Here is a 72,089-nt window from a genome sequence, read left to right on the forward strand (position 1 = left end):
ACGGCGGTAGCACCTTCTGGTCAAAGGCCGCGCCATACATCTCAACCATGTGAGGGGCAAGGATGTCAATGAATGTTTTATAGAATTCACATGTATAGCCATCAGGCTCCAGTGCTTTCCCGTTTGGCAATGCATGTATAATGGCGGACACCTCTTCTACTGTAATCGGTTGTGCCAGGTATTCATGCTGGTTGTCGGACAACCACGCTATTGCTATATCATGTAGGTAGTCACGAGTTTCCTGTGGTGGAGCACGTTGATGGGAAGTGTACAAGTCTGCATAGTTACGAACAAAGCTATGAAGTATTCCCGCAGGTTGTGTATATAAGGTGCCGTCCCTGTCTCGCACTTGTGTGATTAACTGCGAATCCCTCCCTTTACATATTTTCCTCGCTAACATCCTGCCAGGTCTTTCGCCCCCCCCAAACTGCCTGGCTAGTGGCCGTTTGTTCACATATTTCAGTTCGTCTTCCGCATACTTTTGATGTTCTATGAGGATAAGCTTAATTTTCCCCAGTAGTTCAACATTACCAGTGTGTGCGTACTCCCTCTCTAGGACTGATACTGGTTATCTGCGCCCGTATGTCTTTAAGTATCCCAGCTGACGTGCTAATGCAAGTGCCCCTGAGCATCGCCTTGAATGCCTCCCATAAATGTAAATGTAAATGTAGGTGTATTTATATAGCGCAACCTGTCACCCAAAGGGCATCCTGGCGCTTGCTTAGGGAACCCGTCCTGGTATTCCCCTGTGAGAAGCCCCGGCAGGGTGTCCACAGGGTGAAAGCCAGGCATCCCGCCGCGAGGGACCGTCGTGGAGATTAAGCAAGCTATTGCCCAGAGTTGCAGAGTGAGACCCGTGAGTTGAGTAGGCACCAGAGCGAGAATTGTCGAGGCCGTGGAATTTTGAGCCCGAGACCCGCCGAGGCGGGGAATCGAACCCTGGTCCACGGTCGATCCCAGCTTCCGGGTCTGCCGCCTCTAACCACTGAGCCACACTTCTCCACATAGGATGCACGGGTCATCAACTGAGTCCTTATTCAACTGGAAGTACTCCCTTATTGCTTTCGTTATGGTAGTCACGTATAAGGAGTCCAATAGTGCCTGTGCATGGAAGCGCCAACTGAATGGAGGGGGTGTGTAGTGCGGTATCTGTAGTGTAAGTTCTACTGGGTTGTGGTCGGACAGCGTACGTGGGAGCGTCATTATCTGTGTAGCCCATAGCACCACGCTATCTGTTCCCAGCCAGTAATCTATCCTCGACCCGCTGCCGTGTGACATGTTCACATGTGTCGCACCCGGTGTTGATGAATGTTTGACCCTCCAAATATCCTTGAGTGCAAGTTCTACCAGTATGTCTCCCAGCTTGTCCCTGGCTTTCTTGTGTGGCTCCATGGAAGCAGTAGAACGATCTACAGTGTCTCATAATGCTACATTAATATCCCCTCCCCAGAGTATCGTCGTATCAGTAAATTCCAGCAAGCGATCCCACAGTTCCTGAAAAAATTCTGTAGAATCAACATTCGGACCATATACATTTACTATCGTCACATCTTGCCCTCGCAGCACTCCCGACACAATTACATATCTTCCATTTGTATCGGCAATTGTACGTGCTATTCTATAATTAGTGCCCTTTTTGACCAGTGTCATAACCCCTCTGGAATAGGATGAGTACGCCGCCGAAAGGTTCGAATCCACCCAGCGTGTACCAATAGTTCTATGCACTTTGGGGTCCATGTGGGTCTCTTGAAGCAATGCTATGTCTATGTGGTGCCTATCAAGACATGCAAATATTTGTCTGACCTTTTTGGGATTGGTGAGGCCTCTCACATTCCACGTTAGTAATTTCAGGCTATTTCTACTCATATTTACAGCGTGACACTCTGTTTGCACCACATGTAACCTACCCTCCCCTCAAGTTTCAGCTCAACATTACACAGTATCATGATGTTGGATATCGACCTGTTAACAATGACCACACGTCGGCGTGCAGCAGTGCATCTCGATCGCCCAGGCAGTTCAAAAAACATCAAACCCCAACTTCCCCAGTACCCACCCACTCCAGCAACCCAATTCTGCTGAAGCCATAGTTCCCTTAGAACTGTAATTGTCAACATAACTCGTCGGGGACTGCCCTAGTGGAGGTCCGCCGAGGACGCATTACTCCATCCTAGTGAAAGGATGTGGGTGAATCTGTGTTCTGTAAACAGATCACCTGGGCCCTGAAGCAACACCAGTCTCATTGTGCATCTCTGGAGCGATAGGCGCTCAGAACAGTCTTACAGTATGTGACATAAAGTATGTAGTCTTTCCCTCAGGTTCATAGAGGTGGTATACTACGGCATATCAATAAAGTCTATACTCTGACAGCTTGTTATGTTCTGCTGCCATGCGTACCATATTGAATTTCTCCACAAGTATCCAAGCCGCGCCTTTTCACTACATGATACCCATATCTAACATTGTCTCACTATACATTTCACCCTGTTTAGATAGGAGTCACATGTTGGGTGCCGTAGTTCATGCGGAGTCTAGCTTCACCCTTCTACAACCGTAGGTCTGTCAGTCGGGTAAGTTCAGCACAGCGTTCATCAGAAGGTCTTACCTTTCAATCTGACTCGGTGTGTCTGTCTCTGCGATTGGACCGTTTACCTTTGGCAACCGCTGTTTTGATGAAATCCATTGCAGCTTTCGGGGTCGATAAGAAAATTGGTTTGTCCTCCCACGTGATCCGCAGGCGAGCGGGGTACAACATGGCATACGGGATCTGCAAATCTCGAAGTTTGATTTTAACCTCGTTGAACTCTTTGCGTGCCTGTTGTACTGCGACCGTGAAGTCTGGGAAAAATTCAAGTTTGTTTCCCTGAGGGTGGATCTCACCTTTTTCCCTCACCAGCCTGAGCACGGTGTCCCTGTCGCGGTAATTCAGGACTCTTGCCACAATCGGTCTAGGCATGGCTCCCGGTTTTGGCTTTGGCGCCAAGGATCGATGCGCTTTTTCAATAATAAATATCGGCGATAGATTTTCAGGGCCAAACAGGTCTTTGCATAGTTGTTCCACATAGGTCTCCATTCGGCCAGTGTTGGTTGATTCTGGTAGACCTGATATACGTATGTTGTTACGTCTCGACCTGGCTTCCAACTCCTCAGCCTTGGCTTTGATCACTTTAAGGACTTTCTCCATTCCTGCACATTTGGCCGCCGTAGTTCGCGATTCATCCTCCATCGTCGAGATCCTGTTTTACGCCGTATCCAACCGTTCGACCTGTTTGTCGAGTTTGGCCGCCATGCTGTCCACTCGGCCTGTCAAATGATCAAGTTTACTATTTATATCCTACAGGTTTGCTTGTATGGATTTTAATATGCTTTCCATGACACTACCATCTTGGGAGTCAGTTTCCGGGTCTTCCTCTGCAGCACCAGTCTGGTTTTTGGGTGTCTTCCGTGCCTCAAACGTTAGTTTGGGTTGTTGTTTATCTGGTTTGCCCATTTTGTGCAATAGGGCGGTGCTGACCCAGTATTCCCTTGGGTCGTATGCCTCTTTGATCTGTTGTGCAGCGCCTGTATCCGAAAGGAAGGAATGCGGCCCCTATCCCCTATGTACGGTAATTGTTGCATAGACCGGACCCCACAACCGGAATGCGTCTCGTGGCTGATTAGTAGTGATGTCTCGGCATTACATCAGGTTGTCGCCGATTGCCACTCGAGAATTAAGTGCAGGGACTGGTACCGGCAGGTGAGGCACACCACCCCATGGCTCCACATGCTGTGTGGGTAATGCGTGCCGCTGTTGACACATCCACGGAAAGGGCACTTGGCATCAGCAGTAGTCACCCCTCCGTTCTTTTGGTGAGATGGTGTCGGTGTTAGCGCCGGTGAGGGGATCTAGTGTGGGGCGCCCGACACTCGGAGAACCCTGCTCTCCTCACGGGGTCCACCACCGCATGCAGGCAGGAATATGGCACTTTTATTCCCTCGTGGTTCGTAGAGCTAAAAGGCAGTAAGCACCATGCCCTCCGGTGTGCAGGATATCCCCCTGCGCTCAGGTTCGTTTGAGGCGCGTTCCGATCTTACTGGTGCAGGGGCGTCGCCATTTTGCTTCCCGCCGATTCTCAGCAGTTAGTAACAGTCCAAAGGGTATTGGGGGGGATTGCTGTTGTTAATGGCACTGCAATTCCATTCCGTTTTTGAAGTTCGAGTTAGTTCTGTACCCCCCCCTCGCTAATTGTCCCTTTACATACACAGTGTGGACCGCGTTACTAGTTTAAGCGCCTTCACAGACATTCATGACCGTACCTCCATTGTCGCCGTTCCCCCTCCGTAGTGCTTTGCAGGTCTTGCTGGTTACTTGTCACGGGCGGTACCCGCTCGGAGCAAGCGTCATTCCTGCTGTTCCACCATCTAGTGTGCACGCTCACTCTCGGTGGTGCTGGTGCGCTCAGTCTCTAAGAGTCACCAGCTGATCGCCGTCCGCCATGATGGATCGCCGAGCCCACCGGGATTCACGGCTTGTGTTGCGACTCTAGCGTGGCAAGGCTCTTTGCCTGATGTCCCTCGCATGCACGACTTGTTCCCACGCTGGATGGTGTGCCTGCTGACCCACGGCGATCTGATTTAACGCATATTATTGGCGATTTTGAGACTCGCCCGGCGGAGCTGCACAGCTAGGCAGCCATTCCGCTGTGCGCCCCCTAGCGCCCCCCTAGTCCGAATAGTTTGCAGTGGAGAATAACTTTGCTCGACCTGAGTGCACCAGGTGAGTGATTAGAATCTTGAAAATTCAGTCCATTCTTGAACGGCACAAGGCCACGGGCTGAGTCCTAGTACATTCTCCGGACTGTCTTGGTGCAGTCTTTGGACGGCCTTGCTTGAATGGCATGAGCTCACGAGCTGTGTCCTGGTACAGTCTTCGGCCTGTCTTGATTTGAACTTGGTGGGTTTGCGGACTCTTAAAAGACACAGAGTGTTTGCGAACAAACTGTCAGGCCAACTGGAAATTTGGCTCACAATTGTAAAAGGTCTGGGGCTGAAGCCTGTCTTCTTGAAGTTGGTGCAGTCTCTTGACTGTTTTCTTGAACTTGGTGCAATCTCCGGACTGTAGGATGTGGTCCTCGAACCGTTTTGGTTTGGTTCTCAAACCCTTTTTGTTGCCTTGTCTGAGTAAACTGGGGTGTTTTGGATGTAAGCGTTGTTCTACTAAGGCTCGATTAGAAGAGAGCCAGCCTGAATTTCCAGAGGGTACCCCAAATTTTGATGTATGCGTCAAGCACGGCATTGGCTCTATTATGTTTAGCACATTGTGGAATAAATATACGAGGGACAAAACTGATTTGCAGTGACCGCTTACAGGCATATTTGATGAACAGAAATTGAATTTCTTGCAGGACAAATTGTTTGCAGAAAAGAGCAGGCAGTCGATGTTTGATTCTTTAAGAGTATGGCAGAAGGAGGCAAAGCAACGATGTATGAGAGCGGAGAAGGAGGCCCGGAAGAGACAGATGCAAACAATTTTCTTTTGTTCTTTCTTTCTTTAATGTTTTGTATAGCGCAACCTTGACCCTGTAGGGTATCAGATCGCTTCACAGTTCACTGCAAGGTAACGTTTCCAGTATAGAGTCCTGTATGGCATGTAATAAATTCCAGTCCAGGTCCAAGTTAACACAGCTATTTCTTTTGATAACTGCTTTAGTACGTACGCAGGCTGTGAGATTAGAGGGACCTCAAGGGAAGGAAGTCTTGTGTCCTTGAGCGAGAGTATTTGGGCGAGCCAGATGCTCTGTAATGCTTACGCTAGGAATTTAGGGCCATATGTACACATTTTCCCATAGACACAGAATGGGTAAAATCCCTTGATACATCTGACCCTTACTCATTAAGAAGATCTTGGTTTCTTTCTTGAATCTTGCGTGGTTAGTTAGCCTTTTGATGTCTGGAGGTAACAAGTTTCATATTCTCGGTGCGGCTCCTAAGAATGCTCTGTTGTAAGTTTTTTTGGGGCGGAACATCGGTGGTCTCTGGCGTTCCTTGATTGTCTCTTTCCCCCAGAGATCACCAGTTTCTGCGCTAGGTATCTTGGTGAATTGAGGTGTAGCGAACAATTACTCAGAAAGCAGTGGACTATTATAGAGAAAAGATAGAGAAAGGCATAGAATGTGCAGATAGGAAGTTTTGATTGCAGAATGATAAATGGTATGTTACCAGAGAGGAAGGGGATGTTTTTGCTGAGGAATTATTAGATTCTCATCCCCAACCTCCTTTTGCCCCTGAGCGGATACATCCAAAAATGTTGACATCACAGTCTCCGGCCCCTGGTGCCGCTCTACCTAGTATTTCTGTTTCTAGCCCTACTGCTTCAGTCCCGGCCCCAAATGCTTCTTTTTCACTTATGCAATTCACAGGGGCGGGAGCCGTTAGCTGTCCTAGTCTGTCTACTGGCTCTGTATCTGGTGAAATGCCCTCTTTTACTCCTACAACACAGTCTCTGCTCACAATGGTACCTGTCTCTTCATCTGCTCCTTCCCCCTTAAGTGTGATACCGCAAACACTGCAAAATTGGGAGACGCCTGTGCTTGGGGTACATGGAGCAAATTTGGCAGCAGCGTGGATAGAGTGTTGGTGCACTCTGCTCTGTGTGATGAGAAAAAGTAAATGGTGGCTGAGCAGGCTGCACAATGGGCTTGGAACCCAATCTATAGTGTTGAAGTTGTGTAGAGTGTGATGAAAGATTATGAGCCATTTATACAGCAGCATGCACTTAAGCATATGTCGGCTACGCTGATAGGACTGTGGGAGCAGTGTTTTCAGGGTGTTGCACCACTGATCATCTCTGACATATGAGGCCGGGTATATGTTATGGGTATGGCCCCCAATGAGGTTTTCAGTAATATAACAACATTGGTGAGATATCGGGGAAGATTGCTCCAAAAGGTTCCAACAATAGGGGCACAGCTCCCCATGAGGGAGGTTCATCCCTTTTATCATCCTGAAATACCAGAACTGCGCGATGCAACGAATACTGTAATTAGGGATGAGTCGATGATCGGATTCAGGAGCAGTGGATCTACACTCCATGGAAGAGTAGTGAGGTAATATGCCTTAAAGCTCAGTTGTCGTACCCTCGTAAAAATCAGACTGCGTACTACAAAAAGTTGACAGAGGTGGCCTCCTCCACGGTGAAAAAGTTAGCTTATATTGTGTTGATTTTTGGTCTGTTAGTTCTGGCAGACATATGGAGCCACGTGCATATGCAGGATCATGTTGCAGAATTGGGTGGAACATGGGATCAGATTAAAACATGGGACAAGGAACGCAAGCCTGGCGAGAAGCCGAAGGTGGAGTTATTAGCCTTGCCGGGTCACATTATCACTTATATGCATTCCCTTATCCGGCCAAGACAAGTGGATTGGGACAAGTTGACTGCATGTCGGCAGAAGAAGGATGAGAGTGTTTCTGATTTCTTTACTAGGTTTGAAGGGGTGTTTCTAGATGTTAACGGCCAGGATCTGTCATTGGAGGGTGGTGTCCTATTGTTTGTCAGCAGGTTTGTTAATAACTTGCTTCCCGAGATTGCGACTAGGTTGCAGGCTTCAGAAAGTTCTTGGAGCACCTCTTCCCCATCAGTAATATGTAGTATTGCATAGTACTATGAGCATAGGGAAAATAAGGAGAAAGAGAAGGTGGAGAAAAAGTCAAAGAGTTGAAGATGAGGGTGTTGATGCAACAAGTAGCAACGGGAAGTGGAAGAGGCAGGGGTTCGGGTCCGGCCCAGCGGTTACCAGCGGTCTAACAGGGGTGGTGCTTCGGGTGCGCCTGTTGGGCTCAACCAATGTGTATATTAGGAGCAGGAGGGACATTGGCGGAATGGGTGTCCAGAGTTATTGCAGAAAGGTGAGGCCCAAGTGCTCGGGGTTTTAGAGGACGGGGAAGAAGAAGAGGAGGCCAAGGGGAGATGCAGTCAGAGAATACATTATATACTCAGTAGAGCAGGAACTATTTGAGGACCCCCGAGGAAGGCAATACTATCATGATGACTATGGCATGGATGATGTGGCAGGGATGTACCACAGATAGGATAGCCAGGGACAGGGCGAGGGACCAGTTTCGGTGCCTGTAGATCAACGCAGGCCCTATGTCACTGCGGATCTGCAAGGCATGGCTAAGACATTTTTGATTGACAAGGGTGCTATGAATAGCTCTGTTTCTTGTTCACTGCTCCCAGGGGCAGCTCTGTCTGGCCAAAATAATGTGTTGGTAGGCTTTTCATGTATGCTGGTCGTTAGCCCCATTTCCAAACCTCTTGCTTTGACTATTGGCCTCTTTACGGTTTATTCGCCATTTTTGTTAACGTCAACTTGTGGGGAGAAATCTATGGGATTGGATTTGTTAAAAAGATTACATTTGGCAATGTTTTGTTCCTCAGACGGCGTTTACATGACCATTGGGACAAAGGTGGCTTGTGTAAAACAATGCTTCGCAAAAGATGCCCTCATCCCTGCTGAGTTTCAAGATGTGCCATGCACACTGTGGGCTACAGGAGACACAGATATCGGACTACTTCAGATCCCACTGGTCTCTATCCAGATCAAAGACAATACCGTATTGCCACATACTCCCCAGTACAAGATATCACAGGCTGGAGAAAAGCCCTTATTGCATAATAATACAGGATCTGATTAAGTCTGGTGTAGTTGGGGAGACAGTGGCAAATGTGTGTAAGAGCCCTATTCTTCCTATTCTTAAGAAAACAACCTTTGATTTCTCTGATGCTCACCCTAATGTTTATCGCTTCATTATTGACCTTAGAGAGGTTAACAAAATAGTAGTTCCCCAGTATCCTGTAGTTCCAGACATTAACACGATCTTGACAATGTTCCCCCATCAGCAAAATTCTTTTGTCTGTGATGGATTTGAAGAATACTTTCTTCAGCATACCGATCCATACAGATAGCAGATATCTCTTTGGAATTGCCATAGCTGGCATGAGTTAAGATTATGTTGTGCTCCACAAGGCTATACAGAAAGCCCTAGTATTTATAGTGAAGTTATTAATGCAGCAGACATTGATCAGACTGATACTACTTTACAGCACTTCACTTATGCCATGAAGGGTATTCTGCCTTTCTGGGGACCCATGCATAACAGTCCTACCATTCGTCATCTTGGCGATAGTTCAGGGCGGTGGCAGCACCTGGAGCATTGTTTTAGGGGCGAGCAGATTGCAAGGGACTCTCCTCTGGTTTTTAACCCAGTGTTCTGTTCTTTAAACGTTTTAAAACTTTGTTTCTTAATTGTGACTGTGTATTTACCTGTATTTCCACTGCATCCTTATTAACTTGCTCAGACGCCTTCTGCCCCGTTCCACCGCGGCTCCTCTGTGCCGATTGTTGAGGAGGGCAGGTTCGGACGCCATCTTTTCCGAAGTTCCGGTTCCCCGCCTGACCGTAGGCAGTGGTCTATCCGGGGGAGGGGCTTGGGCTTCAAATAGATCTCTTGCCTGGGGGTCCAGGCGATAGTTCAGGGTGGTGGCAGCGCCTGGAGCATTGTTTTAGTGGCGAGCAGATTGCGAGGGACTCTCCTCAGCTTTTTAACCCAGTGTTCTGTTCTCTAAATGTTTTAAAACTTTGTTTCTTAATTGTGACTGTGTATTTACCTGTATTTCCACTGCATCCTTATTAACTTGCTCAGACACCTTTTGCCCCGTTCCACCGCAGCTCCTCTGTGCCGATTGTTGTGGAGGGCAGGTTTGGACGCCATCTTTTCCGAAGTCCCGGTTCCCCGCCTGACCGTAGGCAGTGGTCTAGCCGGGGGAAGAGCTAGGGCTTAAAATAGCCATGCTCTTGCGGACGCGCAGCGGGCGCACATACTCCGTGCCGAAGGAGCGCCAAAGGAGGGCCCGTCTGTGCCCGTCCGTGCACCAGACCTGCCTAGTGCCAGACCCCCTACCTAGCTACATTGGAAGCAACAGCCCACTAGAGTAAGGTACTCACGTGCGGATCTCATCGCATTTAATGTCCTTAGATGTGGAGAAGAAAACCCCTGGGGGGTGGCAGATAGCTTATCTCGTGTGTGCTCGGCGTGTAACTTTCCCTTTCAACCCACACTTAGTTGTTCTGAACGAGTAAGCACTGACCCTATGCTGATTAGAGCGGGGTTAATTAATTCTAGGTCCCTGGTGAAGCATGTGCTGATGTTTTTGAAATCTTGGCGGAGAACCAACTTGATCTTTTTTTATCACCGAGACCTGGTTAAATGATACCTGCGCCCTGGTGGTGGAGCTAGCTATCCCGCGGGGTTTTAAGATCACGAGGGCGGACCGCCCGCTCGGCAGAGGAGTTAGAGTCGCAGTGATATATAGGGACAAATGGGTCTTCTCCTGTGAACGCCAGGGCGAGTTGGGGGATGCAGAGCTGCTCCATTTTTCTCTTGTGCTTAACCTACATTTTACTCTGGGAGGCACTCTGGTGTATCGGCCTCCGGGTAATGTTGGGCATTTTATTGAGGCTTTGGAGGAGGTCATAGTGTCGCGTGCCCTGAGATTTTCAAAGTTTTTGCTCCTAGGGGATTTCAACATTCATGTTGATGTTTTGGACTCTACTGAGTCCAACCGCCTAGGTGAAGCCTTAACTATGGCCCACCTTAAACAATGGGTCGAAGCTCCAACCCATGTGGGTGGCCACTTCTTAGATCTGGTATGTTCTAATTTTGATATTGTAATGACTTGCCCCCAGAGCGTGACATGGTCGGACCATGAGCTGATTCGGTTCTCCTGGTCCTTGGAAAGAGCTATGGGGATTGGGGGTACTTCCCCATTCGCGCATTCCCAGTGGATCAATCTAGTGACCCTGACCGAATCCTTATCCCAAGACCGTCCTATATTGACCTCGGAGATTGGTGAGGCGGTAAGTGCTTTTAACACGTGGGTTGAACAGGGGTCAGCTGCCTCTATCCACCAGGGATGTATTCATAGGATGCGGTCTTCCCCTTCTAAACCATGGTTTTCCCACACCCTACGGGAACTGAAACTTGGATGTAAGAAACTCGAACTGGTGTGGAGACAAGCCTACCTGCCTGTGGCAAAGAGTGATCTGTGAGCCGCCCAAAAGGACTACTATGCGGCGATTAGAACAGCCAAGAGTAGCTACTATGCAGGGAGAATTGAAAAGGCAAACAATAATAGCAAGGACATTTTATCCATTGTTCAGAGCTTTCTATCGCCATGTGCTGCGCAACCTGTGCTGCTTTCATCTGATCACTGGTGTGAAGAGCTCTCCTCTTTTTTCGTTGATAAAATTGCCAAGATCCAAGAGGACCTGCGAGTTGCCTGTGATAGTTTCAAGTCCTCACCAGCACTACCCCCACTTTCTATGCTTAAGCCAGTTGAGCAGTTTGCTGTCTTCTCTACCTCCACTGAGTCAGACATCCTGGCAGTTCTTGAGGCTTTGAAATCAGGGTCCACTACGGACCCTTGTCCTGCAAGAGTTCTTGGGGGGGTAGCTGATTCAGTGTGTAGAGAGGTTACTCAGATTGTTAACCTCTCTATTTCTTCAGCTTCTGTCCCGCCATGCTGGAAGCAAGCCAAACTTCTCCCGCTTTTAAAAAAGTCCGGGTTGGATCCTGCTGCTCCATGCAGTTACCGGCCTATTTCACTGTTGCCGGCTTTGGCTAAAGTCTGTGACAAAATCGCTTTCCGCCAGTTAGATCATTTTATTGAGTCATCCCAGGTTCTGCACCCGGCTCAATCAGGGTTCCGGGCCGCCTATAGCACCAAAACGGCTCTGGTTGAGGTGTCTGAGGCGATTCGGGAGTGCCTAGATGGAGGTGGCAGTGTGGTTCTGATTTTACTAGACCTCTCTGCCGCCTTCGATACGGTGCCCCACGGTCTGCTCCTCACCAGATTGGCTGCCGTTGGCATCTCTGGATTAGCACTTGACTGGATAACGTCATTTCTTGATAATAGGATGCAACAGGTCTGGATGCCTCCTCACACTTCCTTGCCTAAGAAACTCACTACAGGTGTTCCACAGGGATCTACTCTTAGCCCCCTGCTTTTTAATGTTTATCTGATTCCTCTCATTCACCTGGCCGAACAGTTGGGGGCTAAAATAATGGCCTACGCCGATGATACCCAACTTGTGTTCACCTGGCCAAAGGACAACGTGGATACATCGGCGGTTAGGCTCTGCCTCTCATCTGTCTTTCGCTGGTTATCACTTGCCCAGCTTAAGTGCCATGAAGACAAGTCCGAGGTTCTTTTTTATGGCTCCTTACCCCGATAATTTTAGAGACCTCCTATAGCCACCTGACCTGCCTTGTCCCAATTCTATAGGTGGCCCAGCCAAGAACCTGGGGGTCTGGTTTGGGAGTGATCTGAAGTTTGAGGACCATATCAAAAAACTTACCGGCGTGTGTTTTGGCACTCTCAAAGCCTTACGCAGGTTCTTTCCACTTCTTCAGAGAGAGTCCAAAGAGACTGTGTCGCGTGCTCTAATTCTTTCCAGGCTTGATTATGCGAATGCCTTGTTTAGTGGTCTACCTGCTTATTTGATCCACCGGCTTCAGGTAATTCAAAAAGCGGCTGCGCGCCTCCTGTTCAAATTGCCCAGGAGGTTTAGCGTTCGCCCTTACCTACGCAGCCTCCATTGGCTTCCGGTGGCTCACCGGATTATGTTTAAAACACTGGTTCTCTCTTTCCGAGCTATCCTTCAGCTCGGACCTGTGTACCTGAGGAAACGGTTTGCTCTGTATGCTCTGAATCGTTGTCTTCGATCGGCTAATCAATGCAAAATGATTATGCCCAGATTTAAGTACTCCAGACTAGGAGGCCAGCCTATTTCTGTCAGGGCCACCAGGGCCTGGAATGCTCTTCTTCTGCATCTCAGGGCAGCCCAGTTCATCACCGCCTTTAAGAAAGGATTGAAAACTCATCTGTTTAATAGGATCATGTAACTGTCTTCTCTATCTTGCTATCTCGCCATCTGTCCCACTTCTTTTTCCGCGCCAGGATACTTGTCAGTAATAGAGCGCATTATAAAAGTCTTTATAACATAACATAACATAACATCTCATCAGAGTTGTAGATGGGGTTATTAACACTACAGCAGGTATACTCACTAATGTTACAGCTGAGCTACAAGCTACCAGGCTCGTTGCTCTTCAAAATTGGATGGTTTTGGACATCATCCTTGCAGATAGGCGAGAAGCTTGCCGCATCATTGGCAGTAGCTGCTGCGTGCACATTCCAGATCACGCACCGACTGTATACTCAGCAATACAGAAGCTACATAGTATTGCATCTGATATCCAACAAGATAATTTTGCATGGTGCAGGACAGGGTGGTTTTGTTGTCTCATGTCATCCCGGGGTTGGAAGATCCTTCTTTTTCTAGTAGCTATAGCAGGTGTCATCTTTACCTGCTGCCTATGTGTCAACTGCCTTCCAGCATGCTGTACTTCTTGTGTGAGCAAGCTCACCCCTACCCCTAAATTGCCAGAATGAGATTATAAAGTCTCCACCATAATGATGCAAGACAGTCAGGATCTGTTGTTGATCGATGAGGGCATTTTGAATATTAAAGATGTTTTCATATACAGGTGCCTTATTTTCTTCCCTGCTTAGAATTATAAAGACCCTACCGGATAGCGCCAATAAAGCATTTAGCCTTCACTTCTAAAATAAAGGTATGTTAGGTTTGAAAAACCCCATTCTCATTATATACTTGTTTTGTGCCATAGTAGATTAGCAGTGTGCGGCAAAATTAGATCTCATTTGTCTTCACATTATGCAACCCACTGAGTTATCCTTGGAATGTGTGAGCTTCAGTTAGCAAGTGTGATTCCATTTTGTATTTCGCAATCCATATTAGGCTGTGTCTGAACTAGGCCTCACTATTCTTATTGCTTGTCTCAGAGGAACACTGTATTCAGTTATTATTTTCCTTCTGTGTTCAAGGTTGCTTTCTGTCTTACTAATGAATAGGGCATTCTGTCTCTACATACCTATCCATGTGTGTAGCTCTGCTCCCACGTTAGGAGACGCTGAGAACCGGCACGACAACCTTGAAACTGTAATAGTGTGTACCCATCTAGCAGGTGGTAGCCCATCCTTCTTTGCCCCCCTTTGTTCATGTTCGGCCTAAGCCAGTAACTTTCCACTGTGGGTGTAGTTCGGGGTTCTTGGAGGAATGGTTATGTGTTGTAGGCTGTTGCGGGGCCAGTCCCTTGGCAGACATCTTAGGGTGCAGGTCAGATTGGACTCCTCTGCACAGTATTGCTAATAAATGCTTGTTTGTATTCTTTACTGTCTGATCGACTCTTCCTTTGGTAGAATGCGAGTAGGAGGTTGTAAATAACCCGGGTAGCCCCTAAGGTAACTTCCTTAACTTTGAGGGGCCATAATTCTCTCCATGGTAACCCCTACCCTTGAACTGGAATGGCATCACTTGCACATTAATTTGGGCCCCTTTTGTGAGCTCTTTCTTTGTTGCCCTCTTCTTTTTCCTGAAGAGGGGTGCGCTCCCCTTTCTTAGGATCACTTCCATGGGCCTTTTGGGTGCCCTAATATATACTCATTCATCTGCTATCTCACCTAGCTCTTTGGGGCTAGTTAGCTTGGATTAACCCAGATGCTGGTGTACCTTCTCTGTAGGATAACAAGTAAAAATGTGCTCCTCCAAAAACAAATTATAGAGCCCTTCATAAGTGTCTACCTTGTTACCCTGTATCTAGCCATTCAGTGCCATTACTGAAGCATCCACTGACAGCTATTGTGCCCCCTTGTGCGTGTTCCTTAATTTTTGTCTGTACTCCTCTAGGGTCAAACCAAATAACGTGATAAGTGCTGCCTTCTTGCATGGTTAGGACTCTGCCACCTCATCCTCTAGGGTCAGAAGCCTATCTTTCCCCACCACTAGTGCTAGCTCCCACTGTAAGGACCCCTGAGTACAGGGCATCCACTTTACTAATTCCAGGACACCTCTCATGGGATAATAGCTACTTGTAGAAGTCATTTTCCTTCACAAACCGGTATACAAAACCCTTTGTCAACTTTAAATCATGGGCACCCATCTGCAGTTACCTCAGTCACATTTTTGCTGCAACCATTGTTACTGGATTGCAAGCCCAGCTTGACCCTCCTCTCCTCAACAACCAGTCACATCTCCTCCAGGGCTAGCCTCCTTTCCACCAAAGCAAGGAGGATTATCTGGGACTCAAGGTATCCTTGCCCCCTCTCTGTACTGTATCTCATTTCACTTCCAGACATCAAATGATTCCAGCCACAAATGTAGGGGGTCAGAGTGTCACCCACCACCCTCCTCATGGATGACTCTCCTGTTCTGCCCCATGTCTGAGGAAAGTTCTTCCTCCAACAAAGTCTGAGCTCTGCAAGCCTATGCCCAGAACATTTGGGGGCCTGGGATTAGCAAGAAAGATTTTCTTTATTGGCTGTCGTAACTCAGAATGAAACAACCTCCCACTACACTTGACATCCTTAGTTCCGCTGATTCCACTAGCGGACACGAGACCTACCTGAGCGCTCCACGGCGTAACACTGAGCTGAGGCGCGCACTTTGCAGCAATATAGCGGCGTGTTTTAATATCCTGTTTGCATATTTTCTTTAATCTTTATTTCTTTATCCCCTGTTTTTAAGGGTCATCTCCACACACTTGCACCATAATCGGTACTGTCACCGCGCTTTTGCGGGTCCCGGTTCCTTTGGGCGGGTAGTGTGAGCAACAGCGCTTTTGTGGCGGCCATATTGGGTGAGGGGTGCACGATCTAGCGGCTCAGGCGACGGCCTCCTCTTAAGGGAGTCATGCTTACGCGCAGCGGTCACGCGCAGCGGGTACGCCGGATCACCGCCGGAGTCACGCCAGAGTCCAGCCCGTCTGCGCCCGTCAGCGTCCCGGAGGCGAGCGGGGCAGCGGGCTGGGCTCAGCCACAGGGCATATGTACTCCTGGGCCCCCCATGCTCCGATATACATCTTGTGAGCTACGCTCACTACAAAATCCATCGAGTGGCTGCTGCACTGTCTTCCCCGGACGCTACAGGGGTAAGTCATGCTGCCCTGGCTGCGGCTGGCGCCCCAACTGCGCTTCGTCTTCGCTCCCCAACAAAAAGATCGATAGTGTTGGGTATCTCTGCATGCTGTTAAATACCAGATCTGCGTGCAGACATGCGCAAGACATTTATGATCTCCTCGATATGGAAAAGCCACTTTGTCTCATGCTGACTGAGACGTGGCTGGGGGAATTCTCAAATCCTGATGTTACCATGGCTATTCCTCCTGATTACAATATCTTCAGGAAGGACAGAATTAAGGGAAGGGGCGGTGGAGTAGCACTGGTGGTGAAGAAATGCGTGCCATGTGCTATTCAGCCAGTGGATGACATCCGCGGCTCTGAGTCCCTTGCCTTTTCCATCACTCTGGCACCTCACCAATCCTTTAAAGGATTATTAGTATATAGGCCACCTGGTCCACCTGGAACATTCTTTGAAGACTTCGATTCGGTTTTATTGGGACTGGCCCTGAAAGCAGAACATTGCATTGTAGCCGGGGATTTCAACTTCCTCATGGATGATCCGTCGGACCCGGATACCATCAAACTCTTGGAGGCTACGGCCCCTCTGGGCCTGATCCCCCACCTTCGGGGCCAACGCACGACAAGGGACATACTCTTGACCAGGTCTTCTCGACATCTCCTCTGGAGGTGAAGGAGATTATCCCGGTGCTTTGGTCAGACCATAGGCTACCCAAATTTTTGGTTAGAGGCACGGCGAAACCGCCTAATCCCGTGTCTCAGCATCAGGGATGAGTCCCCAGGGCATAATATCGAGTGACCCCTGCGATGCTGGCTCAGGCCGCCCTGGATCACCCTTGTCTCCTTTCAGGCGACCTGGAGAAGGACCTGGAGTCTCTGCAAGCATGGCTATTAGATAGGCATAATGATCTTGCCCCGGTGTTGGTCCCCCGCTTAACATCGAAACGGGTTTCGGCTCCTGGTTCACTGAGGCACTGCCAGTCGCTCGGCAGCAGTGTAAGGCAGCCGAAAGAGCCTGGCGATCACAATATGACTCTGTGGCAAGGCTGACCTACAAGACGGCGGTTAAGACCTATCACCGGGACATTCGCCTAGGAAAAAAAGCCTATCTTGCAGGGAGGATAGAAGCCGCCTCCAACTCCTGTAAGGAGATTTTCACCATAGTGAGAGAATTTATGGCTCCTCGTTCCAATGCATCCCAAGGTATGCCCTCCAAGTCCTGGGCTTCTGATCTTGCAAACTTTTTCACCAGCAAGATTAAACTTATCCAGGACTCTTTTCCACTGATGGCGCCCGTGGGGCTGATCAATCCTGAGGATGACTCGTACATTTCGGCCCCGCTAGGTCCGGTGCTGGCCGTTTTTCCATCTATCTCAGCCCCTGCTTCCTTAGCGCTTATGGGCAATCTTAAATCTGGGTACCTTTGGACCCCTGCCCGGCCAAATTCTTGGCAAAAATGGCGGAAGTGATAAATCCGCAGGCCAATCCACTCCTGAATCTCTCGTTGAGCCAGGGAGTGGTTCCGCAGGCCCGGAAGCAGGCAATGGTTATTCCTTTGCTGAAGAAGCCTGGCCTCGACCCTAAGGCTCCGGTCAATTATAGGCCTATCTCCCAGTTGCCTGCTCTCACGAAAATCTTGGAGAAGCATGTACACACGGTGCTCTCCAATTTTCTGGAAACACACGAGATTCTGCACGCCACCCAATCTGGCTTCCGCCCAAATCTCAGTACAGAGACCGCGCTCCTAGAGGTCTCAGAAACCATTAAAGGGGTTCTGGACGCTGGGGGCAAAGCCATGCTGGTGATGTTGGATTTGTCGGCGGCTTTCGACACCGTCCCCCATGACGGCCTTCTCGCAAGACTCTATGAGATTGGCCTACGGGGGACGGTGCTCAGCTGGTTTTCATCCTTCCTAGCTGGCCGCCGGCAAACGGTCTGGGCCTCCCCAGATTCCGCCGTGATGCCGCCATTGGGAGTCGGGGTTCCGCAGGGCTCCATACTGAGCTCGACCCTTTTTAACATCTTTATGACCCTTTGGCGGCGCTGGCGGAGTCGTTCGGGGCCCAGATCGTATCCTACGCGACGACACCCAGCTCCTCTTTTCTTGTAAGAAAGGAGGAGACTTTGATGGAGAGAGTATCCGGGATTGCCTTGGGGCTGTTTTTAAATGGTTCCAGCTGAACAGCCTCAAGTGCAATTCCGATAAGTCCGAGGTACTCTTCTTCGGGTGCGCTGCGGAGCCAGACTGGCAAGCTTGGTGGCCCATTAACATGTTCCCTCCGTCCTGTTCATCCCAAGTAGCTAAGAACCTGGGGGTCAAGATGGACAAGGGTCTGACGTTGAGATCCCAGATCCTTGGTGTGACGGGCACATGTTTCGGCCTCCTCAAGATGCTGCGGAGGTTTTTGCTTCTTCTGTCTGATGAACACAGGAAGCTGACTGTGCAGGCTCTGATCGGCTCTAGGTTGGATTATTCTAACGTCCTTTACCTGGGCCTGCCAGAGTATCTGCTGCAGCGTCTCCAAGTTGTGCAGAACGCGGCCGCAAGGGCCATTTATGGCCTTAACAGGCGAGCCAGTGCTGCTGGCCTGTTGCAGACCTTACACTGCCTGCCTATCTGTAAACGGATTGCTTTCAAGGCATTAACTTTGGCCTACAAAGCTCTTCATGCTGTGGGAGCTAAGTACCTCCAAAGGAGACTTGCCTTTTACCATCCGGCTCGCTCTCTCAGATCAGAATCTCTGTTTCTGGCGGCTGTGCCGCGTGTGAAGAGAGCTCACATTGGAGGCCGCCTCTTTGGACTGCTGGCGCCACAGCTGTGGAACACCTTGCCGTTGACGCTCCGGGGAGCTACTAGTTTACTTGCATTCAGGAAAGGCCTCAAAACCTGGCTGTTTGCCCTCTAGGCTGTTTTTCTGTCTTTCTCTGTTTTCTGCTTTCCACTTTGTTTTTATTACTGTGTTGTGTTATTTTGCTGTAGGTCTCATTATTCAAAGCGCCGAGACACTCTTTTTGAGTAGCCGCGCGCTATATAAAAAATAAATATAACATAACATAACATAACATAACATACACATAAGAGCTTCCTCTTCACTTATTTAATTCTGCATGAAGCTGAAAACATGGCTTTTGAAGTAGTCCCACTAGGCCCTAGATCTGACTGGACTCACACCTGCTCAAGGCCAGGATACCCTGTGGGCATGCCATAACATAGCAAGTTTGTATTCCAATTTTGCACAAAGTTAATTTAGAGTGTGGACTGGGTTGTTAAGTCTATCTCCATGTTTCCTGAACTTTTTAACAACTTTTAGAAAGTTTTCTCAAAACATTCGAGCTAAACCTTTTTGCAAGTGTTTCAAAACATTTTTAGGTTTTGTAACTCTTGGGGACATTGTCTTTGAGACTTCAGATCTTGACCAAACAAAGCACATTTGATTGACAATCACAAATACTCCCTTCTAGGTGTTAATTTGGTGGATTTTCAAGTGATTTTAACTTATTAACTTTGTGCGGTACTACAAAACACAAGTTCCAACTGCTAGGCACCAATGTGAGGAAAGTGGTTTATTATGTTGCCGGTCTTCAATCATCTCTCCAGTACAGAAATTATCTGAGGTCTGGGTGCTAGGGTGACACATTTATAACTTGCACATCACTGAGATCCTCCCCTTAGGATGGACAGACCACCATGCAGTAACATTCACTATTCCATCTAACTCACTACCACACACGGAAACCAACACCCGCACCGTAAAGACTTTTAGATCGTGGAAAAACATTGATCATCAACAACTTCGAGAATTTTTGTCTGCTTCAACGGTTGACCTCTCCCACAACCCTAACAACGCAGCCGAAGAATACTCAAAATGGCTCACTTTGGCCCTAAACAAACTAGCTCCCATTAAAACCACCTCTAAACATCGCAGTCCCCCATCGGCACCTTGGTTCACCGAGGCTCTGAGACAGCAGAGACAGCTATGCCGAAACAAAGAAAGACATTGGAGAAATGCATATTCTAGCGAAGAGAAGGAAAACTACAAGAGAGAATTGACCCAATACAAATCTTTAACTCTACATGCTAAAAGCAGCTTCTATTCCTCCCAAATTGAGCAAGCCAAAAACTCTAATAAGGAACTCTACCAAGTGGTAGCCAAACTGTCACACTTGCCCCCCCAATCAACCCCCAAACTGACCCAATCGTTCTGTTAAAACCTGGCTACTTCTGTCTTTGATAAGGTAAACAACATATACACCAATTTCTCAGAAAACACCTACATCGACTCTCACCTTACTGCCGCCTCCATTGACAACCCCACTTTTCTACAATTTCATAACACCAACCCCAACCTAGTTGCCAAAACCATGAACACCAGGAGGAGTTCACACTTCTTTCCTCAGACGATCCTTTGTTTCCCTTCCCGTAATTCACATCTCTGACCAGAAGGGCAGAAGACTTTCTCGAGGGAAACAACATCTTGTTTACAGTTGCAACATCTTGTTTGCAACTGTAAACTGCTACTGGAAGCCTTTGACAACAAAGTGAAAACTTTTTTTAATGTAATGCACCCTGCCTTTATGACTCAGTAGGCCTCCTTTAAGGGTGATTTATAGATATTGAAAAAGGAAGGCTTGGCTTTGCCATTATGTTAAAAGGCAGAGTTGAGTTAGCAGTTTAAAACTGCTCTGCCAGCCTGCAATGGCAGACTATGAATCATACTTTCCTTTGTCACACCTGTTTTGGCACAATATCTGCGGTAGTCCAAGAGGGACACTTAACCTACTGGCCCTAGGTACCCTGATAGGTACTAATAAGTAAGTTAACTTATTCCAGTTCTGAGTTATCCTATTTGACATACATGTTTTAAGGGTTAGAGCACTGGCACTGAGGCCTGTTTTGCAGACCTCAGTGCACCTTTAGAGTCGAAAACCAGCAGCATCAATCTAAAAAGTAGTGGGTAGTAATGCAAAAAGAGATATTTCATCACAGTCAAAAACTATGAGAACATCTCAAAATGAAGAGGATTCAGTTCATACTTATATTGATAGGCATATGCATATTTGCATACAATACTGTGGAATGGCAGACCTAGCTAAAGGAAATGTGTCTGGTTTTGTGTTGGCTTTTGAGTTGGGATTGCATACTGTATTAGGTAAGCAGATACACCAGAGTGTTGCCGTGCTGGCTAGCAGACTCACTTGATGCCATTTTTGCTTATGCAAAATATTCTTGTGGTTATTGTGATTCTAAAAAGAAATTGACAAAAGAGAAATTGATGCATTCTTCCAGGAAGGAGGGCAAGAATTGGTGCTTCAGGGAAGTGGTGTACAATATAAGGGTCCTCCAGGAGGCAGAAGAAATGTAACAATCATATGATGAGATATTGAACTCGTAACAGATGTGGTACAGTGGGACACTTGAAGAGACATTGTAGATTGAATGCACAGTCATATGTGAAAATGGAATCAAATGATGCCTCAAATGAGTCCAGTACAACAAAGTATGATTTTAATAGCACAGACTAGGGTGAGTCAATCAATGGTCCCAGCCCCAACAGCACCTGTGGAGAATACAAAGCAGTTTCATTGAAGTACGCATTTTGCTTTGCCTTTTACACCTCATATGTAGAATAGGCCGGTAGAATGTCCACAATACTTTGTTTTAGAAAATGTCAACACATCCTCAAGTGAGAAACTCAGTGATTAATGATTTGTTTCTGCATTTGCAGCTACCCTCTGAGTTCCATAAGGACCGAGTCAGACAGGCATAATATGGTGCCTGAGAGAAGAGGTGGATTGCATACTTGGTACAGTTCAAGAGGGAGACCAGAAAATCCATTTGTAGAAGGAGTTGTTAATGGTCATTCTGTGTCAATTTTGGATGATGCTGGTGCTACCCATTCGAGAGTGACTCTGGTGGAAGTTCCGACCCATTTCTCTCAGAAAAAGAAGTCTAAATGGTAGCCATTTCAAATATACACTTGATTAACAAGATGCCAGCAAATGTTCTGGTAAAAATAGGTTCAGTTATAAATTAACGTTCATAATTATATTAATTTGTTCTTAATCAATTGTGCACCAAAAGGTTTCTATATAAAAAAAGATCCAGATGTAGAGTTCGATTTGAAATATAAGGCACTAAGAAATGATACATTTCCTTTTTTTGCAGAAGAGAGCATTCCTCCAGTTTTGAGACAGACAGTAAAGAGAGAGGTTTAGGATTTTACTGGAAAAAATGTTGGGCTCATTACAACTGCAAAGCCAGGACAGATTATCATAAACCTAGACGCAGTGTGCTCATGCATGCCCCAATATAGATTTTCTTATGAAACTTAGGAATGGATTACCCCTTTGATTGAAAAGATGGCGCTAAAGGGCATCCAGATGGAAATTTTGGGAAGTCCATGTAATTGACCAATAATAGTCTTGCAGAAACCTATTGGGAAGTGGAGTATATTGCAAGGTGTTAGAAAGATTAATGAGATAATAATTCCATGGTACTGAACCCATCAGTGATTTTGTTTCAAATTCCAGCAGTTTCAAAGTGGTGCACAGTGTTGGATTTGTATTCTGCATTTTTCTCCATTACTCTAAATGAGGACAGCCAGTATATTTTTGAGTTCAGATTTACAGACTCCACAAGGCTCCGTACAGAATCCCCTTCTGTCTTTTCCAAGTGCTTTAAAGGGATTTGAACTTTTGGGGTTACCCTGTGAGTCAATCTTGGTGCTATGCATTGATGAATTGATGATTGGAGTGAGAACAAAAGAGGAATGTGAATTGGACACCATTGCATTGTTGAATCATGTAGCCGATATGGGCATAATGTTTCACCTACAAAGTTTCAAGATTGTCAAACGTTACTTCAGATTCAAAAAGGAGCTGCAAAGATGTCCAAAGATTGCATTACTATGAATCTGATTATGAATCCGCCCAGTAGGCATACAGAAGTGAGAGCATTTCAACAGATGGTTGGCTGTTATCATCAGTGGATTCTTAGCTACACCTTAATTGCAAGACCATCACATAGAGTGACTCATAGTGATGTCATGGATATGGTACCTGCTAAAACAAAGTATGTCATGTAGATAGGTCATGTAGGAAAAGGTTATGAATGTATTCCTCAAGTTCCAGCTTTAGTAACAAGTTAGAGGAATATGGCAAGTTCCATTTAATGCCCCACCAGGAGTAACCTCCTTGCTGCTCAGCACATACACTCCAAATGAATCTTCTTCAAGCCAAATGCTTTCAGCATTTTAATGACCTCACCACTGGCTGAGCAGAAGGTGGGAGAACAAAAATGGGGAGAGTGCATTATCTTAGCAAGTAGTTTCCAACACATCTCCCCCTTATAAAGATTATAGAAAGTCATGTGAATGCAAGATGACGAAATGCACACAACACGTCCAATATAATGAATCTAAACGACATGCCCTTGCAATCTCAGAAAAACACAAAATAAAAGTTCCATCCCTTAATACAGTGGGTGCTCACCCACCTTACCTTACACTCAAAGCACAACTACACACAGGGTATCTCCCACCCCTCAAACAGTGGGTAACCTGTCCACCTTGTCTCACACTCAAAGAAACTACAGGGTACCTTCTCACCCTTAAACAGTGGTACTCACCCCACCTCACCTCACACACAAGGCACAACCTCCCACGGTGGTACATTCCAACCCCTGAACAGTGCACTACACACAGGGTATCTCTTACCCCTCAAACATGACTAGAGATCACAAACCCTCACTCTACATTCCAAAAACCTGAGATATTTTACTCCCCCCTACTATATCAGGGATATATTCTACATAAATACATTGAGATTATAAAATAAAATAATGATCTTCCCCCAGGTATGCGACCTCTCACCCTACATCATCATCACTCCACGCACCAGTTCATGCACTAACATGCACCGCGATTTGCTGTTAATCACGCTTCCAGATGACAGTACAGGGACAGCACCGCTTGTTCTTTTCTTTTTCTCCTCATGTATACTCCAATACTGATACACGTTGCACCCTCAGGCAGGAATGTCCATTAGCCTTACATTGCACATTCCAACCTGAGAACAATTACGTAAAACAGGTGCTTGCCATTAATCTGTGTACACAGAGAAGAGCTAGTTCCCGTTGCGCTGTGTATGTTGTAGTTGTTTTTCCTTCTCCTTTTACCACCATACCATGCTCATATCGTCATAATCCTTTGCACATGCTCCTGCATACGCACAAAGAATGCCAAACAATTCCTGCTGCTTGCCATTCCCTCGCGTGTGGCTTCTTGCCTTCCCCCTTGTGGTTCATAAGCAACCAGGAGAACAAAGGAGGCATCTTCAAGTGCTGACTACCCAAGCTCGAGACCACACCATCGCTGCCACACGGCATCTCTTATAACAGTTGCACTACCAGGCACAGGTGCGAAAGCACGCCTACCTGGATCCTTTTTCCGTTACTTCATATTTTTAATTTTTTTAATGCTGCTTTAAGCACTAGGGCCAAAAACAGCATGCAACCTGTGAAGATAACCAGGACCATAGGCTGTTCTCTTCACAAGCTTCCACAGTCTCTCCTCTCTAATCTTCTTTGTTTCTTTCTGTGATACTTGAAATCTTTTCTGGACCTGCATTAAACTTCCCTTCACGCTTGGCTCTTCTCCACTCATCACCAGTATTAAAATAAAGGATGCCAAGTAGACAGGTCATGTAGGAAAAGGTTATGAATTTATTCCTTGAGTTACAGCTTCAGTTACAAGTTACAGGAAGATGGTAAGTTGCATATAGTGCCCCACTAGGAGTTGCCTCCTTGCTGCTCAGCTGGACCTTCTTCAAGCATAAACATTCTCAGCATGCTAATGGCCTCACCACTGGCTGAGCAGCAAGGCAGAGAACAACAATGGGGAGAATGCATTTTCCTAGCAAGTAGATTACAACAGAACCTTAGGATGAAGGATTTATGAAAGCCTTCCTGGAGCTGAGACTGGCTTTGTGTGGGGCAACTACTTCAGGAATGTTGCTCAGTTTCAGTTCTTGCACAACAACTTGGCACTGGTATAATATTCTGAAACTCTAGATCTAGTTGCTGCTGTTTTGCCGGGATGCTTAAGATGGGTAGCAGCTACTTCTTTTGCATTTACTCAGAGTGATTCCGTTTTCAGGCCTCACATCTTAACTGTGCAAGTGCCTCATTTCGTGGAAGCACTTCTGACCCCAAAAAGAACATTTGATAAATGCTAGGTGGACTAAATATGAATTTTCAATTTCAGCAGCTCCAAATGTGTCAATTAAAAGACATGGTATTTGTAATCTTGCAGTTATTTTGGTACTTCTAAGAGGTGAATGTTATAAGGATGTTCAGGGGGAGCATGGCTGTTGTGATGTAACAGATTTGTTGTTAAGCTAAAAGTATATATTTAATATGCACCACTCAATTGAGCTGATTTGGTTTTACTTATGGATGGCTTATGTCTGAGAGACATCCAAGGAAATTCATGAGCAACATATGGCATTTTCACTTTAACATGCATATCCTTGTGTAATGTAACTACAAGTGGCTGACTTGGTTGACATTACTGGAGCTTGCTGCAAAGCCAGTACATTGACTGTTACAAACTATATTGATAGTAACCCTGGGCGAAGAACTACGCTCCGTTTGCGGAGTTTGCGGAGTTTTGGCAACTCCGCGTTCCGCGGAGTTCGCGTAGCTGCCGATAACTCCGCTATCCGGTGCGGAGCGTAGTTGTCGCGCGCTAAATAACATTGTCGCGCGCTCAATAACATTATCGCGTGCGCGGCAATGGCTTACCTTGGTTCTGCGTTCGCTTTTTCCCGGTCGCGTCGGCCACCATGTTTGTAAACCCTTCCGTGCAGCTGTGCGAACGCGATAACGTCATTGGAAGCGCGATAAAGCCATAAGGACGCGCGAGTATGTTTGTTGGTAAGATCGAGTTGCCGAACACGCAGAACCTGCAATCTTGCACAGAATAACTCGCGAGCATGTTAAAAGTTAAACCATAATAATAAATTACCATTTTGGTTAGCAAACAAGTGAGAAACCCCTCAAAGTTGTACCTTTGGATGTATTTTTTGGGGGGAAGGAGTCCTCTTTCTGTTTCTACTGTATTTTTGAATATTAAGGAGGAAGGGCTCTGGAGTTTACAACTTCCTGTTCCTGTCCACCAGGCTCCTCCCAGTGCTTTGTCCATGAGGTGGTCACTTTCATTTGGATTTTGAGCTGGCAGGATCACTTTCTGTGTGTGTTGGCTGCATTACTGCTTTTTTTGAATCTTACTGAGGACTTTTGGATTTTGAATTCTCTTTTTCAAGTAAGTTCAGTAATGTATGAGTGAGTATGATGTTGTAGACTTGTGTTTGTTTGATTTAAAATGTTTTAACTACATTATTCATTCCTTGATTTAAATTATTGATGGGTGCCTACTTTTATGAGGTCCCAACTTGTATTTCTTTTTAAATTTCATCCAGGCTACATAGAGAGGTACCCATGGGTAAAATCATAATTCTGTGTTTAAATTTTTATTCAAGTTTGTAAACAAACATCATGGCTGGCATTGGATTATGGTCATCATTATGCAATAGCAATGTCTGCTGTGGAATTTCTGTTTGTGTAATGAAAAAGTTTTTTTATTTTTTTAAGCCAATAGCTGACCCTAGTACTCCATGTAGTTAGTGTGTAGGCATGTTTGAGTTCATTGTAATAACTTTCTGTGGTTGGCCTGGCCATGTGTTGTTGGCGGCCATTTTATGTTTCCCAGCCACTTTGGTCTTGCCATAGGCCTCCAAACTTGTGGCCTACTCTTCCAGTAGGCCAGAGGTACTAGTCATAGGGTCATGAAAGGTAATCAACTGTTTTTCTGGTGTACCTCTAATTAGGAAATCATGGATGGACTGGATTGATTTAGAAAATCTTATGTTTATGTGTGGGGTATGTCAGGTTTCGGGTGTCTGTCAATTTCTGCCATTAGGTAACCCTAGGAATACAGCTCGGGTAGTTTTGGTAACGTCGCGCCGTGTGAGAACGCGACCTTACCTTTTTTGTCTTTTTCGGGCGCTCAATGTACTGGCTCGGGAACGCGATAACGACTTTTTACTCGATTCGCGTTGCCGAACACGCCGATTTTGCATTCTCGCGAACAATATGTCCCGAGTTGCATAAAAGTTCCTCGAAAATGTTTTATGTGTCCCCTGTGCTACCAAAAAGTCCTCATTTTTGTGTTATTTACTTATTTGGTTGTAGTTTTGTCTTCCTGGAGCATGGGCCACTCCCAGTTCCTTTCTGTCCTCTATGTAATGATTTCTTGTTTATGGTTGGGGTGACCAATTTGGGGGGTGGTGTCTGGTGTGTTCATTTTGTGAAGCAAAGCATTGTCCCTTTGGCATAGGCATTTATTGTCTGTCCTCTCTTTCTTTTCATGTAGTGGTGAGGGCCATTTTGTGTGTACTTACTTCCTTTGTGATGATTCTGCTATGTTGTTGTTGGTGGGCAGGCCATGTGGTGGCGGCCATTTTGTGTATGCTTCCTTTGTGACTGATTTTGCCATGTGGTGGAGGCCATTTTGGGTGCATCCCCTTCCCATGTTGTCTTTGGGTGTCCCTGTCCTCCTGGCCCTATGGAGGCGGCCATTTTCTGTGTCCTTCCCTGGTCCTCTTCTTTTGCCATAGCCATCCAAGGCTTTTGTAGGTACTACCACTCAAAGCCATAGGTGCATTCAAGTTAATCAACTATTTTTGTGGTGTAACTTTAATTACACCGTGTATGGCTTTGGATTGCTTCACATTTTTTTGTAATGGTGGTACTTTTAGTTTTTTGGTTGCTTGTGTGTAGCTATTATGGCACTCCCTGCCATTAGGTAACCCTAGGAATACAGCTCGGGTAGTTTTGGTAACGTCGCGCCGTGTGAGAACGCGACCTTACCTTTTTTGTCTTGTTCGCGCGCTCAATGTACTGGCTCGGGAACGCGATAACGACTTTTTACTCGATTCGCGTTGCCGAACACGCCGATTTTGCATTCTCGCGAACAATATGTCCCGAGTTGCATAAAAGTTCCTCGAAAATGTTTAATGTGTCCCCTGTGCTACCAAAAAGTCCTCATTTTTGTGTTATTTACTTATTTGGTTGTAGTTTTGTCTTCCTGGAGCATGGGCCACTCCCAGTTCCTTTCTGTCCTCTATGTAATGATTTCTTGTTTATGGTTGGGGTGACCAATTTGGGGGGTGGTGTCTGGTGTGTTCATTTTGTGAAGCAAAGCATTGTCCCTTTGGCATAGGCATTTATTGTCTGTCCTCTCTTTCTTTTCATGTAGTGGTGAGGGCCATTTTGTGTGTACTTACTTCCTTTGTGATGATTCTGCTATGTTGTTGTTGGTGGGCAGGCCATGTGGTGGCGGCCATTTTGTGTATGCTTCCTTTGTGACTGATTTTGCCATGTGGTGGAGGCCATTTTGGGTGCATCCCCTTTCCATGTTGTTTTTGGGTGTCCCTGTCCTCCTGGCCCTATGGAGGCGGCCATTTTCTGTGTCCTTCCCTGGTCCTCTTCTTTTGCCATAGCCATCCAAGGCTTTTGTAGGTACTACCACTCAAAGCCATAGGTGCATTCAAGTTAATCAACTATTTTTGTGGTGTAACTTTAATTACACCGTGTATGGCTTTGGATTGCTTCACATTTTTTTGTAATGGTGGTACTTTTAGTTTTTTGGTTGCTTGTGTGTAGCTATTATGGCACTCCCTGCCATTAGGTAACCCTAGGAATACAGCTCGGGTAGTTTTGGTAACGTTGCGCCGTGTGAGAACGCGACCTTACCTTTTTTTGTCTTGTTCGCGCGCTCAATGTACTGGCTCGGGAACGCGATAACGACTTTTTACTCGATTCGCGTTGCCGAACACGCCGATTTTGCATTCTCGCGAACAATATGTCCCGAGTTGCATAAAAGTTCCTCGAAAATGTTTAATGTGTCCCCTGTGCTACCAAAAAGTCCTCATTTTTGTGTTATTTACTTATTTGGTTGTAGTTTTGTCTTCCTGGAGCATGGGCCACTCCCAGTTCCTTTCTGTCCTCTATGTAATGATTTCTTGTTTATGGTTGGGGTGACCAATTTGGGGGGTGGTGTCTGGTGTGTTCATTTTGTGAAGCAAAGCATTGTCCCTTTGGCATAGGCATTTATTGTCTGTCCTCTCTTTCTTTTCATGTAGTGGTGAGGGCCATTTTATGTGTACTTACTTCCTTTGTGATGATTCTGCTATGTTGTTGTTGGTGGGCAGGCCATGTGGTGGCGGCCATTTTGTGTATGCTTCCTTTGTGACTGATTTTGCCATGTGGTGGAGGCCATTTTGGGTGCATCCCCTTTCCATGTTGTTTTTGGGTGTCCCTGTCCTCCTGGCCCTATGGAGGCGGCCATTTTCTGTGTCCTTCCCTGGTCCTCTTCTTTTGCCATAGCCATCCAAGGCTTTTGTAGGTACTACCACTCAAAGCCATAGGTGCATTCAAGTTAATCAACTATTTTTGTGGTGTAACTTTAATTACACCGTGTATGGCTTTGGATTGCTTCACATTTTTTTGTAATGGTGGTACTTTTAGTTTTTTGGTTGCTTGTGTGTAGCTATTATGGCACTCCCTGCCATTAGGTAACCCTAGGAATACAGCTCGGGTAGTTTTGGTAACGTCGCGCCGTGTGAGAACGCGACCTTACCTTTTTTGTCTTGTTCGCGCGCTCAATGTACTGGCTCGGGAACGCGATAACGACTTTTTACTCGATTCGCGTTGCCGAACACGCCGATTTTGCATTCTTGCGAACAATATGTCCCGAGTTGCATAAAAGTTCCTCGAAAATGTTTAATGTGTCCCCTGTGCTACCAAAAAGTCCTCATTTTTGTGTTATTTACTTATTTGGTTGTAGTTTTGTCTTCCTGGACAGGCCATGTGGTGGCGGCCATTTTGTAGGTACTTCCTTTGTGCATTTATCATTGGCCTCCCTGCTTTTGGTCTGATCTGATAGTAGGACAGAGTCCCAGAGGTGGTAGTTAGTTACTAGTTAGCGGGGCTGCTTTATGTAGCTGTTTCTATTTGGTCTATTTAATTACCATCATTACGGCATGTGTGTATGCCATTGCATTTCCAAGTTGGTTGTCTGGGCAGGGGGGTAGGTAACTTTTTTGTGTGTGTAATAATTTTATGACTTGTATGTGTTTTTGCAGTGAAGTTTTACAAACTCTTAGCCATGGGGTATTTTGATTTTCCTTGCATTAACCTGTCATGACTCATGTGTAGCAGGCAACCTCCTTTTTCTGTCCATATTGGTATATGATAGGCCTGCTTGACTTTATTATTGGTTATTTCTGGCTGGGAGCTGTGGTGCTCGTACTATTAGTCTTCTTTTTTGTGTTTTATACATTGCCCTGTGTGTCTTTCAATTGTTCATGTGTTGTTGGCTTACTGCTTGTTTGACTGACGTTTTCTGTCTTCTTTGCTTGTAGGTGCACAGAAAAAGACTGAGGAGGTGCTGGCTGTTTTCATCCATCGCCCGTTCAACTGCCAGACGGACGTCCTTCAATTGTACGCCACGTGTGGTGTGTGACTCATCTGACCACACATCTCTGCAATTTGTGCTACTGAGTGCTGCTGTGTGCTGCTGACATCAGAAGAAGATGGGTCCTAAGAGAGCAGTTACCAGGTCCTCCACCACCAAGAAAGTTGCTGAGAAGAAGGTACAGAAAAAGGAAGTGTCACTTAAGGCTGGTATGGACCCCCAAACCTTTTTTGGGCCCCCAAAACGTACGCCTGCAGCAGCGGTGTCCGTGGTGCAAGCTGGAGCCAGCACATCCGCATTAGCGGGGGCAAGCCACCAACCCAGGGCCAAGCACATGAGGGTCGAAGAGGTAGCCGACCTAGTGTTACAAAGCAGTGATACTGAGCCTGAACTTAACTTATCGCTGTCTCAAAGTAGCACACAATCCACGCAAGCTGAAAGTGCTGAACAACCGCCGCCAGCAGTAGATGTTCAACAACCACAACCACTTCCCGCAATAGTTGTTGAAAAACCACAACCACCGCCCGCAATAGTTGTTCAACAACAACAACCAAATCCCACAGTAGTAGTTGTTGAAGAACCACAGCACGCTATAGTACTTCCTCAAGAACAACAACCACCGTCTCCGCACGCAATAGTGGAAGTTGTTCCTCCCGATGTCGGGGCAGTTCAGGAAGTAGAGCCTCATTCCGAGCAAGAAGAAGAGGAAGCCACTTCTGGAGGTGATCTACTGTCTTTAAATTTACGAAAGGAAAGGAGGGTTAGTGGCAGTGCATCGAGTTCTTCGCATAGCATCCCTTCAGATGACCTTGATAATAAATGGCATCCACAACGAAGAACTGAGCATTCAAAGGAGAGGCATCAAAAGACCAGGCTGGGAAAAAGGAAGGATCCGTCAAGGCTTGAACTTCCGGAGTTCGATGTAGGTGAACAGGATACTGATGGTGATAAAGACGGGTCTGACACTGACAATGTCATCATCACAAGCGTTATTCCTGGTGCAGAGGATGTAGAGACCAGCATTTTCACCCTATCCAGAAGGGCTGCGATTAGTGATGAGCAGGTAGCACGTGTAACTCCTACACACTCAGCGCCCAAAGTAACACCAGCTCCCATTTTTGCATCAGCGAAGGCCCGGCAGCGTGCGACATCCAGCGCAAGCGCCACCTCAACAGAAGGAGGTAGTGGCAGTACTAGTACTGAACTGTCACATAGGGAAATGCAACAAAAAGGCTCCAGTTCATCCGGGATTGGAAGTGGGTCCTCCTCTTCCTATGGCAGGATACAAAAGTTTAGCTCCCCAGTCTGGGATTTTTTTACGGTTCACCCACATCAGGAGAACATTGCTATATGCTCCATTTGTCACACCAATGTTAGTCGTGGTAAGATTGGTACAAACTATGGTACTGGAGGCCCAACGACCCATATGAAAAAAACACACACAATTGTATGGGAGAACCACCTTGCAAGCTTACAAAAAGATGTAAGCACTGGTGTTGGTGGGGAGGATACAGTACTACAAGGTCCACTCATGGAAGAAGAGGGAGACGATGACCTTCTATCTGGGAGTGGTACACCAATGAGCACTGGAGTGGTGCAGTCCAAATCCTCAGCATCAGCAACTTCTCAGTGGCACCAGAGTCAGCCGGAGACACCAAGGGCAAGGAGTGAAAAGTCTGCGTTGAAAGGTGGTCCGTCTAGCAGAACAGACAGAATTACCAAGCAGCTTACCATTACTGGCATGTTTAGGCAGGAGGGAAAGTACGAGCGGAACCACCCAACAGCACGTTTGTACAATGCGAAACTTGCAAAAATGTTGGCACTGGACCTTCTCCCATTTTCATTTGTTGAGGCAGTGGGATTTCGGCAATTAGTGGCAACACTCGCCCCAAAATGGGACGTTCCCAGTCGCTACTATTTTGCAAGAGTTGCTATTCCAGCACTACACCACGACGTGCTGGGATTGATTGGGAAAGCCTTACAACAGAGTGTTGTCCATTGTATCCACCTGACAACCGACATGTGGAGCAGTCGCGAAGCCACAGCAGATTACATGTGCATCACCGCACACTGGATCTCTTTTGCAGGTGTGAAAGACAAGTTAACATCAGGCCTTCTTGATGTTGCTGGGATTTTCAATGACACTCGCAAACATGCAACTGTAGCCATGTTTGGTATGGAGAAAAATCATACTGCTGACAACATTTTGTCTGACTTTAACAGCAAGGTCTTTGAATGGCTGAAACCAAGAGGCCTTAAGATTGGTTTTGTTGCCACCGACAATGGCAGTAATGTAGTGAGGGCAATGAAAGATGGACAGTATTTCAGGGTACCCTGTTTGGCACACTGCATTAACTTAGTCGTGCAAGACTTTCTGAAACATGAACTCAAAGTCAGCACCATACTGACCATCTGCAGAAGAATATGCACGCATTTTAACCATTCTTTCAAAGCGCGGAAGCTGCTACGCGTCATTCAGCGGGAGCATAATTTGCCAGTCAAAGCACTGATCCAGGAGGTCCCAACACGTTGGAACTCGACTTATTTCATGCTTGAGCGTCTCTTTGAGCAGTACATACCACTGAATGCTTATGTAATGTCAAGAAGATTTGTGGATCCTACTGTTAATCTTAAAAGCCTGACCGTTGAGATGTGGCAGTGGGACATCATTAAATGCTTGACAGAGATGCTACAACCTTTTGAGGTGTTCACACGTGCAGTTAGCAGGGAGGACTGTACTATGGGCCAAGCCATCCCATTGTTGTACATGCTCGAGCAACAGCTGAAGGAGGTCTGTGAAACATACGAAGGTGACGAAGAAAAAGTTGATGCATGTACCTTGGCCAAGGCCTTACGCAACCGCTTATCTGTAAATGCAAGGCTTAAAATGATTGTGTCAGATCCAAATTACATAACTGCAACAATCTTGGATCCACGGTACAAATTGTTTGTCAGCAGTAGCGCAGTCATTCCTTTTTCAGATGGGGATGTTGCCAATTACAAAAGTTCCATAGCTGTGGAAGCTAATGATTTCGAAACTGAACGGCTGTTACTTAAAGGCCTGACAGTGCCAGCCCAGGACAGTCAAAGTACTCCAGGCCATCCTCCTGAGGCAACTCTGGCAAGTTCATCATAGCATGAGAGCGGTGCGTCCGCTTCCCAGCAGGCACCAACAGTACCAAAAGCAGCACCTACACGATCTGATTCAGCAGACACAACCAAAAGCATAACTGCTTTTTTTCTACAGAAGGGAATGGGTAAGTCCGTTGCTGTTGCAAAGGGGAAAGAGGAGCAGCAAAGCCGAGCACCATTGAACACTGAGCGGATGGTTCAGGCCTATCTGGATGACACAACAGAGGTGTTCATGGAGCAAAGCCCATTGGTCTATTGGTATGAAAGAAGGAGACAGTGGCCAGTGCTGAGCAGGCTGGCGATAAAGTATTTGGCTTGTCCTGTAGCCAGTGTCGCCTCTGAGCGGGTTTTCAGTGCTGCTGGTGCCATTGTGACATCGAAAAGGACCAGTCTCTCCCCCAAAAGCGTCGAGAGGCTGACAATGATAAAAATGAATCAACACTTCATACCACCAGACTATACTGTACGTGAATCAGAGCAGGATGAAGAAAGCGAGCCCGAAGAATTTATCACTGCTGGGTTACATGACCTACTGCTGTCCGGACCCGCAGAGTTTGAGGACGAGCACCTCTTCCCTGACCAATAGGCTGTTAAATTGTGACTTTTTCCCTTCTTTTATTTGTGTTATTTATTTTCTTATTAAAAATGACTTTCTGGTGCATAACTGCTAATCTTAAAATAAAAAGCTCAACCAAATCCATCCCCACCACTCATTCTTTTAATGTACCTACTGGAGTTGCACACCTGTGCATTTTATTTTCGCTGTATCTTTTTTAGTTACCTCCTGGAGTTGCACGCCTGTGCATTTATGTTCCATGTTGACTGCACTCCTCAGAGTCTTGCTGCATCTTCTTGACTCCCACTCAAGTCAATACAATTCCATCTTGGCAGCCATACATTTGATGTTGTAGATGGAGTATAGTACAATAACAATAATGTAGCCTCTAACAGTCCCTCCATAATAAGTGAACCGTACATGACTACAGCCATCCTCTATTTCATTTGAAATCTGCAACTCATAATAACTGCCTTGCTGAGTCTTACTGTTAAGGCTACCACCTCTGTCTGCAGGCATTCAGAGACGACTCTTCTGTGTCAAAAGAAACTTGAGCAGGCATCCACAACTGAAGTCAACTTGTTGTGATGACTCGCATTACAAAGGCTCGGCAGCATCTGTGATCAATCTTCTGACAGTGAAAGAGAAGAAGAGCAAAACAGGTATAAAAATGAATGATGCCATGCATTGCATTGGATGTATTTTTTGGCTGACTCTGAGCTAATGTGCATGGAGTTGAAGTATACTAGTAACTTCAGTTCAGACTCACGTGATAGCCAATTCTTCCATGTTATTTACTAATAATAGAAATTATTTACGCACGTGTGTTCCTACTACTACAGATGCAGTCAGGACTTAATTTATCTTTGCTGTCCGGCGGTTGGATCTGAGCTGATTGATGCACGATGTTTCTTGGAGTGGAATACAAGGTAATAAATAAATACAAATAAGAGTCACAGCACAGTAGACCCAGGCTACTACATGTTTGTGCACAGTGCTGTGGTAGAGTACAATAGTGGTATGATTGATGACTGAGAATGACGCATTGATTTTGTTGATTAATTTTGTAAATGCTAGGTTGCTTTTTCAATTTCATTCACCTTTCTGTGGGTCTGAAATTTTTAGGGAAATGCAGTTTGTATAACGGCCAAACCTGTGTCGTCGTGGGCCTGTTGTTGTGTGCTTGCTCCTGTCTTTTTTTGTACTTCTACATTAAAAATGATATGCAACTAGTAGACTTATACAAATTGTATCCAAGCCGCCTCAGTCTGAAAGTCCTCTCATACGACTACTCCTCTTGTTTTGTATTGTTTTTTTATCTTCACTGTATTACAATTTGTTTAGGTCATTCACATTCTTTTGTATTTGCCTTTTCTTTTTCAGGCTGGACATCTTTCACGGTTCACCCACTGCTTTATAGTATGAGCATCAACTCTCATCCTTACCACAGATCCTCATCATCAAGCAATTGGATTGCGGGAAACCAAGAATCATATTCAGCGTGTCCTTTTCTTACGTCCATTGCTTACAATCATTAGCTAGCTGATCAACATCATAAATCATCGTCTTCATTGTTTTGCTTTTGTTGTCTCCAATCTCCATGCGTACTGTTTTTCTTTCTCAAACCTTTCCCAAAACCCCCGTACCCATCCATTAAACAATCCCTAACCCTCTTCCCCCGGGCTGCGTGGTTACATTGAGGTGTGATGTTTCTTACATTAAATATACACCAACAATTTGATCACGCGCTTGCTGGGGCAGATGTGGTCAAAGCAACAATAGTGAAATGTCAACAAGGCATGGCCAGGATCTTCTGCGGCTTCCCAACTCAAGCTCTGTGTATAACGCCAAATAATTTACCATTAACATCAAACAACGAATGCATCTAATGAATTGGCGTAATTTTTTGGGTTTAAAGTGTAAAGCATTATGATTTAGAAAAGTTTGACGTTGCCGTGAGTACTACAAGTAAAGTTGAACTTCTTATCTTCTCTTGCACTTTGTTTCCAGTCCCCAAAACCATTGTTTTGTTTCAGTTTAGCAGTTGTAATATTGGGTCACCCATGCAATGTACTGTACTTACTTATACTACCCCCACATTGTCTGTCACGCAAATGACTGTCTCTTTCTTTTTGTCGCTACTGGCAGGGTCTGTCTACTACTATCACAGAAGTTCTGATTCTGAACCACAGATTCTTCGCCATTGTCTTGGAAATCAAATGCAGCCCTTGCAGTGCCACACTTCATGATAAATCATCATCATCTCATCAGCAATCACAGGTAAGATAAGTTTGCAGTGAGGTATAACGCAAGACAGACTGGTCGTTCTTCTAATACTACAAATATAACTCGGTGAGGGTTTACTGCATCTATCTGTTTGCATGTTAAAGAAAGATGTGGGCAATATATTTAATTATTTGGTGAAACACTCCCCCCTCCAACCCCACAAGAAACGCAAATGAACTTCAAATGTTTTCTTTTTAACATAACTTTGTGTCTCGTTTATTTTAACATAATGTAATATATAACTAAAGATGATACAAAATAAAATATATATAAATCCTACACCAAGCTGTCCCCCTACCCGCCTCCCCTAACCCCAACCAAATTCCCACGCTCAATGTCATGTAAAAAAAAAGTAAAAACCCAACACCCAATTCCCACCCACCAACAAAAGGATTGAAAAAGGGGCAAACAGGGTCCATCTCATAGCCGGCGGGCTTTTAAGTGTTGATCCACCAGGATCTTTACACGCTCCTCTATCTGTTTTTTAGTCTGACTGCTTTGAGCCTCCAGCCTGGCTACCCGGAGGAGAATTTTTCGCTGGAACTGGCGGCACCTACATTGGCAGCCATGTTGTTGTGGGGGGGTGGACGATGCGGGGAAAATCTGGCGGCGGGCGGCTGCCTGAGCACGCCGACGTACTCCTGCAGGCTTGGGGGCCGGGGCATTGGAAGAGGCAGCAGCTGCTGCCGCCGCCTCCTCCTCCTCCTCCTCGGCCTGAGCCACCAGCCGGCGGTAGGCCTCAACGATGGCCTGCAGTTTCCGCTGACGGGCCCGGACTGCCAGCTCCTTCCTCGTTGGTTTAGAAGGAGTAACTATAAAGAAAGAGACAGAATTGTTGTAATCAAAAATCCCAGCAAATAAAGAACGCAAAATGGATCCAACACATAGTGGGCGGCACAGTACAGTAGCAATAGCAAGCAAGTTGAGTACCTAAAATGTTGTTTTATCTATCTTGAACATTGTACGCCTTATATACTTCATTTGTCTGCCTTTTTGGCACGGCATTATGCCTGCCCTAGTAACATAGTATGGGTGTACTTCAACGGTCACATACGAACACCTGTCTTTTTCATATCTCGTTCTTTTATATCATATACTCTGTGCTTCCGGGAAAAGTGACAGTCTCAAACTAACATTAAATTAACAGTGGCCAGCTAGTACTAATAAATGTCTACTCTAGAGACTATCATTCTTTATATCGCCAACAAACGTTAGGTGGTTTGTGTTTCGCCAGCAACGACCCGGAATGCATCCAGTCGTCCCCTCCTTCCCTTGCCTTTGTGTTTAACCAAAACACCGCTGCCAACACTAGTATCCACTATCCACTAACCACCAATATTGGATGTGTCTCCCACCCACGCAGGCAGCTGTGTTTTCCACTTTCTATGCTTCCACAACAACCCACGCATCCAACTGCTCTCAAACACCTGCATTGCTGATTCCAAAGTATCCTTCTATATTATATGATTAGAGATTTTTCCTTGCACCTTTCATCATACTTAAAATCAATCTCATGTTAATCCATCGCGGTCATGTAATGTTGTGGATAAGACTTTTTTAGTCTGCCACCAACCTTTCACAGCTGAGTTGTAGTAACATAGAAGAGGCATGTATAACTAATTTTATCAATTCTGGCCGGTGGTAATGCTTTTGCTAAGCTTGGTAATGAGAACAGTGGCATCATATATTGTCCAGTAGAACTTCAAGTTCACTATAAATATCAGAGTACAGTGAGGAAGTTTTCCCCACCCACCAAGTAATGCGGATCACTATTGAATGTAACTTACCATCGCCCACCGTTGTTGTCTCCTCCCCCGCTGCTGCCGGTGCTGCTGTAGGTGCCTCTGGTGGTCCTCCATTCCCCTCCGGGATCGCCTCTGCTGACGGCGTTGCAGCGCCGCTGCCCCCGTCGGCACTGGTGGATGGTACCGGTTCTGCAAAAATAAAAATAAGTAATTAAGTACACCTTTTTAGATGGATGCACAGCCCCCATTGTACTTGTTCACCAAGAACGGAGTTCTGCAAAACAGTTAAGTACAACGTAATCACTAGTAGTCCACATTGCCTAGTACAGCAGAGTAAGTAACACACTACACATATCAGCATTTATTTGGTATGGTATGGTACCCAAGCTCATCTCATCTATACTGGTACTCTAGTCCTTGGAAAGTTAGACTGAACCATGTAACCTAACCAGTTTACTTTGTACATCAATGACATGTCTACAGTTTTGCGCATGCTACCTCACAGCTTGTTGCGCAGTACGAGGAGACGCCTTTGAGGCCACATGATAGTTCAAAGCATACACCTGAAGAGTTTGGAAAATAGAGGCCCGTATTTACTTTTTGAATGTGGATTGTGGAGTCCAGTTTCCTTACAGCCTCAGGTTACACCTTTTTTTTTGCATGACAGCTAAAAAGTTGAATAAATGTATGTAATGTTTTCATACTGTCTAACGTGCACCACTTTTGTCATTATCTTTCGGCAGATGAGAAGATTTACTTCTACGAAGCAAAGATTTGCAGAGCTTACCAACAAGAGGCATATGCAACCAGTATACGTTCAATGGTGAGGGGTCTCGGACATTTCCCACATTTCCCTATCGTGCACTGGTAGCTGTACAAATGTAGGATACTTTTTATTGAGCCTTTTTTAACTCTGGATTTCTTCTGGTGGCCCTGCCCTTGACGTATTTGACAGAACAACTTAAAAACATTGATGTTACTTACTTAGTTACTTCTAACAAAATAAAGGTTTTGAAGTACCACATTGACTCGGAAGTATATTTTCAGTGTCTGTTGTCTTGTAGACTTACACGAGAGAGTGAGAAAAAGGGGGTTACTTAGGTTATGGATTGTGTAATAAAAAAAAGCATTTGGCATCTTCATATTGGGGTTCAGGAAAGGGGTAATTGAATAATTGACCAATGACTGAGCCCATATAGGTTGTCGTTCATTGAATTGTGGGTTCCTCTGAGTTCTGTGACTGAGGTGTAAGACTGTAAGTAAGTAAGGTCCAACCTGCCTATCAACAACAACATCCAATTTTGGGGTGCATACATAGTTATGTATGTCACTGCATAGAAGAATACCCGCAAGAGTAGTAGTGGTATTCATTACTAACGCTTACAAAATAGTAGACCAACATCTGCATGCATACTTGGTTGGTGTCAATTGCCAAAGAAGAGACATTACAGAGGAAAAAGCATAAGACAGGAGTGGACCCTGTGCCTTCCGCTATTCGATCACAGATTTTTTGAAAAGATTGATACCTTAACTAAACAGTTAGGTGAAATGTCATTAATCGGTTGGAAAAAAAGCTCCGTTAGAAAGTTAGGGAAATATCATTGTTCCAAAAGAAAACACTGTTGGACTTACTAGGGACAGCAGCAGGATCCTCAGTAGAGGAGCTCTGTGCCTGTGGTTCACAATCACGTTCACCCGCCGACTCGGTCCCAGCCTTCTGCTTGCCCCTGGGTTCTGTGGTTCATGTAAGAAATAATAAAGAAAGAGAAAACATTGAGTGCTGTGAAACATAGACAGCAAGCATTTCAAAAACCACTGCTACAACATTAAAAGAAACAAACATTGGTCTACCAAATGACTACTGCCTTGCATGATTCACTGACTAGTGTACTTGGTGAAAACAAATCAAATGTTCCATAAACATTCTGATTGCAGATTACTAAGTAACACAGAGGCAGTAAGACCTGAACAACACCACAGATTCAAGAATGTAAGTAGCCATTTCTTTTTCATTTTTTGCCAGCAAAATACATAGATCGCAAGGAGGAGACAAGCTTAACTTTGTGCATACTAACTAACACGAAATTGTACGTTCATGGCATCATATTTTGTTTTGCTACTGACTGAATGCTACTGCTGCCCTACCCACTCAATAAACAAACTACATCAGTTCTATGGAGGGCTGAGGCAGGGGCGGCTATAGGCTCATGGTGGTCCTGGACTCCTGGCCAGGGAGCGTAGGTGGGGGGCCCGGAAGAGGAGGTCGGGGCGGAGCACGGAGGCCAGTGAAGAGGGGGGAGTCAGGGTGTTTGGAAGTGGAACAGAGCCGGAGGCACCAAATCCCTGCCAGGGGCCGCCACGCAAATATGTATCCATCCTCTGAGGATTATTAAATTAAGGATATATATTGGTGGGGTGGCCCCTGGCGTTTGGTGGCCCTGTGCAGTTGCACAGCTTGAACATGCCTAAATCCGGCCCTGGCTGAGGTAAGAAGAACAAAGTAACTTTTGCATTCATTGCCAGAGGAGTATTATTCATGCAGAAGAGAAGGCCGTGAAAAAAAGATACAATATGCATTGCAAACACGTACAATTATCCATCAACGGCTATTTCACTGACGGACAAAGGAAGGACAAGACTCTATTAATAGCATTAACTAACTTCAGTTCTCTACAATAAAGAAAATCTCACACCAATAAACAGCAAAAGCTAGCGCCAAATTGAACACGCAAGAGTCAGTGAAGATGAAGAAGCGCAGCATAGACCAGTGTCATACAATTACAGTAGATATAATAACGGAATACATCGGAAATGTAACTAGGAGCACCAGTCATTGCGTTACTTATTCAGCCAAGATTTACAAAGATACAACAACAATACTTATACTACTATAGAGATATATTATACACACTTTTTTTTTTGGGTAGCCACTCACCAAGACCCACAACCTCGACGCCAAGCAGGTCCAACAGGTCCTGCTCCCGGTCCAAAATGTCTGCCCAACGGTGGGTCAGCTGGTGGTGGGTACGCCGCATACCGGAGCAGCGGAAGACTGCCCGGCGCACCTTCACCCACCGCCGGAGACGCTCCTCAATATGCTGGTAGCCGGAGCCGGGCCTGCCACCTGCTGCCAACATCAAGGGGAGGTAGCGCTGGATAAAAAAAACCAGGGCAGCCACCTCCTCCTCCCCAAAAAGTTGGCGGGGCCTCACCCCTTGGGGGCGCATTCTGCCGCAAGGCAGCCTAGTTTTTTGGGGCACTGGCGCCTTGCCCTTTGAGCCGCCGCTGCTGCTGGCGCCCTTGACCATGGTTCTGGGTGGAGGGTAGAAGAAAACTAAAAGTTCAAGACAAAAAGGTAGGGGAAAGAAGAAGCAAGGTAAAAGAACAAGAAGGAAGTAAAAAGCAATAGAAAAGTTGTAAAAGTAGAAATAAAATGAAAAATATAAACCTAGGCACAGAGAGAAATAGGTAATAACTAAAGAAAGTTAGAAAAAGTGGGTAAAAAGACAAGGATTAAAGAGATTTTAACAGGATGCAAAAGTAGGCCCAAAACCATAGCCAGAGTGTGTGATCCACAAGATGGCTGCGCCCATCGCGACCGCATGGGTAGGTTTGCGCGATATTTAGCGCGATCACGCACTTTTGTAGTGCGAACGAGAAGATGAGTTCCCGAACATGTCTTGCACAACGCGACCACGTTAATTGTGACCCGGAACAGGAAATAAGGGAACGCAAGCAGGCGGGACAAACCTCTGTGGTAATTTAGCGCGCTAGCCATCCCGAGCATGCAGGCAACGCCCCGAACACGCACACCGCGCTCCCGAAGACGAAAAACGGCGCGCGAACGGGCCCAGCAAGCAACTCCGCATGCTTGCGGAGCTACGCGTAGTTCGCGGAGTGCAACTACGTCTTCGCGTAGCTCCGCGGAGTCCGACTCCGCGAACTACGCCCAGGGTTAATTGATAGTCAGTACTTATGGAATAGTTCACAACTTTGGCCATTGATGGTCACTGCATGATTTCATGACTTCAACTGGGATACCAATTCACAGTGAATTACACATTCTTTCTTTGTTGTATGGTTTGATATTGCATTCAAAGATAGCAGTGGTAAAATTTGCTGCTCACTGACATCAAATTGACCTGGTTGTAAAAGGTAATGATTTTGCAGATGCAATAGCAAAATATTGTTCAATATTGAATACTGCATTGTGCATGAAGACAACTGTACAATCAGAACCTATAGAAAGTGCTTCTGTTTCTTTATCAGAAGAAACATTTGATGAATTGGCAGTTGTATTAAAAAAGATGTCAGGTGAAGAGAAGAGAAGAAAATGTGAGAAAATGTAGGATGTAAATAGAATGAGTAAGACCTTAGGAATTACACTGAAGGAAAGTCCTGCTCGATTTACTGCTTACATAAATATTGAGAGTTTTCACACTCCCACAGCGTGGTGAGATGTTGAGGCTGTATAATAATTAAGGATTCAATCCTCATTTCAGAAAATTGATGAAAAACTATTGTTATAGATGTCAGACAAAGAAGGACACTTCCAGAACAAAATCATGAGAGTCTTGTGTGCCGTATTAAAAATGGATCAGAAGCTTCATTGTAGCTATCATTCAGAAACTTCAAGAGTAGTGGAGGGTAACAATAGTACTCTTCAGCACAAGCTTGCAAAACTGTTCTTCAACTTCTCTGAAATGGTCAAATGCACTTTGCTTGGTGTTGCTGAGCATAGAATATAGTCTGAATAAAAAAACTGGATTGGGTGCTCATGGGAGGGCCAATGAGATTTCTGATATTCCTTTTAGAGCAGTGTTTACTATCACTGATTAATTGTTCTGCATTACTGAGAGTGCCTAGATGATACAGTACAATGTGCCTCTCACCATTTGCAACTTGCTACACCTTCTGCATCTACAGAATTGTGTCATGGCCTGCAACCAGGAGATTGGGGGCCACCTTGATCAAAGGATTGAATTGTGCGAGGCTTGGTAAATCTGGAGTAACACTGCGCCAGGAAGGTGTCACATTGTTGGAGACTGGGTCTTCCCACACATTCACCAATGCTTTTTGGTGCATTCCCATATTTACTAAGAGTAGTAAACCTAGACATGTTTCAACTTGCTGTTGGAGGCAGAACAAGGAGAAATATATTTATTTCTTCTTGTTGTTTCTTCTGTGTAAGAGGAAAAAACCTTTAAGCATTGCTTTTGATTAGGACGGTATTCCTCCCAGCACAAAAACAATCCTATCTGCAAAGCAGATGCCTTTGCACTATGGAGCATGGGTACCTGTGTTGGCACTGGAAGCACATTAAGCATGGGCGAATTTTGCGAATCTCGCGTTCGCGAATTTTGCGGATTTGCGAACTCGCAATCCGCAAAATCCGCGAATTCTCGCGAATTTGCGGATTTTTTTTGTGTGTTTGCGCGGGTTTTTGCCAGTTCGCGAGGGTTTTGTACAATTTCGCAAACGCGAACTTATCTGTTGGGTCGCAAGTTTTGCGAACTTGTTGTTTCTACGTGTCCAGCCTGTTTGGGACACTCTTCTTCATCACTGCCACTCTCTGTCACCACTGCCACTCTCTGACTACTCATGCCACCCTCTGGCCCACCCATGCCACCCTCTGTTTCATCACAGCACCCTCTGGTTGTCCAGTGTACATTATTGTGGCAAAGCAAAGCACACCTTCCCTGCCTCAAGTGACCTGAATTAATTTGGGGCTGATTAATGTGTCACAGAATATTTTTTTAGCTGGCACCTGCTTCCTTAGTGCTTCCTGATTAGTGATCTTTTGCACTTGCTAAGTGTTTTCATTGTTGCAAAATTAGTTACAACACCTGCCCTGCCCCAACTGACAATAATGAATTAGGGGCTGATTAATGTGTCACTGGATTTGAACTTCCAGCCTGGCTCCTGCTTGTCTGCCTTAGCTGTAATTCAGGACCTTTGTGTAACTATTCTGAGGGTCAGAGCAGGGTCACATAATAGTTGCAAGTAGGCAACTGAACTCTGGAGGGGCCCCTCAGGAAGCACTACAGGAAATGGCTACTAATGATGAGCTTGAACTTTTGAACCTGGTAAGTAGTTTCAGTTTTGCTAAGATCGTATTTCTGCAATTTAGCGCTTATTCGCGGGGCGCGAAGTTGAACTGGGAAGCCGCGAACTCACGCAAACAGTGCGAGCAAGCCATAAAATCCACTGCTCGCGGATTTGCAGATTTTGCGTGAAATTCGCGATTCTCGCAGATTGCGAATTTACCGAAAATCCGCAAAATCCGCGAGCGTAACGGATTTTCCGCCCATGCTTAAAGCACATAGTGTGCCAGCGCTGTGAGAGAGCAGGAATGCGCCATATCTTAGTAAATACATTTCATTCCTGTCCTCTCTATTTGACACAGTGCAGCAAGTTATCTTGCTGCATTGCGTCAAATACTGATAAATTGGGCCCCAGGTCCTTATCATAAAAATAAGGCATTGATAAAGAGTCTGATGTAAATACTGGAGAATCCTCGCAGGGGTGGTGCAATAAACAATGAAAAAGAGAGTTCCAAACAAGAAAAACACAGCTCCTGAATGGACGTGTCTGATAAAGTTTATCCGGAATGAAAGAGATATTGATTTGAAAAGTCTCCAAATTTTATTTCGAATTTGTGAAGATCTACCATGAAAAATAAATGGACAGAGAAATGATCAATGCTGATTGAATTCCTTGATGACCAAGTGACTTGTTGTCCTCAATTTTTGAGACTGCTTTTTCATTCTAGAATGTTTGTTTTTTGATAGATTTGTTTTTGCGACTCTAACTACTAATTACTTGGATTACTGATTATTTTTATACTGAATTCTTTTGTTTATGAATATTGAATTCTTGAAAAAGAGTATTAAAAATGGACACAATGTTTCCAATAAACTGGAGGTTCTTCTTGACTTCCCAATTAACTTTAATAATTCTTGTTTCAGCTGTACATATTGGTGTGTTATTATATACGTATCTTCCTGATGTGTGTTTCCCAAATACTACTACAAGATCGATATTTCTAAGCATTACAATGAAAAACATAGAAATAGTTATGATACAGATTCCTAAGAGAATTGTTATATAGATTTGTTGAATAATTATAAAGGCATAGATAATTTGTACCCACTTACAACTTCTGTTTCAGAAGATGTGACTTTCATACAACTATCTTTGGGGTATGGCTTACAATGTGGAGTTTATTCTTTTTTTATTATGCACGAGAAAGATTTGGAAGAGGCTAATATAGAATATAATGTTCCAATATATTGTTTACCTGATATTAGGCGACTTGAAACCACTGAATGTTTTAGAAGCCCTATAAAGTTTTCTTAGTTCTAACACTGGGAGTGCTTACAAACAGAATGATTGTAGATTAACTAATGTAGAGCTTAACTTCATTAAAGAATATAACAAGAAAAAATATAATTATAGGTTGGTGGTTTAAAAAACTTAGATCTGATTTGAGAGAAGAGGCTGCGATTAAACATTTACAAATCCCGTCTAGTCTTAAAATTTTGAAAGAAAAAGAAGGAAATATCTGTATGATGTGAATTAAGCATAGTGAGTTTGATAAACCAGTTATAAAAGGAAGAGGGTGTGTGTGTGCGTATAAGTACATTAAGGGTGGGTTGTATATGCAAAGTATGGTCAATCTTATGTTTACAGGCATTTCCCATTTGTAACAAAACTGCATATTTTACTCTTCTGCAAAGTTGGGTAGGTTATTGTTATTTAGGTTGAGCCTTTCATAAAATATATCATGTAAATAGTCTGAGTGATATGCATCTTGGAAGAATGAAAAGAGGTCTTCAAGTTTGGAGTTGTGACTCCTCCTATACAGCTTGCTTTGAATGATGTGAAGATTAATATATTGGCCAATTGAGTAGAGTGTCTGGCAGGTAACACAGCAGGTGCTTTAGATAAGATTAATGAGAAGATGAGTGCTATTAGATCGATGTTGAACATAACAGCTTAAGATATCCTTTTTGGAAAACAATGGAGGCATTTCACATATAATAAAGGATATACTGTAATATATATTATATTACAACAACTATCAGTCAAATTATTAATAGTTATTTTGATAACATGACTAACATTGTGAATGGGGTACACCCATCAGGAGAACCTGGAACCTGGGAAAAGATAGGTTTGTGGATAGGTGATATAGTTTATTAAAGATTGTGTAGTAATGATACCAGAGTCACAGTAAGTTGAGAGGTTTATTGATAGAGGCTACACAGCTGGCAGGTCCATCCTTCACCAAGTCCAGCAGTAACTGACTCAACAACTAACACTACTTAAATCTAAACATTCTCAGAACACACTGCTCCTATAAAAGGGTGGAACTTCACAGGGAAGAAGTAGAACTAATAGACATCACGTAGAGCACTTCATGACAGGACTTTCTGAAAGTACAACAGATTTCCGTTTAATTACAATCATATTGATAGTTGTAATGTTTCTTTAATGTTTGAATTTTGGGGATGAATTTGTAAGGAGTTGTAGATGTAAATATAGGAACAAGAGGAAGAAGCTGAAGAGATGATTGATGAAGGAAGAAGTTGCCCTTGATAAAAAGAAAGTGTGGGGTCTAAAAAACTTGAGAGCATTACATAAGGAAGATTCTTCAAGATCATGATAGAAAACTAAATTGTAATAGTTTGGTTGTGGGATACTTTCAATTAATTATCAGAGTGGTGATGTGTAAAAATATTTTTCCACATAAAAATTGTGATTAGCATGGGTTTGATTCCGTTAATATGACCAGGTGGCACTAGGCCACATTACTGAGTGTATGTTTACATTTTGTGCAAAAGCATTTCTTTTGATTTACTTTTTAGAATATCATTACATTTAATCTGCAGCCATTGTCTCTCATTTGCAAAAATATCATATTCCTTTAGCTTCCTTAGCTAAGGGTATGCATTTGAAACTATTGGATGTTGAACATATGTTAAACATTTGCTGCTATGTTCATTGTTATGAATGTGCAGATAGTCCATTGTATTGAGTTGCATTTCTCATGTTTCTGCTCAATGAAAATTATTTGCAAGTAGTTTGATGAAGCAGCAACCTTTTGGAAATGAACGGTCTGATTGGTTCGCTGTGCAAGTAACATTTTAATACTACCATTCTACGTGATAACATGCCATGAAAATGTGTGCTATATTTGTTTCATATATTACAAAAGGAAGTGCAAACATTATGTTATGATGATGCTGCCATGGACATTCAGAGTTCAGACATGTTTGGATTGCACATTTCAAAACTGTGCTTGTTATTTTTGCGAGAGGCATTTTTCATTTTTATTGTGTTTACCCATATAACTTTTTGCTTGATATCTCTCTTGCACGTACATGAGGTCGTTTTGTATTTAGGGCTTGTTATTATTTAATGATTGTATTTGCTAATGTGCTGTGGCTAATAGGTTTCTTAATGTCAATTGGCATTTTGCAGATTTTATGAATTGCCAGATTCTATCCAACTTTTCCTTTCTGTAAATATAACTTTGATATTTGGATAAGGCTACACAATTGAGGAGTGGTAACCCCTATTTGGGTATGATTTTCTTTATTAGGCTTGGAAAATAATTAACAGCAAACAAATTACATGATACATTTCTTGAAGCCAAAAATTTGCTCTGACTCACTTATGATACGACCCCATTCAAAAGAAAATGCACTAAACTACCCATGAAGTTGTATTGCTGGTGCATGGGCTTACTTTTACACCTTATAAAATTCAGGAAACTTTCCAAGTTTAGCCAGAGAGGGCTTCTAGTTTTGTTTTTTTTAGGCCTTGTAGGAAGGTGGACATCTGACTATGGTTACCCCCAAACTTTTTACCTGGTGCTTAGCTGGTTTTTGACTTAGTTGGCCTGGGATACTGCTATTCAGGGCCCCAGGCTAATTGCTCTCTCCTTAAAATGGACTCCATGTACCTTAGGTACATACACAATTGGATCTGGTTCACCTTATAGGCCCCTGTAACAGTGTACCCCAGGTACCCAGGGCATAGGTGTATCCAAGGCCTACCAGGGGCTGCAGCATGTATTATGCCACCCCTGGCCTGGCCTCCATATTTGACACAACTGGTTGATCAATCAGCTGGGTTAAGTTGGTGTAATCACCTCTTACTTAGATATAGTATACCTATATCTAACCTATCTGGGCACATGTTAACCTATAAGCCACTCCAATGGATGGCCTCGACATTCCTGAAGGCAGAGTGCTTGGTTTTATGTGAGATGGTGCTCTAGCATGAGCTGAGCCTGTCTGCAGCTGTCGGGAACCACTCCCTTAGCTTGCCATACCATATACTCTTAAGTGCATTATAATCCTCGCCGTTACTTGCTAACTTTGGTTTGGCTTTATCAAAACATGTCGAGTAAGGTGTCATACGAATTGGAATACTACCCCCTCGCCATTTCTTGCGACGGGGGTAGCATTCCACCCTTCTAGAGGGACACGACAGGTACATAACCTGAACCCCGGTTAAAGTTAAACATGAGCCTCAGCATCACAAAATGTATGCTGTCACCAAAGACACGAGTCTGACCTCCGGCTGCTGGGAGGCCTTCCAGCGAGGGAGGCTTGGACAAAGGGTTTCCTGCCTTGGGAGGTGCTAGCACCACCCCAGACAGGTTTTTGTGTATTGGGTAGGACAAGGCTGAATAGATTGAGACATGCCTGGGGCACACAAGGGGTCCCTGTGCATATGCCAGTTCAAACCGGTGCTGGGGCTTTCCAGCCCCAGTCCTGGTGTGAAACTGGACAAAGGGAAGGGGGTGTAACCACCCCTCTCCCTGGTCCCACCCATAGGAGGGACCTTACAGGTGATCCAACCCCAGATTTGGTATAAGAGTGGGAGCAGTCCCAGAGCACTTCAGATCATCCTGCACTCGACTTGAAACTAAGACGAAAACTGGGCTTCGACATTCTGCTGCACAGAAGACTGAAGAGCATCTCCCTTGTGCCAAGGATTGGCCACCCTGTGAATACAGGCACCATCCAGCAAATCGACGTCTGCTTTCCCGCCGCCTCCCGCAGGAGCCCGAGCCCAGAGCCCAACAAGACCTTGATTACCAGACACCTCAGAGCCCGATCCACATTCCCTGAAAAGAAGAGACCCGTGGAGGCACCGAGAGACGTGGGACCTGCCATCTTGAAAGACTCACGAGAAGCTGACTGGGCAACCCCTGAGGCACCCTCGACACTGTGCTTTGGGGTTTGAGAATCCTTTCCACCGAGTAGCATCTGCACCGAAGATGCGCCCCCCAGCATCTCCACGATCTGCGTGGGGCCCTTTTTCATTTTGCCACTTAACGCGCCATCCCGATCACTGGCCACGTGGCTAGTGGCCATCCTGGCAACAAAACCTACTATCAATACCACTGGTCTGGTTGCTCCAGGCTGGCCCTCGCTCCCCTGAAAAGGAGCACCCACTCTGACCTTGCTGGTCCGAGTGAGAAGCTTGCATAGATTCCTGCGTGGCTTGCATTAGCCAAGGCCTGTTTGCTCCGATCAAGAAGCCGACACTGCCATCAGCTAGAGCCTTTGTGGGACAGCTCGTGACGGACGCCTGGACGTCCTCGACCTCCTTGTGTCCATGAGGCTGCAGAGACAATCTTTACTTCTTCACCTGTTTGCGCCCGACATTGCCTGGTTCCCTCCTGGTTCCACGGTAGTCACTGGCTAGTGACTTTGAATATTGTCCCCTCTGCTTTCAGGTCTTCACCTCTTCAGATCCTCCCTTGGATCCACCGGAACTCTCCTCGACGACCCGCCTGCAGCATCTTCATCTACAGGCTCCATAGACCAGCGCGACGAAACCCGACACACTTTGAGACATATGCACCCGCTTCCTGTGGGTGAGGTAACCCTGGCACTCCACTGCTCCTGTGTAGCAATACACCTCTTGTGTCTTTGTTCCAAGTTGCTAGGTTCTAGTTCATCCGGCAGGTTCCCTTTTCAGTAACTTTGTAACTTTTACGCACCATTGACTTTGCATTGGTGCATGCGTGTGCTTTAAGCTCTACACCGAGTCCCGCTGGCCTTTCCCAACTTAGTCACTGCTAGTCCCGATCAGCTCCAGCGATTCCCAAGGCCCCAGGTCTACTTCCTTTTCGACTAGTGGTTCTTATACCACTATTTTAGTATATGGTTTAGGTGGCCCCTAGGGCTCATCCATATGGTGCAACTTTTGTATATTTAAACTGTGTTTTGTTTTAACGCATTTGCTTCTGTGCTCATAAAGAGTATAGGGGATACTTGTAGTAAATAAATATATATATATATATATATATATATATTTTTTTTCAATATATATCTGTGTGGTGTCCTTTCATTTGGTATTCAAGGGGATTGTATATAGTAAAACAGCTTGCTTCACATGCATTTACAGAGTTTAGCCTAAGACTGCTTTGTCCACGCTACTAGGATAGCTGGTCTATAAGGTTGACTTACAACCAATCATCATAAGGGTTGCTTGGCATGGTACAAGGTGATCACTAGAACTAGTGAGCATCATATACCAGGCCAACTTCTCACAGGCATAGACATTTGTAAAGGAACTGTAGAATTCCAGTACCAATTCTATGTTAGAACCTGCACACTAACCTCTTCACTATGGGGCAAGATTGGGTATGAAAGAATGCAGATCTGGTAGAGCACCAGTGCACAGATAACAGTAGCAGCTGGACAATCTAAGTAACTAAGGATCTACACTGCATTCCCCCTTCCACAAGGTAACACAGCAACTCAATTTACTGCACTGAGTTGCGTACAACGCTAGTAAAACTTGGACTTAATCTGATGTGAGCCCAAGACTTCCCCCTCGATGAAAAATCTTATTATATTGGGTGCCTTATCAGACACATAATATAAAGGTACATTTTCAATGCGAGAGCCATTCTACTATGTTAGATCAAGTGAGATTGATGGAAAGTTAAACGCTTGAGTGCCCTTGACAAACCATTCATGTCAAGGGCACTTCCTCTTTAGTGCCCTTGACGAAAATGGTTCTACAAGTTCACTACTAAAGAAAATCTTTTAGTTGCAAGCACCACACGGATTTTCTGTTTTTTTTAGTTCAGAATGCAATGGAAGAGGGGTCCTAATTTTTTGTTGTTGTTAATGTTACACACACAGTGCAGTAAAGTCACAGTAACAAATGTAAAAGGAGACTGCCTTCAATTTCATCTGCTTTCACTGAGCAGTCCCTCCCGAGCACTGACCTGTGTGGAAACTTTGCTGGAGAAGTATCACTAGAAAGGAGACAATATATTCTTTCCAGTGGTTGCTCTCTCAATTGAATCCCTGCTTGGGAATCACAGCAGGACCATAGTCTCCAAGCTGGGATCCACCCACTCAAAACTATGGATACTTTTGGAGGGAGAGCAGTCCTCTAGAACAAGGGTAAGAGCTCTCAGCACAAAAAAAGAACATTGTTTCTGCCATTCTGGGTGAGGGCAATTTGGGTAGTTGCCTGCAGTGCCCCCCACCGAGGGCACAAAGACCCCTTGATGACAAAAAAGAAATTAAAAAAAGGAAAATTAGTGATCTACCGTGGTGCAAGGCAACACAAGTGGGGTACCATTTAATATCAGATGTGTATAAATGCTAGGTGGTAGGAATGTTGTGGATCCCTGACAGCATCCTGGTTCGAAAACATTGTGAGAGATGAAATGATTCAGAAATGTCCAGGTTTGCTAGGTTTCCCTGACTGGCAGCCGAGTCCAGGCCTAAAATACCACAGCTACATGAGTCGAAGAAATCGGGTATTTTTAATGGTGAACATTTGATGTCTCTACATTGCGTTTTATCATGGGTGATAGGCCCATGCATGCCAGTGGGGTGCAGCATTTCTATTTGATTTTACTAGTGTTGATCGGGATGTGAAACCTCTGATCCAAGAAGTTCCCAAACAGCCTGCCTTCTACAGTCTCCAGTTCCTTCTCTGTCTGAAACAGGTGATTCACTGAGAATAATCTGGTGTGCTGTAATTGTGTACTCTAGGCCTGAGCAGATCTAACGCTGCATGACTGTCTCTATGTCTCATTTCCAACTTACTCCTAACCTGAAAATCTTGCATATCTTTTTTTGTGAGATTTACTCACTGCCAGCCAATCTATCCTTCTCAGTCTACTGACACTAATTATGTTTCCTCATTTAGCTGCCACACGGAGTGCCCCATGTAAGTGCCCTCTTCATCTTATCTGTTACATTTGGTGTGCACACTGGTTGTTCATACTTCAGAACCATGAGGTGCGGCATTATCTATTGATTATCTTGACGTGCCATTTTAGCCTCATATTATGGATTAGTTATTATGTTTTTTTAAATCCTAGGTGTCTCCACAATCTTTGGGTCCTGAGGAGACCCCATACTATATAGAGCATGGGTACTCACTAACATTCTCTCGGGGGCCAAATTTACAGTGTGGTTTGTGGTTGAGGGCCGCACTGGTGAAGGCGGGGTCAGTGGGGGTGGGGGTGGGTGCTAGAGCAACAAAAAAAACTGTGACCATGAGGCTGAACACAGGCCCATGCAGCGGACGCCTTTGTCCACTGAGCCACCAGACCCAGCATACACACATCTCTCTCTCTCTCTCTCTCTCTCTCTCTCTCTCTCTCTCTCTCTCTCTCTCTCTCTCTCTCTCTCTCTCTCTCTCTTTCTCGCTCTCTGTCTCTCTCCCTCTCTCTATCTCTTCCTCCCCCTCTCTCTCTCCCTCCCCCTCTCTCTCCCTCCCCATCTCTCTCTACCCTCCCCCCTCTCTCCCTCCCCATCTCTCTCTCCCTGCCCCCTCTCTCTCTCTGTCTCCCTCCCTCTCTCTATTTCTCTCTCTCTCTTGCTACCTCCCTCTCTGCCTCTCTCTCCGTCTCTCCGTCTATCTCTCAGTCTCCCTCCCTCGGTCTCTGCCTTCCACCCTCTCGCTCTCTGTCTCCCTCCCTCTCTCTCCCTCTGTCTCTCTCTCACCCTCTCTCTCTGTCTATCTCCCTCCCTCGCTATCTGTCTCCCTCCCTCGTGCTCTCTCTGTCTCCCTCTCTCTGTCTCCCTCCCTTTCTCTCCCTCTGTTTACCTCTGTCTCCCTCCGTCTCCTTCCCTCTGTCTCCCTCTGTCTGTCGCCCTCTGTCTCCCTCTGTCTGTCGCCCTCTGTCTGTTGCCCTCTGTCTGTCTCCCTCAGTCTCACTCTCTGTCTCCCTCTGTCTGTCTCCCTCAGTCTCCCTCTATGTCTCCCTCTGTCTGTCTCCCTCTGTCTGTCTCCCTCTGTCTGTCTCCCTCCGTCTGTCTCCCTCTGTCTGTCTCCCTCTGTCTCCCTCTCTGTCTGTCTCCCTCTGCCATCCTCCCTCTGTCTCCCTCTGTCTCTGTCTTCCTCCATCTCCCTCCCTTTGTATCCCTCCCTCTGTCTCGCTCTCTCTGTGTCTCCCTCTCTCTCTGTCTCTCTCCCTATGTCTGTCTCCCTCTGTCTGTCTCCCTCTGTCTGTCTCCCTCAGTCTCACTCTCTGTCTCCCTCTGTCTGTCTCCCTCAGTCTCCCTCTATGTCTCCCTCTGTCTGTCTCCCTCTGTCTGTCTCCCTCCGTCTGTCTCCCTCTGTCTTTCTCCCTCTGTCTCCCTCTCTGTCTGTCTCCCTCTGCCATCCTCCCTCTGTCCCCCTCTCTGTCTCCCTCTGTCTCTGTCTTCCTCCGTCTCCCTCCCTTTGTCTCCCCCCCCTCTGTCTCGCTCTCTCTCTGTGTCTCCCTCTCTCTCTGTCTCTCTCCCTATGTCTGTCTCCCTCTGTCTGTCTCCCTGTCTGTCTCTCTTCTGTATCTGTCTCCAACTGTCTCCCTCCCTCTGTCTCCCGCTGTCTCTCTCCCTCTCTCTGTGGCCCTCCTCCCTCTGTCTGTCGCCCTCTGTCTCCCTCTGTCTGTTGCCCTCAGTCTCCCTCTCTCTGTCTCCCTCAGTCTCCCTCTCTCTGTCTCCCTCTGTCTCCATCCCTCTTTCTTCCTCCCTCTGGCTCCCTTTCCCTCTGTCTCTGCCTCCCTCTCTCTCTGTCTCCCTGTCTCTCTGTCTCCCTGTCTCTCTGTCTCCCTCTCTCTCCGTCTCCCTCCATCTGTCTCCCTCCCTCTGTCTCCCTCTCCCCCTCTGTCTTCCTCTCTCTCTGTCTCCTGCTCTGTCTCTGTATCCCTCCCTCAGACTCCTTCTGTCTGTCTCCCTCTGTCGCCCCCTGACTCCCTCCCTCTGTCTCCCCCTCTGTCTCCCTCTATCTGTCTGCCCCTGTCCCTGTCTCTGCCTCTGTCTGTCTCTGCCTCTATCTCTCCCTGCCTCTATCTGTCCCTGTCTTTCTCTGTCTGTCTCTCCTTCTGTCTCTGTCTCTACTGGTGTCTCTGTCCCTGCCTCTATCTGTCTCTGTCTCTCTGTCTCTGTCTCTCTTTCTCTGTCTGTCTCCCTGTCTGTCTCTCTTCTGTATCTGTCTCCAACTGTCTCCCTCCCTCTGTCTCCCGCTGTCTCTCTCCCTCTCTCTGTGGCCCTCCTCCCTCTGTCTGTCGCCCTCTGTCTCCCTCTGTCTGTTGCCCTCAGTCTCCCTCTCTCTGTCTCCCTCAGTCTCCCTCTCTCTGTCTCCCTCTGTCTCCATCCCTCTTTCTCCCTCCCTCTGGCTCCCTTTCCCTCTGTCTCTGCCTCCCTCTCTCTCTGTCTCCCTGTCTCTCTGTCTCCCTGTCTCTCTGTCTCCCTCTCTCTCCGTCTCCCTCCATCTGTCTCCCTCCCTCTGTCTCCCTCTCCCCCTCTGTCTTCCTCTCTCTCTGTCTCCTGCTCTGTCTCTGTATCCCTCCCTCAGACTCCTTCTGTCTGTCTCCCTCTGTCGCCCCCTGACTCCCTCCCTCTGTCTCCCCCTCTGTCTCCCTCTCTCTCTGTCTCCCTCTGTCTCCCTTTCTCTGTCTCCCTCACTCTCTGTCTCCCTCGCTCTCCCTCCCTCTGTCTCCCTCCCTCTGCCTCCCTCTCTGTCTGTCTCTGCCTCGATCTGTCTGTCCCTGTCTCTGCCTCTATCTGTCTCTGTCTGTCCCTGTATCTGTCTGTCCCTGTCTCTCTTTCCCTCCCTTCCTCTGTCTCCCTCTCCGTCTCTCTGTCTCTGCCTGTCACTGCCTCTATCTGTCTGCCCCTGTCCCTGTCTCTGCCTCTGTCTGTCTCTGACTCTATCTCTCCCTGCCTCTATCTGTCCCTGTCTTTCTCTGTCTGTCTCTCCTTCTGTCTCTGTCTCTACTGGTGTCTCTGTCCCTGCCTCTATCTGTCTCTGTCTCTCTTTCTCTGTCTCTCCTTCTGTCCTTGTCTCTATTGCTGTCTCTGCCTCTCTCTGTCTCTGCCTCTATCTGTCTCTGCCTCAGTCAGTCTGTCCCTGTCTCTGCCTCTATCTAGCTCTAACTGCCCCTGTCTCTATCTGGCTCTTCGTCTGTCTCTGCCTCTATCTGGCTCGGTCTCTATATATCTCTATCTGTCTCTGCCTCTATCTGTCTTTGACAGTCTGTTCCTGTCTGCTCTATCTGTCTCTGTGCCTCGGGCAGTGCACACATACTGTGTCTACATGTCCCCGTCACCAGCCAGAGACAGCCATCCCCACTTCCCCCTCTCCCTGTGTAATGAATTTGCTGCTTAGCAGGGTTTGTGTCCCACCACTGTGCCAGGGGTCACATCTGCTGGCTTTAATTCTGACTCTGTCACCTCACCCAGCTCTCACTCCCTGCTGCCCTCTGTGTACTCAACCGGCTCTCACTCCCTGCTGCCCTTTGTCACCCGCTGCCACCTCACCCGGCTCTGACACCCTGCTGTCCTCTGTCATCCCCTGTCACCTCACCCCGCGTGTTTGTCAGCCTGGCTGAGACAGCTTCCCACCGCACCTGAGTACTTCACATGTCTTTAAAAGACCATTCACTTGTTAATGAGGCTTTGTTGCATTTCGCCTCTTAGCGCCCCTGCATTTCCACTCTGATCATCACTGGAAGTAGTAGCAGCCCCCCCCTCCGATATTTTTAGTAGCCCCTCCCGAAATGTGGCTCTAGTTGCCCCTCTGAGGTGCTCCCAAGTGAAAATAAGTTGAGGAAGAACTATACCAATGGCCCGATTTATGTGCAGTTCCTATGGTTCTTCTTGGACAACACAAATTGTCCAATCCAGGAGAGATGCCCAAAACCGGCAGTTTTTTTGTGTTCAACACACCATTTGGGTAGATGATTTTGCAACCCAATTTAGCACAGCATGTAAAAACAAAAGGATTTCCTCATGATTCTTGTTTGCAAATAGTTGGTTACAGGCGTACTTTAAGCAGCATTACTCCCCACATGGGAGCTCGACTGGAATCTCCCGGCCCCCATAGAGCAGAGCACTGCTGCAACTGGCGGTGTTTGGGACGCTCTTAAAAAACTAAAACAAAAAACCAGGTACAATGCCTGCATGGTCCGTGGGCCACCAAGGAATGCTTGCTGGGCCGATGGAGGCCCGCGGGCCGTACTACGAGTACCCGTGATATAGAGGGTTAAAACGTCATTGACATATGCAAACAAACCAGCTATTCAGTCCCTTAGTATCATACAGGGTCTTATTTCATTTGCTAATAAAATTTTGGTTTGCTCTATTTGTTTTTGGAAACATGCGTATCGATTTTGTGTAATATAAGTACAATTGTTGCATCTTATATTGTTTTTCTTTCTCTTCCTTCGTTCACGTGGGACACTGAGCACATCATGTTTTGTATTTAGGAAAATACAGTAATTTTCAAAGACAATGATTGACTTTTTTTCCATAGTATTGACATCCTTGAACAGTATTATTTTATTCTGCCTTTATGCTTGTCTGTATATTGTTTATCCATATATCGATATACATCTTCAATGAGAACTGCTGCTCTTCTGTTAGACCTTTAGAATGTTGCCATTTTCTTGCCCCAACCATTTGGTGTCTACAGTCTGTATCCTAGGTCACATGACTAAGAGTAGCTTGCAGTTGGTCTTTGTGTATTGCTCTCAGACAGTAAGACAAATGGAGCATAGGTGTTGGGAGGATGAACCATTTCTGATTTGAAAGGGGGTCGGGCTGTCAACTACTACACTTGCACTACACAAATACTCTGCCTCAGCACACTCACAAAGGGTTTGACACTCGTCTTTTGTGCCCCCCCAAACAACTTGTGGTTAGGGCAAGAAGACAGGAAATTTCAGACAACTCTGGGGCTGAAAACCTCTGGAACCTTCTCGTACTGAGAACTGCTGTGCTGCTCTAAAGCAAGGAGGACTGCTTCTCTTCTGTTGTCCTGCCTGAGTGAAGAAGACTGAACCTGCATCTTGAACTGATGGCCACCAGAGTGACTCCAATGGCTATTTGCCCGACCTCCTGTTCAGAGACTAGGGCACAGAGAAGGCTCTAACCTGCAACTGAACACTGTCTGCTGTGAGTCTTGTCCCCTTCAAGTAATGTCATCCTAGTCCTGGACTCGTGGAAGAGGCCGAGAAGGTGCTCTGCCAGCCCAGGTGTGGTCCAAGCAGGACCAACGCATCTCCACAACAGGACCCAGCAGCTGTTCAGAACTGCAGCTGCGCAATGCAGGACCACGCATCTCAGTCCCACAGCACCCTGGAATCGCCATTGCATGAAGAAGGATCTTGCATCCAGCTGCAGCCCATCACAATTGCAGATGCTCAATGCCTCTTTCACAAGACTCCTCAACCTGTATGTAAGGTACTTTATTAAGCAGGCATAACTGGGTCCTTCTCAGTGGCGGCTCCACCGCTAAGGTGGAGGAGTGTCGCCCCACTGCTCTGCGAGCATTGTAAAAAGGAAAACGAAAATCATAAAAACTAATGTTATTATCATTTTCATTTTCCTTCCTGCTTCGGTGAGGGGTAGGACAAGTGGGGCTGGAGTTGCCAGTGAAGGGGCAGGGAAAGGAATGTTAAGCATGTTCCCTCAGTGAGCATGACTGTTTGGCAGGCACTCTTGGGCCGGCCAACAATCCTGCGCACTTTGCATCTTCCCCACCAGGTTGCATTACAAAGCATAGTGAGGAACATGCTCAGCCTCCAAGCCCCTGTCTGAAGGCAGAACCATGTCACTAAGACCAATTAAAACACTGCTGTAAGGCAGCATTGTGATTGGACAGAGCATTCTGGGAAGCTGTGTGCTTCCTGTTTCTGCCAGAAGACGACAGAGGAGAGGTGGAAGCACCCAAGTAAGTTTCGTTTTTTTACTCCCTCCCCTCGGTCCCCCATCACCCACCCTACCTCACAGCCCATGCTCAGTAGCAGCTGCTACTGTTCCCTCTATCTGGCCCACGTGCCATCGCGGTCAGCCTGACCTAGTGACTTTACCCGAGTCCGGCGCCGCCAGATACCCACATTTGGTGCCTTTTGCTTCTATGCACTGTTTTTACTTAAATCTTTAAAATTGCATATCTCCTTTTCTACTGATTGGCTATTTGTTGTTCTGGTATTAAATAATGTATTACATTTCAGTCTTGTTCTTAATTGCTGTGGGATTTTTCTTGTGTTGTATTTTCACTTTATTACTGTTTGAAGCGCTGCATAATACTTTATAAATTGAGTTTAAATTACACAAGATTGCTTGGTGTCCAGGTACCAGAGGGTTAAGCGCAAGTTAATTTGGGTTTGGCTTGTGACTTCACCCTGACAGGAATTGTGGTTGCATTTGCAGGTGGCAGGTCATTCGGGGCAGAATACGACCTTCAACAGGCTTGTCACCCACTTTTACTGGCCTCAAATGAGGAAGGACTCAGATGCGTTCTGCAGGTCCTGTCCTATCTGCCAGACCAGTGGCAATTCAGGAGAGAAGTGTAAGGATCCCATCCAATCTTTTCCTGTCATTGTCATCCCCTTTGAAAGGGTCAGCATCAACATTATTGGGCCTCTGGACCCCAAGGCAGCCATGGGCAACAGGTTCATCCTGGTCTTGGTGGCCCATGCCACCCGGTACCTAGGTGCCATCCCTCTGAGAACAGTGAATGAACACGTAGTGGCCAAGGCCTGATGGTGATCTTTACCCATGTGGGCTTACCCAAGTAGATGGTGTCAGACTGTGATACTAAATTCATGTCAGGGTACAAAAAGGCAATATGGAAGAAGTGCTGGGTAACATTCAAGTTCTCTATTCCTTACCACCCTCAAACCAATGGGCTTGTTGAGAGGTTCAACAGAACCCAAAAAGGCATGATAATAGGCCACTTGGATCCCATGAGGCAGCCGTGGGAAGTCCTCCTGCCATGCGTTTTATTTGCATACAGTGAGGTACCTCATAAGGGAGTTGGCTTCAGCCCCTTTGAACGTCTGAACGGGCACCCTGGGATGGACCTCTCATTATGGCGAAGGAGGGATGACAGCAAGCTTCCAGGAAGGCCCCCCAGGATGTGGTCAGCTACATGCTGGTACTCCATAACCAAATTAAGTGCTTTTTGAAGCAGGCGCAGGAAAATCGACAAGCTAGCTAGGAGGACATGAATGGTGGGATGACCAGAATGCCACTCTGGTCGAGATTCAGCCTGGCCCAAAAAAAGTGATTGTTATGGACCCTGTGGAGCCCAAGGCCCTAAATGACTGCTGGTGTGTACCTTATGAGGTGACGGTGCACAGAGTGATGTCACCTACTGTGTGGACCTCAAGACCCCCAGAACCCGTTTAAGGGTCCCACATTTCAATTGCTTCAAGCCCGACTTTGAGTGGTTTGAATTAACCATGCTCCTAATCACTAATGATGGGGTGGAAGAGGAAAGTGAGCCCTCCCTGACCTCTTTTCTTCCAAGGAGCAGGATGGGTTAGTGGAGGGTGTCAGCCTCTCCTATACCCTGACCCTAGAATAACAGTGAGACTGCCACCAGTTGGTAGGGCAGTTTGCCTCAGTCTTCTACCTTATCCCAGGACTCATTACATGGTGCACCCATGATATTAACACTGGAGACAGCATGCTTTAAAGAGTAAAACCTAAAGGCTGCCTGAGAACCAGTATTAAGGAGAAGGTATCCATGATGCCGGAAATAGAAGCCCTCAAACAGCTCTTGGTCCAGCACAGTTGAATTGGTCCCCCGGCTGCCCCTCCAGGTGTCACTCCAGAATGTAGGTTATGTGTAGACTACAGTGGAGTCAGTGCAGTCAGCAAGAGGGATGTACACCCCATCCTCAGAGCTGATGAGCTCATAGAGTGGGTAGGAGCTGCCAAGTTCTTCAGCACATTTGATTTAACATCTGGGTACTGGCAGATTGCCCTAACCGATGGGGCGAAAGAGAGGTCTCTGTTCCCTACTCCAGAAGGGCAATTCCAGTTCTGAGACATGCCATTCGGTTTGAAGAATTCCTCTGCCACCTTCTGAGGTTAGTCATTCAGGTCTTAGCTGGGCTGGAGAACTTCAGTGCCGCTTATCGGGACAACATTGCAGTCTTCAGTTCTAGCTGGGAGAACAACCTGTGCCACCTCAGAGAAGTGCTTCAGGCCCTGCATAGGGCAGGCCTGACTACCAAGGCCAGTAAGTGCTAGATAGGTAAAGAAGGAGTCAGTGGTCTACTTGGATCACCAATTGGGAGGAGACAAAGTGCAGCACCTCTGACCCGAGATTGAAACCATTCTTGCGAGACAGAGGTGGGAGCCTTCTTTGCCTTCATGAGCTACTACTGGAGATTTATCAAGGGTTATGGCCCTATTGTTGCACCCTTGACAGAGCTGACTTTCAAGAAGTAGCCTTGTCAGGTGACTGGACAGAGGTGTGCCAGAAAGCTGTTGACACCCTGAAGGAGGCCAAGTGCACAGCACACATTCTCAAGGCTCCTGACTTCTCCCAAGAGTTAACTGTTCAGATGGATGTATCAGAGCATGTCACAGGGGCCGTACTTTCATCTTTTTCCAGGCCCAAAACCTTACTTTTAGTGCATATAAGTCACCCCTAAGCTAGGCCATAGACAGCCTAAAGGGCAGGGTAAATTACATTTCAAAAGTTGGGCATGTACTATTGAGTTTTACGTGTCCTTGAAGTGATAGAAAAGTAAATTAACTATTCTCTACTACAAGGCTTATCTCTCCCATGGGTTAACATTTGAGGAGCCTTATTACATTTTTTAAGTTTAATTTTCAAATGGAAAAACATAAATGACTCAAATCCTAACTCATGGCAAAGTCAGATTTTAAATTACTGTTCTGAAAATGCCACTTTTAGAAAGTTGGCATTTTCTTGCCTTAGCCATTTGGTGCTTGCAGCCTATCTCTGGTCACATGACTGAGGGTAGTTGGCAGTTGATGTTTGTGTATTCCTTCTAGACAGCTACACACAATGGGAGCTTAGGTGTGACTGGATGGGCCATCACTGACGGGATGGGAGAGAGGAGCTGGGCCTAGCCTCACTTACACTTGAATAGGCAGTGTCATGTCTTTACACAAAGGGCTGCATACCCCCTGTAGTTAGCCTGGAGCCAGGGCAGTGAAGGTAGGGCATATGTGTACTTCAAAGGCCTGCCTCTAAAATGTCTCCCCACTTCAAATGCATGACTGTGTATAAAAGAAGGACCTCAGACGCTACCACTACAGTTCACGTCTGGACCTGTGGATACTCTGCCAGGAAGAAGGACTGCCACTATACTGGACTGCTGCTCTGATGGAACTATTGCCCTTCTGTGCTGGCCTGTTGCCTGCTGCCCTCTTGTCTGGGTGACAAGGACAGGACATACGTAAATTGAACCCAGATTTACTCCAAGGGCTAGTTGGCGGGCCTCCTGATCTGAAACCTCAGGGACATAACACTCTACCAAAAACCTTGCATTTGCACCTGAACTCTGTCATCTGTGAGTCTACTTTGCAAAGTGGTGCCATCCCAGTCCTGAACCCTTGTATGTGCGCTTAAGGTGCTTTGTCAGCCTCTATAGTTCCAGCCGAACCGACGTATCACCTCTGCTGGGTGGCGCAACCCCGAGCGGAACCAATGCATCTCCACTGCTGCGAGTATTGGACACATCAAAAATCCCCACATCCCTGCTGCAACTCCATTGCCTTTGGAAAGGCCACTGCGCAATGCATCCTCTGTGCAGGCCCTCACATCTGTTGTTGACAGCAGCCTCAATAAAATTGCTGATCTGTGCATCGCAATCTTCACAGCTTCACAGAAATGACACATTGTCCCAAATGTGTGCTGCATACCCCATGCCGGACTTCACATCACAAGCCCCCCTGATGGGATCCTCAATGTCGAAGCAACAGGATCTCGCCTCAAGTCAGAACCCACGCAGCGCCTCAGATGCATGATGCATCTTTGACACAGATACACGCAATGCTCAGCAAACCAGGATTTAAGGTACTCTGCTCAGCAGAAATAACTGGGTCCCTGTAGCCGCCCCATGCTTCATCGCAAGCTTGTGACTTTATCCAGGTCCAGCATGACTAAACATCCACACTTGGCGTTGTTTGCTGTTTGGTGCAACTTTCTCTAAATACATGTTAAAATTCAATATGTCTGTTTCTAATGATTGCATTATTGTTGTTTTTGTTTTGTTTTACTTACTAAATTAAGTGTTATTGTTCTATCCTAATGTGGGAATATTTTTGTGTGTTTTTTGTTCACTGTTTTTATTGTTTGTAGTGTTGCACAAATACTTAACACATTGCCTCTAGTTAGTCCTGACTGCTCTGTGCCAAGCTGCCAGGGGATTGAGGTTAATTTAGGGTTTGTTGTGTCTTACCCTGATTGTGGTTGCTGCTTGACCAGGGCTCACACCAGGTCTCACACCCAGTCAAACAGAAACTCAATTTGTAACAGTATGTTTAGATGTATATATATGGTATTTCTATAGCTAAATTATGTTGTGATGTAAGTAGCTGAGGAGTATCTTTGAGGATTATTTATTAGTCTTAGTTGCAGGATGATATCCATGTACAGCAGCCCCACCAGGAGCAGCCTGCCAGATGCTCAGCCCATACTCCTACTATCACACCTCACTACACAAGCACCCAAAGATTCCAATATTCTCCATCACACCTACATTCCACTCAGAACACTCACACTGGCTGAGCAGCTAGGAGCCCCGGTAAGAGAGGAGATGCCTTAATACCTAAGCAGAATATAACAACAAACCTAGATAAAAGGCAGAAAAGTAGTATACCTGCTCAAAGGCGAGCATAAACTAAAAAAGTAACAGGAGAGGAATCTGGGGTGTGGACGGTCAATGCACTGCGATGTAGTTCCTTTAAAGAGGTAAGTCTTCAAGACTTTCCTAAACTGGAGCAGATTTGGGCTGATATTGCTTGGTACAGGAATGTTCCAGCTCATGGGTGCATAAATGGAAAAAGTGTGCTTTCCCGTTGTTTAATTTTTACACTTTTTAGTCTGTAGTCTGACCAGCCTGACTTCGTGTGAAGCGGTCGCTCCACCCTTCCTCCTGACATAGCGCTGCAACGGGTATCGTAGCGCTGATCCCCCACCACTGCCACAGCCTAAATTTTAATAATATTGATATCGCATTAGCACCCGCTCTGCTGCGTAGCGCTCCACATTGCTCTGTGTGTCTTAATTAGCTAAAGTACGAACGCTCCGCATTGCCTTGCCTACTCTGCATATCAGTCTTGTGTCCGCTCCGCATTGCTTTTAATTTGCTTTGCATTTCAATTGTGCCCGTGTGTTAACTCGCATAGCCCACAGCGTCCTATTGCCTTGTTGTTGTTGCATCCATTTTGTTGTGCCTGCAGACCGTCCCTCCCCCTACGCTCCCGCCTCCCAGCTCCCTCTCCCACGCTCCGCCCCCCTCCACTTCTCCATTTATGTCAGATGTGACCACGCGCAGCGTTTACGCGCAGCGACCGCGCCCTAGTCGCGCCGAAGGTGCGCCAAAGGTAAGCCCGTCTACGCCCGTTCGCGCCAGGACTGCGCCCAGTGCCTGTCCCCCTGGTCCCCGCCACTCCCAACTCCCTAGAATCACTTATGTTGCCGCAACTCTCCTCGCCCTCAACCCCGGACGCGCACCACATTGCTGCGAAGCCTCCCCAGGGCGTACCCACGGCCCATTCGCCTGCCACTCCTGCAAGTTCAACTGTCTCAGGACCCTCACCAAACTTACGTCCTCCACACACAGCTCCGAACCCAATGGCCTGAAGTGCATCCTACTGAACACCCCCTCGATCCACAGACATGCAACAGAATTCTGGGACCTAATCAACACTGAATCACCTGACATCGCCTTCCTTACTGAAACATGGATGAACACATCTCCTGCTCCCAACATCGCCATAGCCATACCGGACGCTTACAAGATTATTCGAAAAGACCGCACCGATCAAGCAGGAGGAGGCATCGCCATCGTCCACAGAAACACCATCAAAATCACAACCAGCTCCGACGACAATCTTACAACCGCCGAACATCTCCACTTCCAGATACACACCGACCCCAGAACTACCCTTAGAGGCACCCTCATTTACAGGCCTCCAGGCACCCGCACTCAATTCAGCGATGACATCTCGGACTTCGGCAGCCCGCACGCCCTTGCCTCCGAAAACTACATTCTTCTAGGAGACCTCAACTACCACCTTGAAAACATACTCGACAGCAACACCACCACCCTTCTGGACAACCTGGACAACCTCGGACTCAAACAACTTGTAGACACCCCCACCCATGTAGCCAGACACACGCTCGACCCTATCTTCACCTCCAGCAAACACATCTCCTTCGATCGCACCACAGCTCTCCACTGGACGGACCATAGCTGTGTTCACTTCAGCTACAAAACCACCCTGACCCACAAACGCCCACAACCTATTCCTTGAAGAAACTGGAACAAAATCACCTCCGAACAACTCCTCACATTACTCAACCAAAACCCTCCCACCCTCTCATCGGACCCAAACCAAGCAGCCACCAATCTCAAGCAATGGATCACCCACAGTGCTGACGAATTAGCTCCCTTGAAAAAGCACCAGATCAAATCAGCCAGCAAAAAGGCTCCCTGGTTCAATGATGACCTTAAAATATCCAAGAAACTATGCCGCACCCTGGAGAGTACATGGAGAAAAAACCCAACCACCGACAACATGTCCACCCTCAAGGCAGCCACCCGTAAACACCACCAACTGATTCGATCCGCCAAGAAATCAGCATTCAAGGATCGTCTCGAAAACAACACCCATAACAGCAAGGAACTCTTCAATATCGTCAAAGAATTCACCAACTCCACCGCAGCATCCAACGACATCACTCCCTCCCAAGACCTCTGCGACGCGCTATCCTCCTTCTTCTGCAACAAAATTGCCGACATCCACAACAGCTTCAAGAACTCTCCCAGCGATCAACCCGCCCCACCCCCTCCAGATCCTACTCCTCCTACTAACAACCTCAATGCCCGGAACCCAATCACCACTGAAGACACCATTCGCCTCATGGAATCAATCCACTCTGGCTCGACTACCGACCCCTGCCCCCACCACATCTTCAACAAAGCTGACTCCATCATCGCACCCCAACTTCGCGATGTCATCAACTGCTCTTTCAACTCTGCCACCTTTCCAGAAAGCTGGAAACAAGCCAAACTCAGCGCCCTTCTAAAAAAAACCACAGCAGACCGCTCAGAACTGAAAAACTACCGACCCATATCCCTCCTCCCATTCCCGGCCAAAGTCATCGAGAAAGCCGTGAACAACTAACTCGCCGCCTTCCTTGAATCGAACAACTCCCTTGATCCATCTCAATCCGGGTTTCGAGCCAAACACAGTACAGAAACAGCCCTCATTGCAGGGACCGACGACATCCGATCACTCCTGGACAACGGTGAAACAGTGGCCCTCATCCTACTCGACCTTTCCGCCGCTTTCGACACAGTCTGCCACAGCACCCTTATACAACTCCTCAGCAACATCGGCATACAAGGAAAAGCCTTGGACTGGATCACCTCATTCCTCGCTGGGAGAACTCAAAGAGTCCGACTTCCCCCATTCCACTCAGAGGCCACCGAAGTCATCTGCGGCATACCTCAAGGATCCTCACCCAGTCCCACCCTCTTCAACATCTACATAAGTCCTCTCGCCTCCATCGCGCGTCAACACAACCTCAACATCATCTCTTACGCCGATGACACCCAGCTAATCCTTTCCCTCACCAAAGACCCAAACACAGCCAAAACCAATCTTCACGAAGGCATGAAAGAAGTAGCCGAATGGATGAAACAGAGCCGCCTAAAACTCAACTCAGACAAAATGGAGGTGCTCATCCTAGGATCCTGCCCCTCAGCTTGGGACGACTCTTGGTGGCCTTCCGCTCTAGGCTCAGCACCCACTCCCACAGACCACGCACGCAACCTGGGCTTCATCCTGGACTCCTCTCTCTCGATGTCCAGACAAGTCAACGCCGTCTCGTACTCCTGCTTCAACGTCCTTCGCATTCTCAAAAATACCTTTCGCTGGATCCCCCTCGAGACAAGAAAGACTGTCACCAATGCTCTGGTCACAAGTCGACTGGACTATGGTAACACACTTTACGCCGGAATCACAACAAAATTACAGAAAAAACTCCGGCGCATCCAAAACGCGTCAGCGAGACTCATATTAGACCTCCCGCGCCAAGATCACATCTCCGGACATCTAAAAGAACTCCATTGGCTCCCCGTCAACAAAAGAATTACTTTCCGCCTTCTCACCCACGCACACAAGGCCCTCTACAATCTAGGACCCGAATGCCTCAACACTCGACTGTCCTTCTACAAATGCACCCGCCAACTAAGATCCTCCAATCAAGCCCTCGCCGCAGTCCCACGCATCTGGAAATCCACCATGGGTGGCAGATCCTTCTCCTTCCTGGCTGCAAAGACCTGGAACTCACTCCTCACCCAGCTCCGCCTTACTCAGAACCACATCTCCTTCAGAAAAGAACTGAAAACCTGGTTATTCGACAAAAAATGAACCCCTTCCCCAAGCGCCTTGAGACCCTCTGGGCGAGCAGTGTGCTATACAAATACCCAAACTTGAACTTAAACTATAGTACCCATGTTGTGGGTGTATAAAGAACCACTAGAGGTAGTGAGCCTATCTGCAAGGAATGCAGGAGTACTAGTTGTGATAACTTTGTAAATGATGAAGGGGCATATTATCAAGAAACAGCATTACAATTATCGCCGCTTTAGCGGTAGGAAACCACCGCTAAAATGGTGATAATGGGCTTGATAATATGCCCTTGAGAATTCCAATGGAAGCCCATGTCAACACCAGAACATGGGCTTCTATTGGAATTCTCAAGGGCATATTATCAAACCCATTATCACTGCTTTAGCTGCAATTTCCTGCCGCTAAAGCAGCGATAATTTTAACGCTGTTCCTTGATAATATGCCCTGAAGCTGGTTTTGAAGGTCCTGCACGGCAACAAGGGGAGCCAAAGTAGTTCCTTCAGGATGAGAGTAATGTGATGATATTTTTTCAGGCCCTGGATTAAACGGGCTGCCACATGTAGGATAAGTGATGCAAATATGGAATCTGGGAGGCTAATGAGTACGGCATTACCACCATCCAGAGTACAAGAGCTTGAACAGCAGTTCTGAAGATGCCGTCTGGACGAAAAATGATTGACTTTCTTTAGAAGGAAGAACTGACAACAGGTCATCTATGAGTTTTGCTGATGTGTTCCTTCAGGGCGAGGTTAGTGTGCAGGGTAAATCGAACTGACTTTGCATTCAGTGGAGGTTGGAGTTTGAAACTGTCAATTTTCATGTCAGTGATCTTTGTTTGTACCGTACCTTGTTTGTTCTTAGCAAATAACAGGAATTTTGTCGTTGTTGTCATGAGCTCCAGGTTAGCTATGGGCATCCAGGCCTGGATGTCATGGCGCATTGCACAAAGAACCCCTTGTGGCCCTAATCACAAATAGCAGCATTACATTCATCAATAGGCAGATGGTACACATTTCTCCTTGAAAGATTTTCAAGCCACAGACATCCAACGCCTCAAAGACTACCTGCATTTCATCCAGATCTGGATTTTCATTAGGTACCTGAAGCTCAAACTCACCAAGGAAGCATTCTTGTTATTTTCCCAGAACAATAAGCACGAAATAATTCCAATATGGCTCAATGAAATGAATATTAAGAGCTTCAGATCTCAACTTTCACTGAATGGCAAGTTACTTAGATTTACCTTGACACCAACTACCCCCTCAAGGAATGCAGTGCCAAAAAGCAAAGACTGCCTGGTACCACCTCTCTTCTATAGAAAATGAAACCTCTTCATTCAGAAAGTGATTTCAGAGCTGGTGTTCTGCAGTGCAGTTCTTATATATCCTATTCAGGATCTGCGCGTTCGGATAACATAAACTGTGGGTTTGGTGGCAGACTGGTTCCGAGCACCCCCACTGGATATGTTATCTTGCTTGTATTAGCTAACTCACAGTGCCACTAGAATCTCCTTTTATCGGGGAGAAAATAGTTTCCGGCAGCCTCAGAACATGACAACCCTGTTCCCTCAGAATTGTGGAAATAATATACTTTTCGCACAGTCACTCATGCTCACTTAGTCGGTCTCAGAGATACACAGATTAAACAGTCTGGGCGTTTCAATAAGGACTTATAGAACAGTTGTTATTCTAGTTGTGAATAGATTTGCTGTAACAACCATTAGATAGTAGCAGAGATATATGAACAGCAGTACTATGAGAGTAAAGGGATGGTACAGTTCTACCACTTTTCAGTGATCATTAATATATACAAGTACATAAAACACATGATAAGAAAGTGCATACTCCTACGATGCCTCCCTAACTAGATGTACCTAAATGTATCTAGCATCTGTCTAGGTATTATGCTAAGAATCCCTCTAAGATCCAGTCAACCCCATTACCTGAAAAAGAAGAGAACATAGGACCCCGCCCTGGTCTTGAGTTGGACACTCTGGGAAGGATATTAGGCCACTGCGAGCTGGAGTGTCTGCATGCAGGAACCTCAGCTTCTCCGGTCAGTGCGTCAGCAGGGAAGTCACAGTCTCATCTGTCTGTCTAAGCAAGACATGATGTATATATACCCACAGGTCTTCCCAGGGGTCCTACCTTACTGTGTTACTGTGTCTGCCCAACGAATGACGTTGGGCTTGAACTTTATACATAGATATTATACAGGAGATGTTTGTCCTGCTGTCAGTCCTGCTGTGCATCCAGGAAGCCTCATGCATAATGTATGAGTTTCGAACTAGGGAAAAACCTGTGTTCTGAATGCAGTAGTGTATCTAGGTAAAAGGTCAGTCACTATGAACCGTTATGTATGTAATGTAGGGAAGGATATAGGTGAAAGGTTGCAGTATTACCTGCGCCTATATAGGGTACCTATATGGAATTTAACAGTTCAAGCGCTCATACTATCTAATCTGGAGAGCTTCTCCATAGCCTTTTAGAGCCTACAGGATGTGTTACTTAGCCATACTCGGAATAGTACTCTCTAGGTATTTCAAAGTTCTTACAGCAGTTCCCGAGAGTTGGGACCCTGAAAAGTCTTATGACTACCAGATGTACATCTAGACCATACCCTCTTATGACAAGCCATAGACACCACACCTACCTCTTTAGCCTCACTCACTGCAGCAACCAGAGAGTTGGGCATCTTCGAAGCAAAGGCAAAAACCTAACAACTGCTTTGACATGGAAGGGGTGCATAAAAGCAGATGCTTGGGCAGTAGCAGTAGTAGTAGTAGTAGTAATAGTAGTAATAGTCTTATTGTTGGTCATATTTATATTCTTAATGAAGACATATATTACTAATATTATTATCATTAATATCATCATCATCTTAACTATCATTGAAGTCATTATCATCATCCTTTTAAGAGCTGTTTTAATGCACTATTTGTAACATGTTGATTACGGCATAGTAGTTGAAATAGGAGTATTGCCCCTCTTCCTATTACTACTACTACTAATTCTGCCCCTACTAATAATATTAGTAATAATACATATATATATATTTGTAATGTTTTGTTTTAGGTTATGATGTATGTATCACATGGGTGATATACGTAGCACCATATGTAAGTGGTGTTATTAATAGGTGATTTATATTGCTTGTTTTATTGACATTGGAAGCATGAAACAATGAGGTGGCATTCCTAAGATTTGTCTGAAAAAATGTATCCCTTTGGGAAACAATGACAGCACACCAAATCTTTACTAGTCACTCAAACATCAGGAGCCTATCACACTGGCCAAACAATCAAATATGTCAATGTTTATTCATTAATTCTTCAAAAATTCATTATAAAACAATTAGACAATGGATAAAATAGAGCAAGCCACTCTAACATATAAAAACAATATCAATACAATACATTCAAGATACTTATCTGATGACTTAAACCACTGTTAAGGTTTTTGTTGCAGTTAAAAACAAAGTGCACATTAATTATGAAATTCAGCATTGGCAATCCATCAAAGTTTGGAATGATATTCTATGAAACAATACATTCTGATTCCATAATTAAACATACAAATATATATATATATTTTTTAAACGACCAAGAAGCGACGCGTTTCGGTGGTATCCTTAGGTCCATCAACCTTCTTCAGGCTTTACAATGACAATATAAAAATCCCAGCACTTTGAATCTACATGAAAAAAAGGATAGATATATGTATATATGTATAATCATACCTATCAAAAAGAAATGTATTTTATATTAAAACCTTTTAAAAAAACATGCTCAATAAATAAATAAACATATACGTTTAGATTGTTGGCTTTCTACAACTCACACCACTCCTGTATCACACCACTTCCGTATACTTACAACACTCCAAGAGGCACTCTATGTTTATCCCCCTTCATTCATTCACATGGACATCTTTACTATTCACTCAAACATCAGGAGCCTATCACACTAGCCAAACATTCTTATTAGCTTTTAGAGGTTTTCTCCAGGACCCACCCCTTTTTAATTGATCATACAGACCCAAGAATAAACTGATTCCGGGTACTGTAAGACCTTTTTAACTCATCAAATTTTTTCCGAGGCCCCTATACCCACATGCACAACTGTGACATCTCCTTTAAAAGATCTCCATCAAAGAACCCCCTCATGGGGCCTGTGAGGGACTGGAGCGCCACCCACATGAGGAGCAATGCCCTATGATGATATTTGACACTCGCAAGGGTGTCTGAGGGCACTCAGGACAATAGGAGATATTCTCTCACCACACCAATTCCCAACCACTCTTTAGAACGACAAACAAACCACCTTTCTTCTTTGGTAAACTAGAAATCTTGGGTTTAACTATCTTTAGATGAAAGGAACTTTAGCCACCTGAGTGCAGACGCGTGTTACTTTGGGAGAATTGGCATTGGACCTTAGTTTTTTATAACTAGCTCCCGGTCCCCATCTTCTTGTCAGTGGTAGTAGTGCAGTTTTAAGCTGCCTATTTGACCTGGCAAGAAAAACATTTTGCCAGGCCTTAAACTCCCCATTTAATACATATATGGCACCCCTAATTCAGGACTTATACAGCCCATAGGGCAGGGTGCATTGTATTTAAAAGGTAGGACTTGTGTTTTAAGTGCTAACTCTTGGTTGGGAACAGGTAGAAATGTCATTTTTGGTCTTGAAAGTATTGTAATTATACCTTTTTAATCGTATAGTCAGATTTCAACTAACAGTTCTGAAAGTGCACTTTCAAAAGGTTGGCATTTTCTTGGCCTATCCATTTGCTGCTTGTGTCCTATATCGTAGGGCAGATGACTATGAATACTTTGCAGTTGGCCTTTGTGTATTCCTTCTAGACAGTGAGACAAATGAAGACTAATTGTTGA

Source organism: Lissotriton vulgaris, chromosome 10, assembly GCF_964263255.1.
Source record: "Lissotriton vulgaris chromosome 10, aLisVul1.2, whole genome shotgun sequence".
Lineage (NCBI taxonomy): Eukaryota > Metazoa > Chordata > Amphibia > Caudata > Salamandridae > Lissotriton > Lissotriton vulgaris.